Source organism: Rhamphochromis sp. 'chilingali', assembly GCF_963969265.1.
Source record: "Rhamphochromis sp. 'chilingali' genome assembly, chromosome: 5".
Taxonomy (NCBI): Eukaryota; Metazoa; Chordata; class Actinopteri; order Cichliformes; family Cichlidae; genus Rhamphochromis; species Rhamphochromis sp. 'chilingali'.
The window spans coordinates 24641638-24713726 of record NC_137932.1 but is presented as its reverse complement, the minus strand read 5'-3'; the positions used below and the strand labels follow the sequence as shown (position 1 = coordinate 24713726).

The 72089-nt window shown below is 42.2% G+C and overlaps 1 protein-coding gene and 2 pseudogenes across 3 annotated transcripts in view; 2 read left to right on the top strand and 1 right to left on the bottom strand.

Annotated features, from left to right (window-relative positions):
- Positions 1–25786: 25786 nt before the first annotated feature.
- LOC308396401 (multifunctional protein CAD-like) lies at positions 25787–48762 on the bottom strand (annotated as a pseudogene). The gene is made up of 44 exons (XR_013974799.1): positions 48503–48762; positions 47241–47380; positions 46936–47065; positions 46659–46801; positions 46199–46340; positions 45930–46101; positions 43533–43718; positions 43296–43405; positions 42953–43095; positions 42683–42814; positions 41480–41713; positions 41169–41388; positions 40888–41076; positions 40233–40357; positions 39525–39658; positions 39041–39153; positions 38281–38445; positions 38112–38197; positions 37699–37945; positions 37295–37393; positions 36868–37092; positions 36488–36670; positions 36186–36404; positions 34439–34605; positions 34158–34340; positions 33347–33451; positions 32682–32930; positions 32494–32575; positions 32035–32201; positions 31691–31855; positions 31485–31616; positions 31098–31299; positions 30816–31006; positions 30548–30688; positions 30369–30458; positions 29500–29638; positions 28763–28956; positions 28585–28659; positions 28219–28431; positions 27923–28048; positions 27681–27836; positions 27488–27589; positions 26896–26990; positions 25787–26649 (listed from the first exon to the last, which is right to left on the bottom strand). The product of XR_013974799.1 is annotated as a multifunctional protein CAD-like (transcript).
- Positions 48763–58806: 10044 nt separating this feature from the next.
- Positions 58807–64611, top strand: LOC308397695 (calcineurin B homologous protein 1-like; annotated as a pseudogene). The gene is made up of 3 exons: positions 58807–59032; positions 59098–59308; positions 62611–64611. The product of its transcript is annotated as a calcineurin B homologous protein 1-like (transcript).
- Positions 64612–64901: 290 nt separating this feature from the next.
- LOC308397041 (multifunctional protein CAD-like) overlaps positions 64902–72089 on the top strand; it is a gene marked incomplete at its 5' end in the record, with an annotated part of 9098 nt that continues 1910 nt past the window's right edge. The window contains 13 exons of the mRNA XM_080882765.1: positions 64902–64980; positions 67582–67809; positions 67901–68091; positions 68219–68359; positions 68449–68538; positions 69269–69407; positions 69951–70144; positions 70248–70322; positions 70476–70688; positions 70865–70990; positions 71077–71232; positions 71324–71425; positions 71923–72017. Coding sequence (XP_080738891.1) covers positions 64902–64980; positions 67582–67809; positions 67901–68091; positions 68219–68359; positions 68449–68538; positions 69269–69407; positions 69951–70144; positions 70248–70322; positions 70476–70688; positions 70865–70990; positions 71077–71232; positions 71324–71425; positions 71923–72017 — 1829 coding nt within the window. The remainder of the gene's footprint in view (positions 64981–67581; positions 67810–67900; positions 68092–68218; positions 68360–68448; positions 68539–69268; positions 69408–69950; positions 70145–70247; positions 70323–70475; positions 70689–70864; positions 70991–71076; positions 71233–71323; positions 71426–71922; positions 72018–72089) is intronic.

Sequence of the window (72089 nt, the reverse complement as noted above, 5' to 3'; positions counted from 1 at the left end):
AACTACAATAGAGAGAAAATCCAGTAAATATAATTATATTATGTAAAAAATATACAAATATTTACCTCTAATTTAAAAAGACATTACAAGGGTACTAGTTTCATTTTAATCTCAACATAATCTAAATTGACACTAAATCAGTTTAAATATTACAGCTGAAGGTGATTTTAATAAATGTACTGCTGCTTGACTTTGTTTTACTACTGCAGTATAATTTATCATGTACAAAAGCTCCAAATGTTGTTTCTCTGACTTAATGTTCTGATGACGTTTGTGTTACTTTGCAGGAAATAGTCAGGACCCAGATGAACCTGTGCTGGAATTCAGTGTGGGTGAGTAATATGAGCATTTATGAAGGCTGTCCATGACCTGTAATTAAATTTAGCGTCATTAGTGCCACTCATTGCAAGTGACAGTGCACATGCTTTCAGCATGGAGTCTGCTCTTATGGTAGCAAAATAAATTCAGAAAATCTCCATCAAAAAGCAGCTCAGCAGCAGAAATATATATGGTCAGCTGGTTGTGAGTTAATGAGCATGTGAAATCAGTGTGAACATTTTGAAACAACAACTCTCCAACCTCGTAATTGTAAGACTGCCTGTGCAGCCACAGGAGCCTTCAGAGAGTCTTCCTGCTTGTCTCTTGGGTTGATTTGCTCGTGTTTTCTCACCCAGTCAATGACTGTAAAAGGGCTGGACTAATTGGAGGCAGGTGTAATTGATTGCACTGATATGCTAGTCTACTTATAGCCCACATTACAAACACTGCTGTGTTATTTTGTCTCTCAGTGCAGGTATGTAATGTGACAAAACCTCTAATGATCTGATATGTTTGGGATGGATGGGCTGTGAATTATATAGTGTATTGTCTTATTTTGTCGCTCTGTGCAGGCTTTCTACTTACAGGGTGGTGGGTCTCAGAGGACAATTGCTACCCCTGTTGAAGTGAACAACGTGTGGAGTGCAACTGGCTTTGTGGCATAGCTGGCTCTGGCCTTGGACTGTGTGTTTTTACTTTGTACCTAAATGGGACACTGGACTTTTTTAAATATTATTCATTGTGTTTATAAATAAAATTTTAGAATTTTATTGACTGTCATCTTTTTGCCCACGGTGGAGACGGTTGGTCAGACCTAGAATCTGTGTGTGTGTGTGTGTGTGTGTAACATCAACAGGGTTTTGCATAAAAGAGTGTGAGCAGGTCAAAAGGTCAATTCATTTATTGTAGTTTTATGGCAGCACCCTCTAGTGGCCTTGAAGCAAACAGTCTCCTAACTAAGCCATGGCATCTCTGGTCTCTCCTACTTTTGTGTGCTCTGCTGGAGGAGCAGCATTGGATCTAGTGATACTGAGTAAGCTGATTAGGACAGGCCTGGAGAAATGTGGTTTGCATGAAGTATCAGGAAAAAAACAACCTTGTATTGTAAAATAATAATACACGAATAATAAATACTTTTCATGACATTCAGATTTCTGGACTCACGAGTTCATAGAACATTAATGTTACGAAACATTGAGAAGTCTTAAAACTACATTGTATACTTATTATTTATTTACTTTAATCAGATTTGACTGGTATTTTTAAACATTAAGTTTTTGTTCCTTCAACTATTGTATTTAAGCTTATGACTCACTCACAGTATGTTTATATAACTGCCTAAAAAACGGTGAGGATGTGGCCGCAGTGGCTGAGAAGCAAGAACTTTGCTTTTTCTTTTTTTTTTCTTTTTTTTTTTTAATTGGGAAGCATAAATGAACATACCAGAAAACCCTGCACGAAGGAGCCATATTTGTTTTTTGTGTGTGCATAAGATGACGCTTTAGTATTATTACACATATGATAAGGATGTTAGCATGCAACACACAAACTCAAGTGGTGTTGCCAAGATAGTTGCTGACTGGCAAGAAACTTCTAGAAGAAATCTGGTGACAGTCCAAAGCACAAATTAGATATTCACTGAGATATTCAACATCTCTTTATCTCAGTCGGTGATCCCCACATGCTTCAAAGAGTCCATCATTGTTCCTGTCCCGAAGAAACCCCACCCTGCTTCTCTCAATGACTATCGCCCTGTAGCCCTCACCTCAGTAGTGATGAAATGCTTTGAACGCCTGGTCAGAGACTTCATCATTTCTTCACTACCAGACACACTGGACCCACTACAGTTCGCTTACCGTCCAAATCGTTCCACAGACGATGCCATCTCTCATCTCCTCCACACATCACTCACTCACTTGGACACTAGAAGGGGGAATTATGTTAAAATGCTCTTCATAGACTACAGCTCTGCATTTAACACCATAATTCCCTCCACACTCACCACCAAGCTGGAGCATCTGGGACTCAGCTCATCTATGTGTCAGTGGATCTCCAACTTCCTAACTGGCAGACCACAGGCAGTAAGGATGGGCGGACATGTCTCAGCCTCCACCACTCTCAGCACTGGAGCCCCCCAGGGGTGTGTTCTGAGCCCCCTGCTGTACTCTTTGTACACATATGACTGTGTGGCCACTACCAGCTCCACCACCATCATCAAGTTTGCTGACGACACCGTCGTGGTGGGCCTGATCTCTGATAACAACGAGACGGCCTACCTGAAGGAGATTAGGAATCTGGAGAACTGGTGCCAGAGGAACAACCTCCTTCTAAACGTCAGTAAGACAAAGGAGCTGATAGTGGACTTCAGCACTAAGCAGGAGAGGAACTACCAGACCCCCGTCATCAACGAGTGCCCAGTGGAGAGAGTGGACAGCTTCAAATACCTCGGAGTTCACATCACGCAGGACCTGTCATGGTCCTGTCACATCAACACCGTGGTGAAAAAGGCCCGACAGCGTCTCTACCACCTCAGACGCTTGAGAGACTTCCAACTGCCCTCCAAGGTGCTCAGGAACTTTTACTCGTGCACCATAGAGAGCATCCTGGCGGGAAACATCTTAACCTGGTTCGGGAACAGCACCATGCAGGACAGACGAGCTCTACAGAGGGTTGTGCGGTCAGCTGAGCGCACCATCCGCTCCGAGCTCCCTGACCTGCACTCAATCTACAGCAGGCGGTGCTGGACCAAGGCCAGGAAGATGGTGAAGGACCTCAGCCATCCCAACAACAGACTGTTCTCTCTGTTGAGGTCAGGAAAGCGATTCCGCTCCCTGAAGACCAACACAGAGAGACTGAGGAGGAGCTTCTTCCCGCAGGCGATACGGTCTCTCAATCACACCACCACACAGTACTGACCCACACATGTGGTTCTTACACACACACTGGACTTTCTGGACTTTGGTTTTGCACAACACTGGTCACTATATTCTTCATTTCCGGTTAATACTTGTACAGCTGCTGTTATTGTGTATATATTTATTTATATTTAGATTTCTTCATACATTCTTATATAGTTCTATATTGTGTATTGTGTATTTTGTTGTACAGTTATTTTATTTTCAACTTTAATTTATATACACTCAACAAAAATATAAACGCAACACCTTTGTTACTGCTCCTATTCCCCATGGGATGGACGTAGAGACCTAAAATTCATTCCAGATATATAACCATCCCTCCCAAACAGTGGTCACAAATCAGTCCAAATGTGTGGTAGTGGGCACATCTGCTATATTGAGATAATCCACCCCACCTCGCAGGTGTGCCACATCAGGATGCTGATCTGACATCATGAGTAGTGCACAGGTGTACCTCAGACTGCCCACAACAAAAGGCCACCCTGGAATGTGCAGTTTTTTGCGCTATTGGGGGTCTGGGGACCCAGAACCGGTCAGTATCTGGTGTGACCACCATTTGCCTCATGCAGTGCAACACATCGTCGCATGGAGTCTATCAGATTGTCAATTGTGGCCTGTGGAATGTTGGTCCACTCCACTTCAATGGCTGTGCGAGGTTGTTGGATATTCGTGGGAACTGGTACACGCTGTCGTATACGCCGGTCAAGCACATCCCGAACATGCTCAATGGGTGACATGTCCGGTGAGTATGCTGGCCATGCAAGAACTGGGACATTCTCAGCTGCCATCTGCCCTGAACAATGTGAACCATGATTCATCCGTGAAGCGCACACCTCTCCAACGTGCCAGACGCCATCGAATGTGAGCATTTGCCCACACAAGTCTGCTACGGCGACGAGCTGGAGTCAGGTCAAGACCCCGATGAGGACGACGGGCATGCAGTTGAGCGTCCCTGAGACGGTTTCTGACAGTTTGTGCAGAAATTGTTTGGTTGTGCAAACCAATTGTTCCAGCAGCTGTCTGGGTGGCTGGTCTCAGACGATCTTGGAGGTGAACCTGCTGGATGTGGAGGTCCTGGGCTGGTGTGGTTACACGAGGTCTGCGGTTGTGAGGCCGGTTGGATGTGCTGCCATATTCTCTGAAACGCCTGTGGAGACGGCTTATGGTTGAGAAATGAACATTCAATGCACGGGCGACAGATCTGGTTGACATTCCTGCTGTCAGCATGCCAATTGCACACTCCCTCATTGCTTGTGGCATCTGTGGCATTTTGCTGTGAGACAAAACTGCACATTCCAGGGTGGCCTTTTGTTGTGGGCAGTCTGAGGTACACCTGTGCACTACTCATGATGTCAGATCAGCATCCTGATGTGGCACACCTGTGAGGTGGGATGGATTATCTCAATATAGCAGATGTGCCCACTACCACACATTTGGACTGATTTGTGACCACTGTTTGGGAGGGATGGTTATATTGTGTATCTGGAATGAATTTTAGGTCTCTACGTCCATCCCATGGGGAATAGGAGCAAAAACAAAAGTGTTGCGTTTATATTTTTGTTCAGTGTATGAAGACGTGGATTCTCCTTTTCACATGTTAGCATGTTGTTTGGCCAGCTGTGGCTTACATTACCACAGCTGTGATAAAATTATCAGGAGTACTTCTATGTCTATGAGGGGAAAGCTTTCCTTGTTTACATATAATATAATAATGATACAGATAATGAAAGTCAGACAAAGTGGATCATGTCTTTTACAAAGTGCATAAATAAATCAAGCAGATTTTTTTTCGGTTGTGGTTTCTGAGTTGTGAAATGTCTGCAGCTCCGGAGTGGACTGTATTTGATTTGTCACATTGAAAGAGGGCCAGAAAATTACATAATCAGTGAAGCCAAACACATGTCTCTTTCCTAATATGGGCAATGTCTTTAGTAAAACTCAGCTGTAAGCATGTCTCCAGGCTCTGAATTGAAGGATTTTAGCACACAATGTTATGTGTTTTCAAACTCACAAAATCATATTTTACGTTCTTGAAGCAATAACCACGTGAAACTGAAGTTTAAATACTTTTCTTCCCTACATCCTGTGTGCAAGAGTCAATTATAGCATCATTTGGAGAGTTATATTTCATTTAGCATGTTATCGCATATCTGAAGGGGACCTAAAATAAAGCACAGTTCAGTCAGAGGGTCTCTTATTGATTGAAATCAACTTTTCCTGCTTTTAGGAGATAACTGAAAGTATACATGAAAGTGCCTTATCTTTTATAACCACAGGTTTTTTTTTTATAATGGGTGTTTGTGTAAACTGTGTGTCACAGAAATAAAAGGCTGCTGTGGCGTGATGGTTCTTCGTAGTGGTCTGACACCGAGGGCAGAGGGGCTGCTCTGAGATCCTTCCCTTGCTAGCATGTGAAAAACCGGTTGAGCTGTTCGTCTTGTTTCATTAACGGGAATAAGTCTCTAAAGCAGCGGGGCCTGTGGAAGCGCAGACCCAACACTTTCCAGTAGCATAAGATTTTTTGCCAAGAAGTGCGACAGCAAAGAACTGATTGTCCAAATATAAGTTTCCTTACTTTTTCTATGAAGTTTATATGTTTGTAAAAATAAAGTAAACCATCTGCTCTAAACAGGTTTACATAGACTCAAGATTCCTTTTATCATTTTCTTGAAAATGTGTTTTTGGGGTGTTTTGCAAAACTAACTTTCCTCAGTCACACACTTTTTTCCTTCAGTTAAAAAACTTGTAGATCTGGCATATTGATCGATCACAGGTTTGATAGCTTATCTCTGGACAGTCAGCTTAAAGAAGAATTTGCAAAGTTCATTGTATTTATTTAAGATCATTTTTGACAGCCACAGCTGTGACACATCAATGATTTTTATAAGATATTTATCACAGACTGACAGAACTATGAGAAACACCTTTTAGTTATCGTCCTTTTTAGTCGTCTGAAAAGTTCATATAAAAGCAGAGGTTTCTCTGTTTTAAAGACACAGAACATTTTTAAGACACAATCACACAAGTAGATATTTCAAGAAGACAGTGTAAACAAACATTTAGGGGCTGTGGTTTCACATGTTGCTCCACCTATCATGCGTTAGAGTCACCTTCCAGTAAGTTTCCAGGTCACTTACCCAGTATATGTACTCAGACTGGAACCAGTATGTTTGAGATTCATACAACCAGAAAACTGTCTCCTCTGTTTATTGTGTGAATTCACACTATTGAGATCCTGTTTCTCTTTAAACTTTATTCTACCTTATTCTAGTTGCTCCGACCTTTGCTGGTTAACTACTCCCTCCGTTTTCAGCCGATTTCCACCATTTAAACTTGAATCTGTTCTGCTCCCTGTGCTAATGCCAGCTGTATCTTTTGGTGGTCATACCTTTCATACTTTTTGAGATATTACAGTTTTTGCCCGTTGCTTGAACACTACAAACCCATGCTTAGACTAAAGTAACACAACTTGAAGCTTTTGTTACCATACCTCAAACACATGTACCCCTACCTTAAACAAAAGCGCTGCTTTGCACCCTAGTTGCAATTATGCAACACACTTACTCCTTTATGCAACACACATGGTCCTGCATGCTACACTCTATTTCATACATAAGACACTTTGTTCACAAAATGAAATTTCAGGGTGCCATTTGGAAAACACATGTACCCAAAATACAAAACACATCGGGTAATTGCAACCACTCAAATACACACCTGAAGGCACTTACTTGTAAAACTGAACACCAATTAGCCAACTACAAAAAGCCCTCAGTTTAGCCAATTCAAGAACTTTGCAAGCATGGATGGAGGGAGAGCAAGAGGAGGAGGAGGAGCAGCAGGTCGATGTCGATGTCGAAGTCGAAGAGGCCATGCACGGACCCATATTTCTGATGATATAAGAGCAACTTTGGTGGACCATGTCATCAACCATGGCCTGACTATGAGGGAAGCTGGGCAGAGAGTCCACCCACATCTAAGCTGCTTCACAGTGGCATCTGTAATAAGAACATTCCGACTAGAAAACAGGTCTGTCTTCACCTCTCTACCTTCTACTCCACTCAGATGGTTTTTATAGCACTGTTCTACAGTATATACCATTACCATATCAAGTGTACAGGGTATTGCAGGGTGCTAAGGCTCCTTTTGCAGCCAAAGTGGTAGTTTCTGTGAAACATAGCATGATTACTTATATTGAAGTACAGTGGATGACACAGTACATACAGTAAAGTACTGTAAGAAAAATAAGCAAAGCGATGACAATATGTGGTTGTATTTCTCTAGACTGACTCGAAGACCTTCTGGGGGAGGACGCCAACGCCTGTTCACACAACAGCAGGAACTTGCCGTTGTGGACCTAGTGAGGGCAGACAATGCCATCCGTCTCCACCAGCTACGAAAGCAAATACTTGCAGACAGGCAAGTGTTCAACAGCATAAACCATGTGAGCATCACCACCATCAGACGCATCTTGGGTAAACACAGCATCACCATGAAGCAGCTCTACAGAGTCCCATTTGAGAGGAACAGTGACAGGGTCAAAGGACTTTGAGCTGAATATGTACGGGTAAGTGTAACTGTCCTTTACATGTACAATACAGTATTGGTGAAATCCAGTAGCAGCTGAATATGTACCATATCAGTACCACATGGATCCATTCTGAGAGCTACACAGGTACCTGTGTGATGGGGTTCTGTATGTGTAGCACTGTAGTACAGTAATATGTTCTCTTGGCCATGGATGGAGTTGCACAGCCTCATGAATTCATTTTCATTGATGAAGCTGGATTCGACCTGTGCAAAACAAGACGACGGGGTCGTAATGTCATTGGTCAAAGGCAATTGTGCACGTCCCAGGGCAGCGCAGGGGAAATGTCACATTGTGTGCCGCCATAAGCCTTCGAGGGCTTCTGCATCATCATGCAAAACTAGGTCCATACAACAGCCAACATATACTCACATTTCTAGATGCTCTCCATAACATAGTTGTACAGAACAGACCAGATCAGCCCAGGTTTGTTTCCATCAGGCTGCTCTGGTCCAGGCCTGGTTCTCCAACCACAACCAACTTGAAGTGGTATACTTGCCCCTTACTCACCATTTTTAAACCCTATACAGGAATTTTTTTCGGCTTGGAGATGGCGTGTATATGACCGCCAACCACATGCCCGCATGCCTCTTCTGCAGGCAATGGAACAGGCCTGCGGCGACATTCAGGTGACAGCAATCCATGGATGGTTTCGACATGCAAGAGGATATTTTCCCCGGTGCCTAGCGAGAGAAGACATTGCTTGCGATGTCGATGAGGTCCTGTGGCCAGACGCCAACAGACGGCGGGATCCATGAGCCCACGTATGCACAATTGTCATGATTTTTTGTGTTTACAGTATGGTGTTTTTTCTATTACTGTATTATGGTGTTTTTTGTTTTTTTTGCTTTCTCTGAATTCATGGTAAATGGCCTGCATTTGTATAGCGCTTTACTCAGTCCCTAAAGACCCCAAAGTGCTTTACACTACATTCAGTCATTCACCCATTCTCATGGTACTGCAATGTACAATACTGAGTAGGCCTATTTGTTGTTTTGGTTGTTTGAAAATGTGTCTCCTGAAAATATGCCTTCTGAATAAACAATGAAAGACTGCAGTGTTTTATATAAAGTAGACTAGTGTGCTCCCCCTGATCTGTAAGTGTTTGCATATGATGCAAGTATGTGTCATTTTGTCAACAGTTACATTTTGACAAAGGAATGTTAGGTTTTGACAGCAGAGTTTAGGTTTTGAGAGTTTCAATTTGGCACAGATGTGAATGGTATATTTCCCAGTGTTGTGTCGTGTGTACCCAGAGGTTGCCCTTTGTTACAAATTAAAGTCTACAAATCAATGACATCACACTGGCCTATGTTTATTCAGTCTATGATTACATGTCAGTGAGATCTTGGAGCTGCCAGCATGCAAAGCTGCAGCTTTAGAATTTAGGCTCTAATCCTTTTTTCCACCATTTTTTTTTTATTTTTCTTCTTCCTTTGTTTCTCAGACATGTATGTTTTTTTTGTGTTTTTTTTCTCCCATTTCCTCTTATTGTCCCTTTACATACTCTTTGCCTCGCTCCAGTCTACTGCCAGAGTTTCAGTATTTTATTCACTTAATAGCAGGACAGAATACCACGTGACTGTGGCCTTGTGTTATACCCTCTCTGCTGCAGTGATGCTGCAGACAAACACAAACATCGTGATCAGACATTTAAGAAAAGCCTCTTACAGATGAAGGTCTGTGTCTCTTGACCTAAACACATAATCAAGTTAAATCTAATTTATGTTCATCAGTGCCCCTCACACTGTAACTTAAAGTAATACATTTGTTACTGGTTAATTACAGAAGCACGTTTGTGAGCATAAAGATGTAAGCCTTGGACCATCGGGATGAAATGTGGTTGGGAAACTTAACAAGCATTGATAAAGCTTCATCAGTAGTTCGAACAATGCCTCAAAACCTTCGCTCACCACAGGTGGTTAGCAGACTGTGGTTGTACCATGCAGCCTAATAACATGCAGTAAATTGCAGGTTAAAGCAGTCTGCTTACACATTGTTAAACGAGGGAAGGGAACTAATGTGGCTGTCACATGACCCTTTTGTCCCATTTCATCCCAGCATTTGATTAAATTGCTGCTCACTACTTAAAACTGATCACATAAAACTATTTTTCTTCATCTTTTAATGATTACCAAAGTCTGTGAATCCCCAAATTGTTCAGTTGTTCTTTTTGCTCCCTATGAGGTCACTTTTACCATGTGACAAAAACAACACCCCACTGTACACACTTGAGCCACCAGCAACTTTATAAATCCCCAATAAAAAGCTGACAGGTTGCAATGATGTTCCAAATAACTTATTAAGAAAACAACTAAATACACAGAAAATATTATGAAAACTGGTTTATTTTATATCTCCTAGTTTGAAGTGAAGCAATAAAAACATGTATAAAACATCACAAACTGTAATATTATACAAATGCTTACGTCCTGCTGATGCAATGGAGACATCTTCCAGTGACAGTCTTCATCCGTGTGAGTGTGAGGAGGCTCCTAAACCCACCGACACAGAAGTGCATGTTCACAACTCCCTCTGTGCAGGTGGGGTCAGGGCCCTCCTCACCCTGGGTGAAGAGGGGTGGTGCTGTGGCCAGTCAGGTATGAAGTGCTGAGAGTGGATCTTTGGTCCTCTGTGCAGCTCTGTCCACTCTCAGCTGCCCTGCAAAGCAATAACACGAGAAAGACGTCATTTTAACACAAAACAGCATTTCCATTGTTGGTAGCTGCAGCATGTTGTTAAAATGCAATTTTAAACTCAACATATACACACAATAACTATAACTAAACTTAAACCTACAGTACTGTAGGACGATGATTTACACCAGCTATTGGAAGGATTTAGTCTTCAAGACAGTTTGTAGCCAATGTGAGGTGATAACTTACATAGCTGGAACACAGCACCACTCTCCAGTTTGTCATTTGGTCATCCATCCTTCTCATCGGGTTGGGGTAAGGCTGTCTTCTGGGTGGAGTATCTCTCTGTGTTAGCTCCGTCCTGGGCGTTGAGTGTCTGAAGTGCTGAATGCTGGGAGAGGACAAGTGTAAAGCACCTGAAGACAAAAAGACAAAGAGAAAAGCATGAATTCACAGATCACAGAGTTGTTCACTTTACTTTTCTTCTGTTATGTGTTTTTACCTTACCTCTGATCCCTGAGCCACAGGCTATACCTTATGTAAAAACAAGAGACTACAGTCAGTTCACGACATCATTTTAAACCTTTTCTACTTATTTGTGTTGACATTAAGTACGGACTTACCTTTGTCCCGCATGGTGAGCTAGAGCTTGAGAAAAAAATGTTAGTCATTTACAAACACTGCAAAGGCCAACTTAAACATTTAAAGCTTAAAAACAAGTTCTAACATAATCTAGTCAGAGTCGCTGTCATCAAGTGAAAGGTTAAAAGGCCTTTCCCAGAAGCGTCTGACACCAACAGAACCCGAGGATGTTGAAGGGCCATAAAACGTGTCATCACTTACCTTGCACCTCTTTGCACTTACCTCATCAGTGCAGGTGTCGTCTCCGCTTCTCTTTGCTGAGGAGGTGAGAGCTGAGGTTGAAGGAGAAGCTGAGAGAGTAGCGGAAGAAGGAGCAGGAGAGGAAGGAGCTGAGGGAGCAGGGGAGGAAGCAGCTAAGGGAGCAGGAGAGGAAGCAGCTGAGGGAGGAGCAGAGGAAGCAGGAGAAGCTAAAGGATCACCAACCGGGAAGAGTGGGGCGTTGGCCTGGCCGAAAGGCGGCATGGCGAACGGGGCAGCACCTGGAGCAATAGGATGTTGCCAATCGTGCCAAAACGGCTCTGGAGGGAGCTCCTGGATGAGAGGGGAATCAGCTCTCTCATCCATGGTGTCATACCCCGAGTCGTCACTAGGCCAATCGGCCCACTCTTCTGAGTTGTTCCAGTCAGAGGAATTGTCAGTGTCTTCACTCACCTCTTCGACGTCCTCAGGTATGTAGGGAGGGTACTCACCTTCCTCTTCACTGTCATCAGGATCCTGTGCTTCAGGAGAAGAGGGTGAGGATGGGAGAGGGATATACTCACCATACTCACCTTCACTGACACGCTCGGTATCAGAGTCATCCAGGATCCTGATGACCTCTGGAAGGCCTTCTTCTGCAGGACGCTCAACCACGTAGTTGAGACGACCTGTGAGGAAACAAGTTTAAAATAACATTAAGAATGTAATAAACATCAAGTGCTAAAGGAACAGAGCTACATCTGTTAGTTTGAGCAGACGATGAGAGAAAAGCATTTTAGGCTACATTTATGTCAGACTGAATGACACTTCTACTTGTTCATGCAAGCAAAAAACAGCTAAGTCAACTAAGTTCACATCATTAACTGCTATATAATAAGATATAGTAGTGGCATAACATAAGGATACCATTATTACTACTGTACTATGATTACTGTTTTCATATTCTTTTTTATATTCATTTATTTTTGTTATTTTTTATTATCATGTTTTGTAGCAGGGGAAAAGTTATAGTTTATTTCAATAAAGCCTTTGATCCAAGAAGAACAGGATGTTAGGAAGGGACCGGGATCTGGTGTGTTTACACCTGTGTGTTCTGACGTCATGACATGCTGAAGATGCTGTTACCACAGAGACTGATTTTGGGGCATTTTACAAATTTTAGTCCGTTAAGCTATTTTTAACCAAATCATTAAAAAAGTGTCAAATTTGAAGCCTTCAAATCAAAGTAACACCTTTTTTTTTCAAATTCATACACCAGTCGTTAATAATTTCTACACCTCTCCCGGAAAATTTAAAGCATACAAACAATTTACGGGGAAAAATCTTGGAATAAGCATATTTTGATAACATTAAAACTTGATATTCACACTGGAACTTATTAAATTATTACAGTCATTTAGTAGCTCTTAAAATAACTGAAGAAATGTTAAAAGTACCTGCAGCGAAGTCCAGGGGGCTGTCGAGTCCACGACGAGCCATCTTCAGGCTTTGCTGTATGAAAAACAAGTACAAACAATCCAAAGATGAAGTACTTGTTGTGGCGAGCAAGTCAAATCCGCTTTCAGTAAATATTTTCCGAAAACTTAACTTTCCACAGGCTGAGGTTGGAGCAGGTCAAAACAAGTCCAATAGCAAGTGTAAAGGGACGAATGGAACCTTGTGCAGCATTTATATACCCTCCGCAGGCCATGGTTACGGTTGCCAACATTTTTCTTTTAAAAGCTAACAATAACTTAGCGTTCTCGCTACTCACTATGCTGTTAAACAGCTATATGTTAGCAATGACAACATTTAACAATGCTAGCCGTGCTGATTAGCCTTAGGATTGCTTGAGGTTGTTTCCAGCTCTAGTGGTCATAAGCGAACTTAGTTCTGTGCCAGCTTTTAGCACGAAAATCAATCTTGTAAAGCTCACTATTAAACTGACAAAGCCTTAGAGCCTAGAAACTATGATACTTACAACTGTGCTATGTTTGTCTCATAGCATATAGCAAGACCCCATAACTGACCTTTGACCTCTTCTCAAGATTAGATAATGCTATATAGAGCTATTTTAACACTATGTTTCTTACTGCCATTGTTTGACAACATATAAGCATAAAGGAAATGATATATGGAGATTCTAAATATCAGGTTATTATGACTTTATTATAAACTTTACAGTAACAGTTCAGAACTATTAAGCAAGCTTAGTTTTGGAAAAATCCCATTTGTGATCAAAACTTTTTACTTCATATTTATTACTAAATAATTCAATAAATTATACTCAAGTACTGAATAGTCACAAAAAATAGTAATTATGCTGAAAATTATGTTAAAGTGGTTTTCGACTGAGCATATAAACAAAAGCCTGGGAAAAAGTTCTGTTGAACAACACACATATGTTACCAATATTGTAGCCGGTGTTATTTAATAATTTGTTTTATTTTTGATACAATTTCAAACTTTATTAACCTTTTCAATAAAACAAAGTCTCAGATTTAATTATTCTGAAACTAAGTTTAAGCTTCCCAGAACGTTTTGTTGCAAGTTACATTACTGATATAAGAAATATAAAATGTTTGTATTGTTCACCCACAAGTGCAGTCTCTGGCTCAAACACAGAAGCTTGATATGTTTGGTTGTCAGTCCAGACATTCCTAAAGAAAGTTGTCCTTCTTCAGCTCCAGACCTTTCTAGATAAAAATGGCATTAGTGAAGTATTTCAGTCTGGTTTTAAAAACGCACCACAACACTGAAACTGCTCTTGTAAAAGTTTTTAATGACCTTTTAACTTTTCTGACTTGGGAGATTTTGCCATTTTAATACTGTTAGACCTCAGTGCTGCATTTGATGGGATTCTTATCGCTCGGCTTGAGCACTGTGTCAGAATCAAAGGGACTGCTTTGGAGTGGTTTAAATCTTACCTGTCCAACCAAAGTTTTTCTGTTAGATTGGGGGAAACATCGTCCTCAGAAGCCTCACTTTCTTGTGGGGTCCTCAAGGAGTCCAATCTTGGTCCAGTTCTCTTTTCTATTTATATGCTCCCCATGGGTTCAATTTTTTGAAAAACATGGGATCTCATTCCATTGCTATGCAGACAACTCACAGATTTACCTGCCACTGAAACGTGAATCTGTGAGTCGTCTGAAGGGTTTGCTAGATTGTTTGGAGGATGTTGAGGATGGCATGGATGGCTTTTAACTTCCTTAACCTAAATGAACAGAAAACAGAGGTGATTGTGTTTGGTCCCTGTGACCGCTGTGACTTTGGCCCTTTAGGAATTCATAATAATAATAATAAAAACCTTTGCAAGGAACCTAGGAGTGTTTTTTTTTTTTACTCTAATCTAATGTTTGATAAACAGATTAATGCTGCCTTTGCTGTAACTGCTCCTAAGCTCCCTTCACGTCAGGACTTCCCCAACATTGGACACTTTTAACTGACCATTCATCCTCCTCTTTCTCTCATTTTTTACATTCATCAGGTCCTCAGAGTACTCGTTCCATCTTCCCAACACACTCTTTTCACTGTTTAGCACATTTCCATCTTTATCCATCTTACTCCACAAATAGTCTTTTCCTTCGGGGCCGACAAACTGACAACTTTCAACATAATCCATTTGATTTCCAGCTTCAAACTCGTGATAATGACGGACACTGTCTTCACCCTGAAACCGCATTCATGAAATCTTCCTTCAAGATTACAACTACTTGATTTACAGTGGAGTGAAAAAGTCTTTGGCTTCTTCCTTATTTCCTTTTTTTGTATGTTTTTCACATGTGAAAGTTTCAGATCAATAAACAAATTTAAATATGAGGCTATTTAAAAAAAACAAACATCAATCATCCAAACAATTTATTCAAAAAATGGAATTTTGAAACAAGTGAGCTGTAAATACAAAATTGCAGTTGCACTAAAACACATTTTTGCATTGTCCAACTTTCTTATCTCTCGTCTGCTCTCACAGTGAGTCACACACATTTGTATTTACAGAGCACACTTTGACAAGTAGTCTAAACTCTGGGTGAAGTGTGTGATCACACCGAGTCCCAGCTGGTTTGAGGAGCAGACTGAGTCTCTGCAGGGTTTAAACTCAGTCCCTGGAAAACAGACACAGTCCAGTTATATCTGGATGAAAACTGTCTCTGTGAAGGCAGTTTTGTTTTTGTTAACACTCCCTCAGAGAGGGACAGCTGGTTCATGTTTATTTAATCCCATTATCCAAAGACACTTCTACATCATCATCCACAGTTATGGGTCAATGACAATATCAAATAACAAGATCAGAATAACAACCTTAGGATTATTGAGATTTGTACTTACTGTGGTTTCATCCATCTGAGTTTTGTTCCCTAAAATGAGAGAAGAAAGTCAATTTCAGTTTTGTTTTAAAATTCAAAATCATTCAATCTTAAATGTACCTTTATGTCTTGTCCTTATATTGACTGTTGCAGCAGTTATTAAAAGCGCTGCTAATCCCACAGAGACAACAATGAACCTCAAAGAAACAAAAAATCTGTCAAACACAAAAAATGTGATTATTAAAATTATTTGGTTGCAGTTTTCTGTTCTGTGTAAATTCCTTTCTTTTAAAAATGTAACAGCATTTTATTAATAAATGTGCAAATTTCTGTGATATGATTTGTATTTAAAAGTATTTATATACAAAGTTAAAGTGAGTTTTCATTTGCATATCATTTCAAAAGCTCAAATAAATTTAAAATAAACAGATATTTATGCAACCAGCTTAATCTTCAGTCCTGCTTTTGAAGGACTCTTCATTGTTGGGGTTGTTTCTGATTTTGTGCTTATTTCAGTTTTTCTGGCTGGATTCTTTGTTGTTTTTGTGTCACCTGAATAAATGAAAAAGTAAAAGCACAAAAGTTTTTCATGTTTCTCATCTGATGTAAACATGAGAAACAATATTCTACTTTCACACTTGAAATATTTAAGTAAATGTTTGATGTGATTTTACTTATATTACAGTTTTTGCCCACTGCTTGAACACATTTTGCAAAACCCCGCTCGCTGTGCCAAAACTGTACACACAAGTACACATGACACAACACTGGGAAATATACCATTCACATCTGTGCCAAATTGGAACTCTACTCCCAAAACCTAAACTCTGCTGTCAAAACCTAACATTCCTTTGTCAAAATGTAACTCTGTTGACAAAATGACACATACCTGCACCATATGCAAACACTCACAGATCAGGGGGAGCACACTAGTCTGCTGTACATAAAACACTGCAGTCCTTGATTCCCATTGTTTATTCAGAAGGCACATTTACAGGAGACACATTTCCAAACAACCATAAACGCAAATAGACCTACTCAATACTGTACATTGCAGTACCATGAATACAGGTACAGCAAATAAAACAACAACAACACAATAGTACTGCAATAGAAAAAACACTATACTGTAAACACAAAAAACCATGACAATTGTGCATAAGTGGGCTCATGGATCCCGCCGTCTGTTGGGGTCTGGCCACAGGACCTCATCAACATCGCAAGCAATGTCCTCTCCCGCTAGGCACCGGGGTAAATATCCTCTTGCTCTCCCTCCATCCATGCTTGCAAAGTTCTTGGAATGGCTACGCTGAGGGCTTTTTGTAGTTGGCTAATTGGTGTTCGGTTTTGCAAGTAGGTGCCTTCAGGTGTGTATTTGAGTGGTTGCAATTACCCGATGTGTTTTGTATTTTGGATACATGTGTTTTCCGAATGGCACCCTGAGATTTCATTTTGTGAGCGAAGTGTCTTATGTATGAAATAGAGTGTAGCATGCAGGACCATGTGTGTTGCATGAGGGAGTAGGTGTGTTGCATAATTGGTACTGGGGTGCAAAGCAGCGCTTTTGTTTAAGGTAGGGGTACATGTGTTTGAGGTATGGTAACAACAGCTTCACGTTGTGTTACTTTAGTCTAAGCATGGGTTTATAGTGTTCAAGCAACGGGCAAAAACTGTATTGTCTGTTTGTCTCTGTTTGTCTCTGTTTCCCCTGCGAAAGACTGGCGACCTCTCTGGGTTGTACCCCTCCTCTCGCCCTATGATAGCTGGGATAGGCTCCAGCTCCTCTGTGACCCTGGTAAAGATAAGCGGAAGATAATAAATATATGGAGTATGTTGATGTGGTGGAGGAGGTACAAGTATCTGGGCATCCACATCTGGCCATTTTCTCTAACAGGCTGATTCAGTTCCACTGTCACAAAGACTGAAACAAAAAGCATTTCATACCCCACATGTGATCACCTTCTATTATAAGCTACAACAACAATAATAATAATCATCATCATCATCATCATCATCATCATCTCATCATTGTTGTCCATGTATCTTCTCGTCTTCACTGCGTAGGCAGATCCTGAAGTTTCCTACGCTACACTACACCAAAACCACGAATACAGTTTTTTTAATTGGTTTGGCGCAGTTTTCACAAGCAACTGGTACATTTTCAAAACTCTTAGTACTTATATCACAACAGATCATCAAAAGTGCACCTTTTTCAAACATTTCAGCATATTTTCAATTGTGTTAGTACAATACACATAATGACAAAATATCATTTTCACTACACAAAATAAGTGTTTCATCTAAATAAATGTTTCGTTCACAGTTACTGCCTTTCATAATGTTGTCACTATAAAATTTTTGATTTGCATCTCTTATCATTCAGTTTACAGTTTTTTCTGAATGCTTAAACCCTAACTGTGATTCCTGTAGCACAATCTCTAAAACTATTCAGACTTATAGCAAAACCACTCACTGAGTGTGCAAAACTAAAAGCACAAAAACTGCTTTGCACTCAGTTTGCAATTTTGTAACACACACTTTGCAAAACTGTAGGCACAATTCACTGCACAACACTCAATTACCAAATTTCCAACACACTCCTAGCAAAGTATACACATGTATGGCTATCATTAACACTAATTTGCCAACTGTCTGGCACACTTTCACATGTCAAAACTTTCTTAGATAATTAGTTCACTTTGCAATCAGCCTAAGCACTATAATACAGGTAAGCTGTGTGTGCGGAGTACAATGGAGGGAGCAGAAAGAGTGAGAAGTAGAGGAGGCCGAGGAAGAGGACGTGGAGGTGAAGAAGTAGGATGAAGAGGACGACAAGGACAAGGAGGAGCAAGAGGAAGACGAGGAGGGGGGAGAGGAAGATGAGGGGGGGGGAGAGGAAGGGTAGGAAGAGTAAGAAATAGAATTGTAGAGCTACAATAGTGGACCATGTAATCAACTATGGAATGACCCTGAGGGTAGCTGGCCAACGGGTCCAGCCTAACTCGAGCCGCTACACTGTAGCAAGTACCATAAGGACATCTTGAAATGAGAATCGGTTAGTACAGTCACTTCGCACAAAGATTTGTAGCACTGCCATATGCCAATGAGAAACACACCAATACCATTGATGTAAAAATACTGAAATTGTTACTTTACAGAATTGCTAGATGACCAGATGCTGGGGGCAGAGGAAGCATGTTCACTGCAGACCAAGTAACCCATATAGTCATTATGGCGATTGCAAATAATCCTATACTTGGAAATGAACACTTGTGTTTGTTTTGATGTGTTTGAATAAACACCAGTACTTGAAGTTTGGATCCCTCTATGCTTATGGATCTATGACAGAAGTATGAGCTCAAACTGACATAGCCTACCTTGTGCACAGAGAAAGCAAAAGCCAGATGTGTTTTATATTCATACCATCAGTGTGCAGTTGGCGCATTGTGTGCTTAGTAGATGATGGCTTGTGTGTACTGTTTGATACGGAAACACCATTTTTATGAAGGTGTGAAGAGTTAATCTAGCTGTGTTTGCTTTTGCAAGAGAACTACAATGTTTTGATGATTGGGTGACAGGTTTTCTTATTTGTGTGAAGAGTTTTGCAAAATTAGCCAATAGTTACAAAAAATGTACTTAAGCAATCGGAAAAAACTGTAATACATTTTTCTGTCATGTAATTCAACCGATCTTAATGTTTAATCAATGAATCATTCATTATGTCCATGGATTTTCAACTTGACTAATTGTTGTCTGGTCATTTGTAAGTTCCTTTTAAGAGGAACAATGTCCAGGTGAAACAACTGCGTTCAGAATATATTCAGGTACAACACTAAACTGGCATGCAATTACTGTAACAGAGGGTGATGGAGCTGGACGCTGCTGTGAATCATCACAAGTATATTTTTGTTGATGAGGCCGCTTTCAATCTAGCAAAAACTAGACACAGAGGACGTAACCTTATTGGGCTACCATCCACGTCCCTGGACAACGTGGGGGGAACATCTCATGTGTGCAGCTATATCTGAAGATGGTGTGGTAGGCTGTAGACCAGTTCTAGGGTCATACAACACTGAACACCTGATTTTTTTTTTTTAAATGAACTGGAGCAGGCCTGTCAGGGAGAAGACATCGTCTATGTTGTTGTGTGGGACAATGTCAGCTTCCACCATGCACAGCTGGTTCAGGAATGGTTTCAAACACACCATATTCCCCTTTCCTCAACCCAATTGAGAAATTCTTCTCTACATGGTGGTGGAAGGTGTATGATCGCCATCCCCATGAGCATTTCTCCCTTCTTCAAGCCATGTGTGGAGCTTGTGGTGATATAACTGCTGAGCAATGTCAAGCCTGGATTCGTCTTGCCAGGAGATTTTTCCCACGGTGCCTGAACAACGAAGACATCCACTGGGATGTTGATGAAAACTTATGGCCCAATGTTAATGACCGGCTTGATTAATTGTATAAAAGTGATAAAAAATAAAATAAAAAATATATTGTGCTTGTGTAAATGACTTGTTGTTTTTTCTCCCTTTTTCGTGTGTGTGTGTGTATATGTGTATATATATATATATATGAATATATTTTTTATTTTTTTTATTTTTTATTTTTTTTGTTATGCCTGAACATAAGTGTAATACTTGCTGTGTAAAGTTTTACAGTTCAGTTACACTCATTCATCACCAAGGACAATTTGAAACGCTTACCTTGTATTATTTGCTCCTGAATGAAATGATTGGTAAAAGTACTACGTTGAAAAAAGATCTTACTGTTTTGTTTGGGTGAGTAAAGCAAATGTTCTCAGTATATATCACAATGATCATATGTTCTGCAACAATGATTAAGTGGAATGAAAATATGTGCAAATACAATGAACTCATGACATCAGATTTGAAAGAATGACTAGTGGTGTTACAAATGTGATCAAATGTGAGTTTTGTACTGAGAGATTTGAAAATGCACACTTTAGTTGTGAAAATAGTACCAAACCAATTAAAAAAAACTGTAAAGTTCAGGTAAGGTTTTGTCTTTGTGTATTATTTATTTATTTACTATATTTATATTTATGTATTTATTTACTCAGTAACATCAGTAACGAGAGCTCACAGAGAGCACAACCCTCTCTGAAGGTCAAGGGCTATACATCAGCTATTACACCATGCAGAGTTTTTATGGATTGTTTATGCTGATGTGAGCATAGTTAACTGAGTCCTCCTGCAGCAATCATGTGAGTAACTACAAAACATTTGATGGGCGACTTGTTAACTGCAAAACAGAACTTCATAGACGTTGGTGGAGAGGCTGAGCATGGGCAAACAAAGAATCCATCATATTTGATCCACAATTTCTTTGAAAGTAAAAATAATGTATTGAACACAGAAGCATGTGATCTCTAAGCGCCCTTCCACTACTTCCATCGAACCGCTTATCCACTTCAGGGTCACAGTGTTATGTCACTTTTCCAGGTTCGTGGTGATGATGAAGGTGATGCAGTGACCTACAGCACTGTGAAGGCTCATTCCTCTTCTGCTGCAGCCACTGCTGATCCCAGCAGCCTCTACTCTACTCTCAGTTTCCCAGTCACATAGTTCAAGTTGACAAAAAGGACTCGCATTTAAGTTAAAGACTAATTTTGTGTTTGCATGCAACAGATTGATAGCGACGTGCTAATTATCATAAACTATTAGATAGATACCATTATTATAACAAACATTTGGTTTCAAATCCAGAAGCACGTCTTTATATCCTCCATTAAAACTATATAAATAAATGTAAATAGAAACTTTATTTTCTTTATGAAATCAGACCAGTGTGTTTCCAGAATGTGATCACTGGAGGGCAACTTACATGTGACAAATAAAGTTCTGATTGATTGATTGAAGTGTGAATATCTAAATGTACCCACATAAGCCTGGTATAGATATTAAAGATATAGTTATACATTTATATTTTACAAAAACATTTCCGCTAACATTTGTACATTATTAACATATTTGCAACTTAACAACAAAAAGTTGTTCCTGGTTAGTTCAGCAGAAGACATGTGGAGGTTAAATGTCATTTAAACCCTGCTTACACTTGCTGTTCACTTTAATTTAGCTTCAGTTTTTTATTTCCTGTTTTACTTTGAAGTTTACTTTTCTTTCATGTCTTGCATTAGTCCTACTTTTTATTCTGTTATTTCTCAATCTGCCCATATTGTCTTCATCTGTGTTTATCCTAAACCTCAACTAGTCCTCGATGTATATAAAGTCCTGTCCTCCTTTATCTTTCCCTGATCATTTGTTGGATCTTGTGATTCGGGTTTCTTCTTTAAGTTTTGTTTAGTTCCTTCCACATTCAGTTCTCAATTTTGTTTTCGTTACATTTTAATTTGAGCAATTTTTAAGTCTGCTGTTTTCCATTTTATTTCTGCACATAAATAAACATTCATATTTGTAAACCATTTCTTTATTAATATTATTTTTTATTACAAAGTTATACTACTAATCTCTTCTCACTATTACAACTAGCATGAAAACCACCTGACGTTCTGTAAGTCTCTGTTATCCCAATAGAAAAGCTCTGATACGTATAAGAATTTTCTCAAAGAACTTCTAAATACCCTCTTGGTTTTACAGCTTGACTTGATGAGCAATAACACTGTGATGGAAAATGTCTTTATTCTATGTATTCATAACATATTTTAACAATAGAAGAATATAAGGGGCACCTTTGGGGGTGGGAGGTATGCCCCCCACACCTCCACCAGTGACGGCCAGAAAGGGCACCTTTTGCACGTACGAGGACGCACACATGCACACTGATGCACGCGCGTTCGCTCATCTGAAAAAGTGGCACTTCCGGGCCACGCGGTCCCCACTGCGCACGCTCTATGGCCTCCATATTAATGATCAATGATAACTGAAGAGGAAGCTTGAACCCTGGCTCTGGACATTTTCATGACAGTGGCAGTGCAGACATCTGCATGTTTTTTTCCATCATAAAGACTGTGATATGAAGCATCATCAAAGTGTCACTTCAGTAATGCTGCTGAGAGAAAGAAGTGTTCACTCGTGTTTTTTAATAGGTGACTTAAAACACCAAACTCTAATTTCAGGGGTTTATTTTAAGTTTAAAGAATATAACAGCTGGTAAGACAGCTGGTTTAGTCACTGTGAATGTTAAAGGAGATTTGTTAAACCATTGCTTAATGGCCCGTTAAGCAATGGTTTAACAAATTTGCAGTGCAAGTCACTCTTTACTAACACATTGTAGATCAGTTTATCTACAATGACACATGATTTTTGAAGTTTTGTGTGTAAGGGTTTAGTCTCTCACACCTTACCCTTTCCTCTCCAGTATCACAACAGTATGACTCCAAAGTACGGTTCAGTAAACAAACAAGGACTCTAATGTCAGAACAGAAAGATGCAGTTGGAAGATAATTGATTGTGTTTTTATGACGTGTAGTAAACTATACCCCTCTTCTTCTTCTATGTTGTTGTTCTTGTGTGTGTGTGTGTGTGTGTATACCTTAGAAGTCAAAGTATACTAATACTTTTGTAAGTATTAGTCATACTTACAAAAACATTAAGCGTCTTCCCCCACCCTCAAAGACAGACAAAAAAAGGTTTTTGCACGTACCACTTTTCCACGACACCACACAGCCAGCCTGAATGCATTTTAGATGCATCCTGAAGCGAAATCAGTTTAGTTGCAAAACTCATTGACAAACCAATGGCCATTTTTTTCAATTTCCATTAGTCTAACTACAATACTGAAGATATAAACCTTTGTGGATCCTTGAGCTGTTAAATGAGCTTTGAAGTATTAAAATAATTTACATAGTGAGAAACTTGTTCTTAATCAAGTGGCCAATTTAGACATGACCTTTGCCAGTACTGAGTCAGGATGAGCTCACAACCAATCATCCGTAACTACAACGACAAGATCCAAACAAGACATTAAATTATGTTACTAAAAATTCTGAAATAATTTGTGGGTATTACAGTTTTTTCTGAATGCTTAAACCCTAACTGTGATTCTTATAGCACAATTTCTAAAACTATTGATACTTATAGCAAAACCACTCACTGAGTTTGCAAAACTAAGAGCACAAACACTGCTTTGCACTCAGTTTGCAATTTTGTAACACACACTTTGCAAACCTGTAGCTACAATTCACTGCACAGCACTCTTTTTGCAGAACTGTAAACACAACTCACTGCTTTACACTCAATTTCCAAATGATCAATGCACTCCTAGCAAAGTATACACATGTATGGCTATCATTAACACTATTTTGCCAACTGTCTGGCACACTTTCACATGTCAAAACTTTTTTAGATAATTAGTTCACTTTGCAATCAGCCTAAGCACTATAATACAGGTAAGCTGTGTGTGCGGAGTACAATGGAGGGAGCAGAAAGAGTGAGAAGTAGAGGAGGCCGAGGAAGAAGACGTGGAGGTGAAGAAGTAGGATGAAGAGGACGACAAGGACAAGGAGGACCAAGACGAAGACGAGGAGGAGGGAGAGGAGGATGAGGAGGGGGGATAGGAAGGGTAAGAAGAGTAAGAAATAGAATTGCTGATGACATCAGAGCTACAATAGTGGACCATGTAATCAACCGTGGAATGACCCTGAGGGTAGCTGGCCAACGGGTCCAGCCTAACACGAGCCGCTACACTGTAGCAAGTACCATAAGGACATCTTGAAATGAGAATCGGTTAGTACAGTCACTTCGCACAAAGATTTGTAGCACTGCCATATGCCAATGAGAAACACAACAATACCATTGATGTACAAATACTGAAATTGTTACTTTACAGAATTGCTAGATGACCAGATGCTGGGGCAGAGGAAGCATGTTCACTGCAGACCAAGTAACCCATATAGTCATTATGGCGATTGCAAATAATCCTATACTTGGAAATAAACACTTGTTTGTTTTGATGTGTTTGAATAAACACCAGTACTTGAAGTTTGGATCCCTCTATGCTTATGGATCTATGACAGAAGTATGAGCTCAAACTGACATAGCCTACCTTGTGCACAGAGAAAGCAAAAGCCAGATGTGTTTTGTATTCATACCATCAGTGTGCAGTTGGCGCATTGTGTGCTTAGTAGATGATGGCTTGTGTGTACTGTTTGATACGGAAACACCATTTTTACGAAGGTGTGAAGAGTTAATCTGGCTGTGTTTGCTTTTGCAAGAGAACTACAATGTTTTGATAATTGGGTGACAGGTTTTCTTATTTGTGAGTTTTGCAAAGTTAGCCAATAGTTACAATAAATGTGCTTAAGCAATCAGAAAAAAACTAAATGAAATCAACCACAAAGAGAAACATCCTTTTTCATTATTTATTTCTCCACATGACACAGAAGTCGTTTGACACTTTACAAACATCCGTTTGTATTTTGATTTTAAAAAAAAAGTTTATGTCAACAGTGTAAGAAATTACTGATAGTTACAGAGATTACCCCAAAACCATCAAAGACTGTGCTCTGAGGATATTTGTGCGTTTCCACTTGCAGTTAATGCAACACATTTGAAGAAAGGGAATCAACCATTTCATACAACCAAGGATGTCACGACTCTGAAACAGACTGAAATCATGTGACAAACATGTGCAGTAAGCCGTATCGTACCATTATACTCATGTAGAGCTGGAATGATGAAGGTTTTCCGGTAACCTAGAAATATATTAGACACTTAGTTTTGCTTTTGCTCATTTTAAAACAAAATATCAATCGGATTGTTTGGTGTAGTAAAAATATTTTTTTCTCTGTATTTTGTTAGAAATTTTCTTTTGAAAAACCTCGAGGCGTAAACCACCATTGCTGGTTTTCAGAGGACTGTGCCAACCCAAACAAACATCTGATGAAGCTGGTCCAGTAAATTGGTCTAAACGTAAAAATGCATTCAGGATTTATCTTCTTTGACATCCTCATTGGTCCCTTTAAACATCATTAATCAGATGCAGCAGCTGCAAATTATATATATATGTAAAAGAGACATCGATAGCAGCACCCACTTCCTATTTCTTCCCTTTGCCCCTCAATTTGGCTCATCGATGCACAAACACTGATCATCTCTTAACCATTTCAAACAAGACAGATTCTGGTTCTATATGTTAATTATGTTAATGGTTTTAAGACATGTAAAAATAAAGGAATCTTGAAATACAGCAGGAAAGAAAACAAGTAAACATTTGTGTGACTGGAGAAAAAAAAAGTTCTGTGTTACAGCAGCATGTTATAAACTTTAACTCACTATTAAATCTAGTATTTAAACCTACTTGCACCCCTCGGGGGCAGGAAATGAGAAATGTATAGATTTCAGAAAAGATACATTTTTGTTTCTCTGACAGTTTGTAGGACAAAGAAGCAGCACACTGTCACAATCAGCAGGGCTGATTGTGTGTAGAGTGAAGGGTGGACCCAAATGCAGACGGAAACAAAAGGCAAAATGCAAGGCTAACAATAAACTAAACTGGGTGAGCTAAATTAACTTAAAAACCTACAACAGGAACATGGACTTGCCGCGAGGAGACTTGACGCAACTTCTTGGCTTGCAAACAAAGCAGACGATCTGACAATGACACACTGAAAACACAGGACTTAAATACACAGGAGGTGATTAGGGGAAGTGGGAACACATGGAGGAACAGCTGACTGACATGAATCTAATGACAGGACGGGGGAAGTGAAACTAAATACAATGAACAAAGAACACACGACTCCTTCAAAATAAAACAGGAAACACTGAAACTAGACATGACAACACAAGCTTAACAGACCTAACACGTGATGAACGATACAAGAACTCAAACATAGAAACCAAGGAAACAATAATTAATAACTGCCTTTCCTTAACTAAAGCTAAATAGGAATGACACAAACTAATCACATATCTAAAATGAGACAAATACAAAATGAACTCAGAGCGCTGGGTCAGAGACCCAGCCTGTGACACACACTGAGTTATCGGCCCAGTACGGTGGCCAGCAGGGCCATTCGGATGTACATGCCATTCTCCGCCTGACGGAAATATGCCGCCCTCGGGTCTGTGTCCACCTCCACGCTGAGAGAGAAATAACAAAGAGAAACAGATCATTAGTCCACTTAATCAACACAATAGCAAATAATGTAAGGTGGGTTTAAAATAAAATTCAGTTCAAATTTAAGTTAGTTAAAAGAAATCGTACTGAAATTAGACATTGTACACAAAACGTTACATTTCTGCAGCCCATTTAAGGGCTCAAGCAACATTTAAACAACACAGCTGGAACTGATATTGTTGTCACACATTTGACTGAGCGCGTCTCACCTGATTTCATTGACTCTGGGCAGCGGGTGCATCACCACCATCTTCTGTTTGGCTCCAGTCATGATGTGAGGAGTGAGGACGAACTGACCAAAACACTGAGAGAAACAACAGAGTCACAGTTAAAGATCAAAAATACTCCGGGATCATCCATTCACATGAGACCTGAGCTGATTGGTTCTGTCTGCACCTATGAATGCTTAGCTAAAGGGTTCCACTTCCATATTTCCCCACACGCCTTCTTTCTCGCATATCTTCTTGTTTTCTTAAGACAATTCTATTTAATAGTTTTGCCTCTAGAAATATTTCATTTGGAAAGAACTTTGTGACGAATAACTGAACAAATCAGCTGCTTTCCACTAAAGATGAACTCCAAATGCAGGCAAACTCCAGCTTCACCAGATGGAGTCAGTGGAGTTTGCAGTGCAGAATAGTGGATTAGGGAAAATGTCACCATGAGACCAACTGAACGATATCAAAAACGATTACCGGGCCAGCATGAGGCAGGAAGCACCAGGCCTAACTACAGATGCGCTGTGAGTATATGCAAGTATCTGTGTCACAAAATAAAACCCGTCGGTGAAATGAAACTTACGGCTTTGTACTCCTCCTCAGATGCAAACCTCTCCTTCTGGATCCTCGTCATGTAGAGGACGTCGGTGTCAGGCAGAGCCTCCTCGATGCTGTCAAACTCCTCCTGCAAACAAACATGTTTTTTAAAAATTAGCAGTTTTTAGTACATATTTGTGAAAACTCCTCTTTGCTGTGTAACCATGTTTAGTCCTCACCTGTTTGATGCCCTTTGAGGCCACGTAGCTGACGATCTCTGCTGGCATGTGGAGGTTTTTGGGAGCCACGTAACGCAGAGTGATGCGGTACTGGGTCAGCAGTTTGGCGAGGGAATGAACCGTTCGGCCATGTTTCAGATCTCCAACCATCGTTATCTGACAGACGCCACAGTTTTAACATGTTTTCATGTAAAGTTTTATTCTGGCTGAAGATTAAATTAAAAAGGAATCATGTCGCTCACCGTCATGCCGTTGACCGTTCCCAGCTCCTCTCTGATGGTGAAGACGTCCAACAGGGCCTGAGTGGGATGCTCCCCGACACCGTCGCCAGCATTGATCAGCGGCTTACGGCACTGACGGGACGCGCTCTGAGAAGGAGTCACGTGCGTAAGATATTAAAAACTCATCTTCAAACTAAACAAGCATCAAAAAACACACAACAGGGTGCTGCTGCAGTTACTTTCATGACCAATTAGTGTTTATTTTCTTTTACGTAAAGAAAACTTTTAATAAAAAAAAGTATCCATCTAAAATCCACCTCTACAGCTCCAGGTGTTGGGTGACGCAGCACGAGGACGTCAGCGTAGCCACTCATGATCTGGACAGAGTCCGCCAGCGATTCTCCCTTCAGCGAGGAGGAAGTGGCCTCGCTGGAATGGACGACGGAGCCGCCCAAACGCTGCATGGCCGCTGCGAAGGAACTGCTGGTGCGAGTGCTGACCTCATAGAATATGGAGGCCATTACTTTACCCTGAACAGGAAGGCATGAGGAATGAGGGATTACTTTAAGGTACCTCATCATTCTATAACTTTGGTCATGTTTGATACGAACATCCACCATTGTAACAGCACATAACTGAAATTAGTGAATAGTGCAGTAACATGAGGCACGTTTAGGAGATACCTTGAGTATTTCCAGGCTTCGTTCCTTCTGAACCATCAAACGTAAAGTGTGAGCAACATTGAACAGGTGTGAGATCTGAAACAAACGAAGGACACAAAAATAAGCTTTTGTTCAGACCCGAGATCTTGTTTCAAACCTGTCAGCATTCCCAGAGTGTGTTTCATCTTCTTCGGCGTACCTGCTCCTTGCTGAACTGTCTGACAGACAAGATGTGCTGTCCCACCAGTGGGTGAAGCAGAGGAGACATCTGCAGGTGTGACACCTGACCAGGAGGCACCTGTCCTGACCCAGACTGTGGGGACAGCAGCCTGGACAGTGGGGGAGGATGGCTGTACCCGTCAACAGCAGCGGCTGGTGGGAGCATGACCATCTCTGTGGGGATAAGAGTCGCAGTGTATCAATGACTGGAACACAGCAAAGGTGTTTCACTGAGAATCAGCAGGAGAACATCAAACAACTTTAATTAAACTTGTTTTTATACGGCAATGAACAGTTTTGACATACTTGATTAATGGACATACCAGCTGAACATGTGAAATGATATGATAACATCTGCTTCATTTTTTAACCCCTCTTTCAACTTATTGATACCTTTTGCCTAAAGAAGGCTTTAAAAATCCCCTGTTAAGGCCAGTGTGGCGAGAATAAGGCACGGCGGGACCACGGAGTATCATTCGGAGCCATCTTTATTTACATCTCACCACTACACACCCAAACCCCTGAGTCCCCGTGTTTTTAACTAGGCGGGCGTGATTAAGGATGCCGTGCAGGTACGTCTGCCCTCCCTGCACGGCACCGCAGACCACGCCCCACCACAGCCAGGCAGGCTGATAATACACTGGTAGAAACATTGGGAGAAACCCTCGAGGTAAAACAAAAAACTGCTGTTCCAAAGCATTCTGGGAGCTGTAATACCTGGTGGCAGGCCGGGATCAGAGGCACGGTGGATGCGGGGCGGCAGCAGGTAGCGGCTTTCTCCACCAATGCGTCGTGGGCTCGCAGCTCGAGTCCGCACTCCATCCCGGGGTGGAGTTGGACGCCGACGCTCAGGAGTCTGATGGAGCAGAATTAATGTAAACAAAACACATCAAGTAATCCCCACATAGAGGAGTTCAAGAAACACTCAAAACAGTTCTAAGTACAGGCTTTAAATGTTTTTGTTTGTAATTAAACTCTGTTAGCTGTACGTTCACCAAATTCTGTGAACTTTTTAGATGTCATCTACGCTCATAAGAAAGAAGACCGGGGATATAAGCACCGGAAAAGAGCTTCCTCCAAACGGTGGCGTCTAAGACCTCTTTCTTAGAAATAAAGTGAGGAGCTGCTATTCCTCCACATTTCAAAAGGAACAAGTTGATACCTGCTGTTTGCCTCCTACCAGACATTTCAGGCATGGAAGAAACACCAACTTTAATCACTGATCTGAACCTCTCGATTTTGCTTGCTGTGTCTTTTACAGCATTTTAAACTAATTACATCTAAGAAGTTCTTTTATTCAATTTGTTGAATGAAATTCTAGTGTTTTCTTTCAGTTACGTTTACTTAGCATCAACTAGCCGATATCTGCTGCTGTGTGCACGTTCTTCATGGCTATGGCTGCTAAAGAAGTGTGTTAGTGTTGGCAGATAACTTCACTCTCTTCTTAAATCTGGTCAATTTTGGCTCCAAAAATAATCATGGCGGTGGCCAAAACACCAATGTGATGTAATATTATTGTAGAGTCTTTATCTTACAACAGAAAGCATGAAAGGCAGCTGCATTATTACCGCATTCACTTTTATTACCATTGGAGTTTCTTTGACAGGTTCTGGAGGATGGGTGGAAGAAGTGGGCCAAGCCTTCACATCCTCACCGTAACCTGGAGGCACGAGCACCTGAAGGAGACAGGACACGTACTTTATTAGATCAACTACATTTATTCTCTTTGTTTTCTTGTTCAAAAGCAAAACGCACGAATGCTGACCTGGCCGTCGATGTAGGCCACCTCTCCTCGCAGGACCACGCGGCGGACTTTACCTTTCACCTTCATACCTTCGAAAGGAGTCCACTTAGACTTAGTGAACTGCATGGCCTGAGGAATAACCCACTCCTGCTCGAGGTCCACCTGAAAGACACGTAATTGATAAATAATTAGGAACATATTTCATCAGAGTACGGATAGGCTGCTAATTACTGTATCAAAATAATGTCTCCTTAAAATGAATTCCCTTTAATTGTGTTTGTCTGTTTACCTCCACGTAGGTGTTTTCCTGAACGGGCAGGTTGAAGATCCTGCGTGGATTGTCATAAAGACGTCTGGTAATATCATCCAGAGTCAGACGTCCATCACTGACGGCGGTGAGCAGCAGAGGCAGCATTGTTTCCAGACCGGGGTAACCAGGAGGAGGACGCTCACTGTTCTTCTCGTCTACAGAGTGAGGAGCTAGCAAAACAAAACAAAAACCGTACAGTTCAGGAAGGTCGAAGACAAGTCGGTCTGCATGATCGGTGACAGAAAATGAATGCTCTCTGACCGTGGTCTGTAGCAAAGCAGTCGATAATGTCCAGATTTTCCCAGAGTGTCTCCATGTCCTCGCGTGTTCCCAGCATGGGTCGAACCTGCGCTCGACCGTCGCCGATCTGCGCCACATTGTCCTCACATAGGAAGAGGTGGTGAGGGGCGACCTCGCATGTGACCTGGATGCCCTTCTGCTTTGCAGCTCGGATTACCAGGATCTGAAAACCATTAAGTAGTATTAAAACTGTAGGAAAGAATCAAAAAAGTTAAGATAAGATGCACTTTAACAGCCGAAGCAATCGATAATAAAACAAACTAATTAAAAGTAAATTACCTCAAATCCACTAAAATAGTTTAAAATAAAGTTGCATAAAATTAACAACAATAAGAAACAGCTCTTTACCTCCTCTTTCTTGGCCACGTGACAGATGTGGACTGGCCGCTGGTACAGCTGGGCCACCATGAGGATCGCCGCCACCGTCTGCTTCTCAGCGTGAGCCACGATGGGCATCTGCTTGGGCCATTTCTCAAAGTGCTTTAAACAGATCCACACGGTTAGGGCTGAAGCATCTCTAATGGCCTTCCAGCAACACTTAAAATCCAGCCTACCTCCAGCCACAGGGAGACGTTGTCCATCTTGAGGGTGGAGTATGTGTCATTCAGGTACATCTTCAGACCGGCGGTCTGGCTGGCGATGGGCGGCAGGACAGCAGCGTTGTCCGTGGCAGCGCCCACATACAGGGCGTAGTCGCAGCGGCTGCCTGCTTTGGCTAACTGGTGACACAATATAACAGGAGTCAATGTCATATCGCTTCAAATTTTACTGAATACTGAAGTACTCATTTCTAATCTTGTCCTTTCTGGTCACTGCCAACAAAAATCTTAACATTTCTGCATTAACAGGATCAGCCAACAGATTAAAAAGTGAATACAATTTAAAAACGTGGGTTTACCTTCTGCACCAGAGCCAGATTATTAGCATCAGTGATGGCGGGGGAAGTGTTGGGCATCGCACACACCAGGGTCACTCCTCCTGCCAGAGCAGCTGCTGTGCCTGAGGAGAAGTCCTCCTTATGGGTGGCGCCAGGCTTCCGTAGGTGAACGTGGACATCGATCAGACCTGTGATTCAATCAAAAACCAAAATACTTCACCCGGTATCTTTGTACTAGTTTGTCTGCATAGCTCGACTTCAAATATTTAGAAAAAAACAGTACTATGTGAAAAAGAATTAAAATGAGAAGCTGAACTATTAGTGCAAGTAATTAGTAAAGCTTTTAGTAGGATGAAGTATTTACTGTTTAAAGAACCTCAGTCTTTGAACAACTTTGCTTTAAAGACTCAAGAATTCCTGTTTCAGAAACAAACATCTAACATTACATTAGTGTTGTTGTTGCCGTTTACGACCACTCACCGGGCAGACGGACGAGTGTCTGGGATGCCATGCTGTCAACATGAGTTTTCACTGGTGGAGTCCTTCCAATCTGACGAAGAGCCTGCAAACGAGTCACCCTTTATTAATCATGTTCCCATAGAACCACATCACACAAACATCCTAACAAAACAAAAAACAAACAACAAGAAAAAAAACAGATCGCGTACCTGAACAAAGAGCTTGGTGCACTTGATATCGATGATGAGCGGGACAGAGTAGTCGATAGCCATACGCCTGGTCCTGTAGCCTTTGGTGACAAAGGAGGAGAGCCTTCGACCGCCGCTGTTCCTCATGGAGAGGTTAATGACAAGGTCGAAGTGGTTCTCCTCCAGGTAGTTCATGATGCTGCGCTGCTTCTCTTTGGTGGCACATTCATCGCTGTCGTACTCCTCAAACGGCCAATCGATTGCAGTCACCTGTACAAGGAGACAAAACAAACTTAAAGTTTCTATCCTGATTTCATCCTGTCATAGATTAATAACACTATATTTTAAGTATTAAAGTACTTAAGTGAACGCCACAATTATGAACAATGACATTTCTAAATAAATTTCTGCTGTTTTTCAAAAGCTCTAGCAAAATAAAACATTTTTACAGTTACATTGTATCCATGTATAAGTGCTGCTCATCTGGAATCTTTGGTTTAATGTGCAATTCAAGAGGAATGATAAAGATGTAAAGGGTTACCAGGATTAAAGCATTTAAAAACAAATACACACAAACACGACCATATTCATGAGTCACTCACAGATGTGCCACTGCAAAATAAGTCGATTTTGATTTAAATAAAGTTTGTTACTCCAAAAAACGAAGCCTGTGTTAAAAGAATTACCTTGACTCCATGCTCTGTGTAGAAGTCAGCCGTGCCCATGCTGGCATACAGGTCATATCCCAAAGACTCCAGGGCCTGCACGGTGGGCAGCAGCTCACTCTTGTTCTGCAAACACAAGTCAATGCAAATAGTTTGGATAAACAATAAAATCATAACATCAGTGCTGAAAGCTGGAAAAATCTATTTCGTTTACTATGCTTCACACAACCGGAACACTCTGCAGCTGCTCCTTAAAATCAGATCACTCTTAAACTTCTTAAATCTATTGTGGTAGACAGACAGTTTCAGTTTCAGCTCATCTTATCTGACATCGATGGCCTTTTCATACAGTTCCATTTGCTGTTTTTTTAACCCAGCATTCATATCTTTAGACTTCCCTGAACCACGGTCACCCCTTATAGTTTTTATATTTTCAGGCAAACAGATCATAATATTTCAACGCCGCAGAAAAATAAATGTGGTTCGATGATTTTTATTCCATTTGTGTTGCTGAGATAGTTTTGATCGAGTTTAACTACATCTGGTCTCATGGTGATAATATTTACAGTTATCAGCTGTTGGTGGAATCATCAACAGCTGCTGCAAAAACAAATAATCAAGGTTTGTTGCTTTTCTCGTTAGGAAAGTAGCAGATGCATAAAATCTGTTGTTTATTCCCATGTGACTGACCAGCCACAAAAACATCTGCACCTTTAATGTGCCACTAAAATGCATCATTCGTACTTCCAGCTGCATCACTTGTGAGCTGAACTCACTGTTCACATCTGGATCCCTATCTGTTGTGTTTTTGTCAGTCGAAACCTTTAAGTACCTTATAGCTGCCGATGGAGAGCAGGATGTTCTTCTTGGGGATCTTGAAGCCTGTGGAGAGCATGGCTTTGAGGTAAGCCTCGTACCGGTTCTCCCCAAAACAAGCTACTTCTCCAGTGCTGGTCATCTCCACCCCGAGCACCACATCAGCTCCGGCCAGCCGAGAGAAAGAAAACTGAGGGACCTGGAGGACATTGAAGCAATCCGTGATGCTCAGTCAGATGAGAAGACAAAAGTGATTTAACATGAAGGGAAATTTATGATTGCTTCCACACTGCTTACCTTGACTCCCACAATCCCTTTCCCTTTCATCAGGCCCACTGGCTCCACGTCCTCCCCCATAATGTACTGGTAGCCAGAGCCACCAAGTCCACTCCCAGCGTCTTGGACACAAAGGGGAAGGAGCGAGAAACTCGGACGTTGCACTCGATCACTTTGAGCTGGTCATCCTGAGAGAAAAAACACAGCGGTGAATGAATGCTCTGACCAGTGTTGATAGAAGACATAACTGTCCTTTGCATTATTGACACAGCTTAATTTTCACAACTTAATGAGGACTTTCAGGGTCTGTACTTTACAATGTAAACACCTTAAAGTAACGGACAAACAATGCCATCTGTGGTGGCTGTAAACGGGAAGAAACATATCTGTAGCTTGTTTTCCCAAATCTACAGCAAAAGCATCACATTTACTTTTATTTTTCATGGAGGTAACTTGTTAGTTTGCTTGCTCTGCATGAAGATGACATAACTCTTATATGAACGACTGGCACCAAGCTCAGCTTCTCTCAAAAACTAACACTGCATTAATCTTTGCTTTCCTGGTGTCCTTGGTACTCGCTCTAACGCAGCGGTCCCCAACCCCCGGGCCTCGGACCGGTACGCGAGTCGTTTGGTACCGGGCCGCGAGAGTTGAGGCTCAGGTGTGAAATGTATAGTTTTCAGGGTTTTTAATCAGTTTTCAGCGTTATTTTGTTATCGTTTTTATCGTTAACTCTGTTTTCCTGGATCTTTTCATGTGTGTTATGAATAAATCTTTTTTGGTACTGGTACTAGTTTTATTTTGTTGTATTTATCTGTGACACCTTAAAGGCCGGTCCGTGAAAATATTGTCGGTCATATTGCGTGGCGCAAAAAAGGTTGGGGACCGCTGCTCTGACGCATAGTTTTTTTGTTTTTTAAATGACCCCAGCTGCCTTTTAAAAGCTTCAGGAGCACAACAATGAGGTCACCTGAAAAAAAAAAAAATCCATGTAGCACTTGTATATTTCTGTTACACCAGAAAATAACCCCCAAACATTTCTATGTTTTTATTAAGTACACGCAATATTTTCACTCTCACATTTTACTCTGTACTGGAAGACTTGTTCATTTTCAAGATTCATTCATCCATCCATTTTCTTCCACTTTATCCGGAGCCGGGTCGCGGGGGCAGCAGCCCAAGCAGAGAAGCCCAGACCCCCCTCTCCCCAGCCACCTCCTCCAGCTTATCCGGGGGAACACCAAGGCGTTCCCAGGCCAGCCGAGAGATATAATCTCTCCAGCGTGTCCTGGGTCTGCCCGGAAAACCTCGCCCAGGAGGTATCCAGGGGGCATCCTTGTCAGTTGCCCGAACCACCTCATCTGGCTCCTTTCGATGTGGAGGAGCAGCAGCTCTTCAAGCTTCTCTCAAATAATTTTTCACCATATAAACTAAGGTTTTTTTATTTAGGCGTCATAGTTCTGAAGAGAGATATGTGTTTTTTAATAGGTGGACATTTCTGCCAGCAGGTTGGGGATTAAAAAGGTCGATCATGCTTGGCTAATTTGAGCAACTGTGCCAACTTTACAAAACTATACGTTTTTATACCACAACTCCCCGTTCAGCCTTAAATGCCAGAAGAAGAAGACTAGTCTCCCTAAATCTGACTGTTTATTACCGGAATCTGGAAAATACTGTAAGAAAGCTACATAAAGTATCAGCATTGAGTAACAATTTAAATTCACGTCCTCAGCAACAGCATTTAACAGTATTTCCATGTACTTCTTACCTTTGCAATTAACTGCAGGTTAAACGGCCCGGTGACTTGCAGCTCCTGACCGATGGCGTGAACGATCTGCATGATCCTCTCTATGGTTTTCTGATTGAGGTCCTGAGGCGGTGTCACCAAGGTGGCGTCACCAGAGTGAACTCCAGCGTTCTCCACGTGTTCAGAAATCGCAATGCCCATCACTACACCGTCACATGCGACAGCGTCCACGTCTATCTCCTGCGAAATTTATAAACAGTACAGCCTCAACTCAACTTGATAATAATCAATAATTCTGCTGTAATTATCGGGTCTTTAACTACCTTAGCCTCCTGAATGAATTTAGAGATGACCACAGGGTGTTCCTTGGACACTGCTACAGCGTTACTCAGGTATTTCTCGAGGTCGCTGTCACTGTAGGCGACGTTCATGGCCGCTCCGCTCAGAACATACGAGGGGCGAACGAGGCAGGGATAACTGACCGTCTCGCAAAACTTCACAGCAGACTAGAGCAAAGAAGAAACGTAAACGTCATCGAACGCTGGCTTTGCAACTATTTTTCTTAGTGTTGTATGTACAATAGTAAATAACAGTAAATATAATTTACTAGCATATTAAGGCAACATTTGAGGGTTAAACATCTTTAACTTTACAGACCGAGACATCGGTGACATAAAACGAGCTCATCGTCAGTCTGCTGTACCTCAGTGTCTGAGAGCTCCTTCCACTGCGGCTGGCTGATGCCGATGGTGTCCAGCATTCGGGAGAACTTGAACCGGTTCTCAGCGCTGTCGATGAACTCGGGCGAAGTCCCCAAGATGTGGCACTGCTGGCGGTGCAACGACATGGCAATGTTGTTGGGAAGCTGGCCTCCCATAGACAGGATCACTCCCTCTGGGTTTTCCCTTTCATAGATGTCCATCACCACCTGAAAGATGCATAGAAATACTCATCTCTAACCACGAAACACTGCAGATTAATACGTGTACAAGGAAATTAATAACAGTGTTAGAAAGTTTGAGGGGATGACTTGCAACAAAGAGCCCAGAGGCTACTTTCACCCAAAATGTGAGACTTGAATCAAGTCACATTCACCACAATCACACTTTCCCGTATCAGCTAAAACTTACCTCAAAGGAGATCTCATCGAAGTAGAGGCGGTCGCACATGTCGTAGTCTGTGCTGACTGTCTCGGGGTTGTAGTTCACCATGATGGTCTTATAGCCCATCTGCAAATGGTTTGATGCTTATTTCGTAACATTTGGATTACTGGCTCTGGGGTGTAATAATACGTGTAATAATCAACACAATAAATGACAAAAAAAGATCTAAATTTGTATGTTTTTTCATAAATAAGTAAATTAATCCTCTCAAGCTAAAAAAAAAAAAAAAAAAAAGTTTAGTAAAGGAAATAAAGAGATGAACTGAACATGGAGGCGGTTCTTCCTGCTCCCTGGATTCAATTTCAGTGAGGTAAAAGACTAACTCAGTCATAAAGAGAGCATCCGGTATTAAAGTCTCACGTAGGCCTTACCTTCCTGAGCTCGGTGATGCACCCAACAGCGCACCAATCAAACTCCACGCTGCTGCCGATGCGGTACACGCCCGAGCCGATCACCATGACGTGCTGATCGTTGAAGCTCAGGTCGTCCTCTGTGCCGTGGTAGGTCAGGTACAGGTAGTTTGTGTAAGCCGGCCATTCAGCCGCCACTGTGTCAATCTGCTTCACCACTGGCAGGATGGACCAATCGTGACGCAGCTTTCTGACGGCCAGCTCTGTGCTGTTAGAGGGAAACGTGGATTCAGTGATAGAGGACAAACCAAGGAAGTTTGGATTCTTTAATAGCACTTTATCTAAAATAACATTTCATGCTGATAATACCCTAATCACAGAGAAAGTTACCATTAAGTTAAACTAAGACAGTGATTATTTCCTTTCCTACCCACCTCTGTACAGCCAGTGCTATCTGCTTGTCTGAGAAGCCCAGCTGCTTGGCCTTAAGCATCACCTCTGGAGGCATGGAGCTCTCATCCTGGACGGAAGGAAATTAATCCAGCATCTTAATCCATTTCGAACAGCTCTTAGTTTTTTCACGTTATGTCTTATCGGCCTTACCTGATTGTAGGTCTCCAGCAGCAGCTCGTGGTCGGCGATGTTTTTCATCTTGTGCAGGAACCAGCGGTCGATTTTGGTCAGCTCATACAGCTTTTCCACAGTGTAGCCAGCTTTGAATGCTGCCGCCAGCACAAAGATACGCTTATCTGTAGGAGTCTGCAACTCCTGGTAAGCAGAGGGAGCACAACATACTAACTGTGAAGTAAAGTGCTGCTAGTTATTTGCCAGCCATGAGCATCAGCTCAGACATTTGGGCTTATTTTCTCAAAATAAATAAATAAAAATAAATCAGCCACACACATAGTAGCAGAACATGATTAACAGCATGCAATGAAACATTCCTCAAAAAACCCAGAAGCAGGAAGCATTACAGTAGTAGATCGCTCAGGGGAGATCTGGCACCATCTACTGGTCCCGTTAAGACAGAACAATACAGTTTTGACCTTTTAAAATGTCCTTATCACAATCATTTATAGGGTCACCATCCTAATAGAGGCGTAGTAAAACAGATCAACATGCTTTAATGTGCAGCACCATCACTCATCCTTAAAAGTCGATGGCATTGCATAGCAAAAGCACTAATGTTGTGTTCTGACCAAATATGAAGCAAATCATTGCATGTTTGGCTGAAAATGGTTAAAAATCTTTCAACCTGGGATAAAGTATTTGCTGACACTGTGCACTGAACAGGTCGTGCAGCAGCAAGGCATTTTTTAACCAGTACAACCATTTAACCTGGACTTCAGCTATGGGAGGTTACCTTTTCAGAGACAGGCTTGATGGTGTGGTCAAAGCCAACACAGTTCTCATCCACCATCCTCAGAGCTTTCTGGAAGGCTTCCTCAAAGCTACGACCAATAGCCATCACCTCCCCTGTCGAGGAAAAGGTTCAAGCACTGAGCACAATATCCATAATAAGCACCTGACTTACTGGCTTCTCTGCCCGCACTGGTAAAGGTTAACTTTATAATCAAACTGTGAAATAAAGCAGTAGAGTAAAACTTTAATGCCCTCATGGAGAAATCTGCTGTGATAGCAGTGCAGAAAAAATGAATAAATAAGAATAAAAAAGAAAGAAAAAACATAGTAGGTGCAAAAAATGACCATGTGAATTTATTGTTAGCTTTACTGAGACCAAACTAAGTATTTTTAAAATGCTCTGGAATACTAACAGTACTAAATCTACTACCTATTTACAATTTGTTACAACATATTTTTGTTCCAAGCTCGCTTTTGCCTCTTACCAACACTCTTCATGGAGCTGCCTATCTTGGTGGAAACCCTGAGGAACTTGCTGAGATCCCAGCGAGGCACCTTCACCACACAGTAATCCAAACTCGGCTCAAAGTTTGCCGTCGTTGAGTTTGTCACTGAGTTTCTGGACAAAAATACAGATGCAGTGCAAATATTTTTCATTGGTGAATCGCTTAATTTAAAGGCAGTTAAGACATTTATGCCAAAAAAATTAAAAAAACTACAATGCTTATGTTGCAACTGCTCAAAGCAGCTTTGTCAAAACAATAACTTCAAATTAACCAAACTGCCAGCTGTGCAGGTGATGAATATCATCTTGTTTCCAAATTTCTTTGCTGATGAAAAATTGTGAGCATGTTTATACTAAAAAAAGATTGAATTTCAATGATCAGATGTCTTTAAGTGTAATGATTGACTAGCTACATGTTTCCTGGGTCTGTGTGACACTGTGGGGTCCACATGCAGTGAAGGCAGAGAGTCTGTGCTGCCTTACTTTACAGGCATCTATGCGTCACAATTATTTTTTGGTCGTTTAATATACAAAAATTGATTTTAAGCTTGAATACTTTAAACCCCACTTTTAAAAAATGTTCAGTTTGGCAGAATACTGGAACGTCTTTGTTGGATGTCATCATTCTGTAAAAGCAGCGATGCCCCTGTTAGTTCATTATCCGCCGTTCTTAAGCTGAGAGACGTACTTGAGCTGTGGCAGCGGGATCCCCAGACCAAGTTTAGCTGCTACGTAGGCCAAAGGATAACCAGTCGCTTTACTGGCCAGAGCAGAGCTCCGTGACAGGCGGGCATTCACCTCAATGATGTAGTACTGCAACACATTATACATAGAAGATACAATTCAATCACAGACATTACGGGAATTAGACCAGGAGCAGGAATACCAGCTCCCCATGCACACAAGACCTGTTTAAAGGCCTGTTCTGATACATAAAGCCTATTCATACAAATCTATTCCTGGTTTGTATGAAATGAACTTGGTCACATTGATACCTAAAACAATTTTCTTTTAAAACTTATTGAACTAGGATTTACATAGCAAAGGCTTTTTACAACCTTGTTTTGGAGCCAAAACAGTAAATGTAAGCCGTTGACATACCTGGCTGTTACATTATCTGCAGATCCAGCCGCACACTCTGTACATCCTATAGCCATATAAACTGTATATACTTCAAGTCATGTTACCACCCATGCTTATTTCAATATACCTACACTTTCTGTACTATTCATTACAGCATGTCACTGGCTTTAAAATAAGGAAATGCAAAACAGATCCACTTTATAGGTGAACACAGTCCTATTTGTGCTTTTCATCACCCAGGTCTTCACATATATGCTTACCTGTTCAGATTCGGGGTTAAGAGCGTACTGGATGTTACACTCTCCCACGATGCCGAGATGTCTGATGACTTTAATGGCCGTGTTTCTCAGCATGTTGTACTCGCGGTCATTAAGCGTCTGACTGGGAGCCACTACAATGGATTCCCCAGTGTGGATACCCAGTGGGTCGATGTTCTCCATATTACACACCTAAACAAGAGGAAACAACAGCCACTTTAAATCGCCCTCAGTTTTTTTTTAGTGAGTATAAACCGTTTGTTCTCTGGTCTCCTTTTACTCACAGTCACACAGTTGTCATAGGCGTCCCGGACCACCTCGTACTCGATCTCCTTCCAGCCTTTCAGGGATTTATCCACCAGCACCTGAGAGGTGTGAGCGAATGCTGCCGTTACCAGAGAGGTCAGCTCCTCTGTTGTTGGCAAAACCGGAGCCGAGGCCTCCGAGAGCGAACGCTGAACGAACCAAGACGGGGTAGCCAAGACGCTCAGCAGCTGCCACCGCCTACAGCAGAGTTAATCAGATAAATTTAGACTTCACTGGGGCAAAAAACAATCCAGAAGCTATTAATTTATAAGCGAACACGTCTCCTCACCTGTTCCACCGACAGAGCTGCTTCACTGGGAGCTACATGCTCATTGATCTCTTCCATTTTCTCCACAAAGATTTTTCTGTCTTCGGTCATCTCAATGGAGGAAACAGGAGTTCCCAGAACCTGCACTTTATATTTCTCCAGAACGCCCAGCTTGGTCAGCTCTACACCGCAGTTCAGAGCAGTCTGACCTCCAAAAGTCAGCAGGACGCCGTCCGGGCGCTCATTTTTTATCACCTGTAACAACAAGATGTAATGACACGAAGCACTCACAACACATGAAAATGAGACAAACAGCTCTGTGGATTTCACACTGGGAATTTCATCCCGTCCAAGACATTTGGAAGTCTGCAACTGAACTAAAAGCAGCTTAAGTGATCTTTGATTTTTTACTGTAAAAGCCTTTTAGCCTCTTCGTTTCCACTCTATACTGCCATATGATGGATGCAGGTAGAAAGCTGAGCAGGGATTTTTATATCTTTGAGCCAGCACATTTTTACAGAAACGTATTATGAACACTGAAATTTAAAAAGAAATAAAAATAATAACATAAACTACATTAAATAAACCTGGGCAAAGACGGTAAAAATCTGAGGGAATATTTGTCCTCAAACTTGTTTCTTTTCATTATCAATCCGCACTCTTATTTTTCCTCTTACTAATTACTGGCTGTTGTCTCTATATTGCATCTATATAAAAACCAGAGTGGAGCAACGAGCTCTCTTTAGTCCACCAGCACCACCCTTTATCTTACATGATGACTTCCATGGAGCCGCGGATTTAAGGGCTGCAACACAAAGCTCATGTTTTGCCTTTGCTTTTAAACACTTGTGCTGCATTCAAGTGTTCAACCAAACAAAGTGATGGACCACGTAAAAGTGTATCTTATCCACAGTAAAGAAATAAAAATAAAGGTTGTCCTAGAACCCACTGTCCCAATTCCTACAATACAGACACAAAAGAAGACTGAACTACCTTCAACAGTCACCAAAGCTACAAACACACCTGTACAGAACTGCTCTGTGTTCTTTGGTGGGCTGTGATTATGTGAGACCCCTCAGTCTTTTAGACAAACACAATCTGGGGTCAATACTGACTGATCCGAAAAAACAAAACAAACAAAAAACAGTTGACCTACAAATTTCACTGTGTCCACAGTTTCTCTTCTTTCATCAGTCACAGAGTTGCAACAGAGAGAATCCATACCTGAGTGACGTACTCTGCTGTAATCGGCAGAAAGTAGACTTTGTCAGCCAGATCTTTGGAGGTCTGGACAGTGGCAATGTTGGGATTGATCAACACAGTCTGGATATTCTCTTCCTTCAGAGCCTTAATAGCCTGGAAAACAGAGCAGAGTAACATCAGGAGGCACAGAAAAAAGTCCTCTGCGTTCAAGTGTTCTTCTTTAAATCCTGAATTAACCCTCCGCTTTACACACAGCCCAAAATAAGACCAAATAGCTCCTGTTTCACAGACCTGCGAGCCGGAGTAATCAAACTCTCCAGCTTGGCCGATGGACAGTCCACCTGAGCCTAGGATGAGGACTTTTTTGGATCTGACATGCCCTTCAGCCTTTGGGGAACCAGTGAAAGTGAGGTGGTCCATCAGACGCTGCTTCACTGGAAAAATATCACACAAATTGCTACTTATTAGTTGTTACACAAGCCAGACTTACAAGGGTTTCTCTTCTTCACAGGCATAGTTACATTACTACTATTAAATACCAATTACTACTGAAAACTACAAAAGTACTTTAGACATAAATTAATATGCACCACAACATTTAAGATGATAAAAAATGAAAGTTAAATTGGAATACCAGATTTTCCAGTGTTGCCCTCTTTATGGTCTTTCACCGTTTCAATGAAGACATCAAACAGGCCGACCAGATCTGTAGGACCAGCCATGTGCTCTGGGTGGAACTGAACACTGGATGAAAGGGACCACAAATGATTTAATTGGGTTTTTTCCGGCCAGTACAGAGGCACTTAAGGTACCAGAACCAGTCACTTCTAGAGTGAATCACCACTGGACTCCATCTTTCACCGACTGTTACCTGAACAGAGGCTTTGTGTTGTGTACGATGCCCTCGTTGGTGTGGTCGTTAGCATTTGTGAAGAGCATGTCCCAGTCTTTGGGCAAAGTGTCAGGGTTGACAGCGAAGCCGTGATTCTGACTGGTGATGAAGCAGCGCTCTGTCCCATTATGGATGCACGGTTGGTTGTGTCCACGGTTACCGTACCTGAGAAACAAGAGGAAATAACACACTAATTAAAAGATGGATAAAAGACATTTCCCACGGTTAACAAAATCTATAATTATACATTTAGCTTAACCAAGGTGCCCTCTAATGAGGCATTATTATAGCAGAAGCTTTAATTGTCACGGCTGCCGAGGCGAGCCGCGTGGAGTTGGAAGAAGGACCCAAGATGCAGGCAGTGGATGAGATACCGGTGGTTTTATTTACAGAGGTGTAGTGGCAAACAAACAGTGGGGCATAACAAATAACTAAATACACCTAAACTGGGAGAACTAAAAATAACAGACCTGGGAGCATATGACAACGGGATGAGAAGCAGCCGAGGAACAGGACACCGTGGAACACAGGGTAACAGACTGACACAGCGTTACACAGACGAACCAGCAACAGGCAGGAGAACACACAGGGCTTAAATACACACACCAGTAATCAGGGGATGAGAAACAGGAGGGCAACACAGCTGGGAGGAATCTGAGCTGACGGAACAGGGGAAACGTAAACTGAGCACACTCACATATGACACAGACCTTCACAATAAAACAGGAAACTCAGACACATGGAACCAGACAAGACATTGAACTAAACAGACAGATTCACAAACAGATGGGGTGACACCATAGACAGACAGATACAGACGCGGACACAGAGGCAGACTGAATATAACACAGAACTTAAACAATCATCATCAAGAAAATGATAACGAACTAAAAGCGCTGGGTCACCGACCCAGGACCATGACATTAATTAACTTGGCCTTTAGATTGTTCATCCAGGTACAGACAAAGCACATTTTAGGACGACTTGTTTGACACTTGTAGTCTTTCAGAAAGAATCTCCACAAACAACCTGTAATCTGTCTGATGGGATGCCAGCCACATTCCAGCAGGACACATGCTGCCCACTCCGACCTTCAGACTCAGCCTGATAAAGCTGCCATCGACAAAGTCTCCCATAATAGATATGGCTACAGAATTTGGCAGACGTGTTTATTCAGCCTTTTTCAGAACAACGACGCTCAATCCAACCCTCTAGTGATCATAAGGGAGACGCCAGAGTGCTGAGAACAGCAAAAATCTGCATTTCACAAAGAAAGTGAGAGCGTGTTATACAGTACAAATAAAATGTTCACGTTTCTCCAACGTTGTCTTCCCAACAGTTTCACCGGATGGCCAGGAAGCGTTCGCAGTGTCTTCTCGGGCGCTTCTCTGGTGCTGATAATTGGCGTCTGTCTTGTGTCAGTGACGTAAAAGACGGATTTAATGCGACACGACCATTCAAACAGCAGTCGCTTTCTGAAACATCGGATATGTATCGGATTCAGTACCACATACGAAAGTGACCCAGATCGGATTTGAAAATATCGGATTTGTGCCGTTCACACGGTCAAACCATGATCGGATATGGGTCGCATAGGGTCAAAAAAATCAGATTTGATGCGCTTTCGCCTGCAGTGTGAACGTAGCCTTAGTTATCCATGTCCCAGTTTAGTTTTCCATACCATTCTGCAATAAAGCAGCTTTTTGAGTTTAATTTGGTTGTCGTGAGTTTTGCATTTGGGTCCTTCTCCTGCCTGTACACAGCCGAAACACAACACAATGATCCTGCCAGGAAGGCTTGCAAAATATGAGGACGTCCTATTTCACAACTTTAAGACAAGTCCACATCTACACTAGAACATACAGTGAGTTCTTCATTCACATGTGCTCACCCTTTCCACCAAAGGTCATGAAATTCAGCTTCTGACCAGCTGTTCTCACAACAGTGCAGCTGTGGGGCCGGAGTAAAAAGATGGAGCAAAGGTAACTTAAACAAATTTAAATAAAATGTTTTCACACCATCCACCTTCACTCTGGATCTTTTTTTGTTGTTGCTCATGAAGGATATTTTTTTCTTGTGCTTTTAAATCACTTGCTGTTTAGTCCAGCTCCAGCTAACAACACCAGAGCAAGCACTGGCTAACAAGCCTGCGGAAGGGTTTCGAATTTATTACAAAGAGAAAGAGGTGTGTTAAATTGAAGAAATTAGTAATCATGTTAAGTTTACAGGACTGAAAATAATTGAATACAATTTTCTTATAATGGAGCACCATTACTTTTTGATAGTAAACGTTGGTAAAAGTTTAAAATCACTTAAGAATCAAAGTTTAACAATTTATCTTTCAGGTTACGGAGGTGTTGAGTTTGAGGTACTCACTTCATCTTGTAGGTCTTGGCTCCAATGACCAGAGAGAGCAGCTGGTGTCCGAGACAGATGCCAAAAACTGGCTTTGGTTGGTCCACAGAGATCACCTTCCTCACGTTGTTGATGGTGGCCTGACAGAGCTGGGGATCCCCGGGACCATTACTGACGAACAAACCATCAAAATCTGGAAAAAGATGAGAAACAATTATTTATGTAACCACTGATAAAAGTGGTACGAGTTCCCCTGAAGAAAAATCCCCGACATAGCGCGTGTTCCTGACCGGCGGTGTCCAGCGGGTGGTCCCAGGGTACGACAGTAACACGGGCTCCTCTCTGAGCCAGGCAGCGGATCTGGTTGTACTTGATGCCACAGTCCACCACTGTGATATGAAAGCTGCCGCTATGATTGAACACTTTTGGCTCCTGGAGACAACCAAACAGAGAAACATCTAAATATCTGACAGGCACAAAACAAGCAGCAAGCTACCTGCTAAACAATATGTTTTGAGACAACTACAGACAAAAGCTTTTTATTTAGTTTAAAACCTCTTACTTGAGCTGAAGTGTGAGCGCTAAACTTTTCCTATGTTTTAGAGCTTTAAAAAAAACCTTCACAAAATTAGATCCACAGATCAAATCTCCAAGTTTCTAGTTTATCAGTAACATAAATAACGCCCTCCATTAGCACTCGAGAGCTGGCAGAGCTTCGATGGGACTGTAACAAAACTCCTGGTGGGTTACCTTCATGGAGACCTCTCGGACCAGATTCCTCTTGTCGGGATTATCGAAGGGAATACTTTCCTCAGGAGTCCCGTCCACTATCAGCTTCCCCAACAGGGTCCCCTTCTCTCGGATCTTTTTGGTCAAGCAGCGGGTGTCAACACCTGAAGAAAATGGAAACAGTTTGTAGCATTAAATTGAAAAGCTTGCATCTGATTATTTTATGCATTAATATATATTACAGATGCTGAGCAGTTTTCCAATTAAATTACGCCCATTTTTATTCTGGGTTTCTGACCTTGTAATCCAGGAATGCCTTGCTCTTTGAGCCACTGGTCCAGTGACTTGGCTGAACTCCAGTGACTGGGACTTTCAGACAGTTCTCCAATAATCAAAGCAGCAGCGTGGATCTTGTATGACTCAAACCACTGAACAAGACAACAACAGATGAGACAGTGTGTTTTATCAGAGTTAAGACTTCTTTCATTCAGATAAAACCGTCCCACAGAAGAAAAGAAGAAAAATCCTGACTCGCTTTTCCACTTTAAATATGTTAATAAGTTTGCAAATTAATTTTCACCTGGAGTTTAAATAACCGCTTACCTTGCTCAGCCCGAACTCTCCCTCTTCATCCATTGGCACACCATAGTTGCCAACCAGAGGGTAAGTGAGGGTCAGCAGCTGGCAGCGGTAGGATGGATCAGTAAGAGCCTCGGGGTATCCCACCATCCCCGTCTGAAACACTAAACACACAAAACATTCTTGAGTACATCATATCAACTACAAGAGCTTAAATCTGCCAGACAGTTAATAATAATTAGGTTTTTCTTTAGAGTCAGAGAATATTAGCAAACTGAGTTCTTTTCTTTTTAATGCACACTGATGCACTTTCAATAACAATGAAACTCTTATGGTTTAGGACTTGGATGACTTTTTATCTCATAATTATGATTCTCTCATATTTAGTACAATTATATCTTTGTATCTCAAGTGTTGTATCTCATGAGACGATATCCAATTTTTTTCTTGTAGTTCATAATAAACAGTCTCATTATTAAGACATCCCATATTAACTGATATTAAAATTATTTCAGTCGTTGCTGTTGGAAAATACAGATAAATGTGGAGTCTCTTGTAGTCTGAGTGATCACTCAGACTAGAAAGTGCATTAATTACCAGTATTTCCCATTTGATTAAATGAACTCATGCGGCATCTTTAACTGTCTACATATGATGACTGTTTATTGAGAACGAAATGTGTTTTTCGATCTCTATAGTCGATTATTTTATTGTGTTCTACCTACTTGTGTTTCTGTAATAAACGTTTGAAGGGATTATAACACCTGGCTGGAATACAGTCGCATTCCACCCGGGTATACGTCCTCCATCCAGCATACGCTTACATTTTTATTTATCATTTTAACGTTGCGTGACTCATCTCTGCAGTCACGCATACTGAATGTCAAAATCTGACCTGATCCAAAATCACTATTATCTTATCTTTAATTCGGCATGCTTATTACGACACAGCAAGCAGTTTCCTAGTCACATCTGCCTGCCAAAATACACACAGGTGGGCGCTGAAGGTAGAGGTGGGCGCATGGCTGTGATGGCGTCACCAAATTCCACTCTTTTTCAATGGAGTTTGGCACTGGGGGGGGGGGAAACGTTAGGAGGATTTGGCGCTTTACAACTCTGAACCATGAGCGTCTTGGAACAAAGGGGCAAACCACACCACACATCCAGATTACACAATGTACCAAAGCAAATGTTTAACCCATGCTGAGTTATATTATACACAGGTGGACTATGCACAATAATAAACTGAGAGTCTGAGGTGAATTAAAACAGTATAAATCACGTACCAATTTCTCCGGATACCGACATGCTTGCACCAAATTGGCGGCCTTTGAACGTCGTCCCGTCCTCCAGGATCAGGGTTGCCATATTTTGTAGTGATTACAGCTGAAGCTAATGCCGGTCTCTGCAATTCTTTTGGTCCTGGTAGAGATCACGCTGAGATGTTTCCAAGTATCAAAGTATCACTTTATTTCCCAATCCCAATACAAATGCGCGTTTGGAGATCAACACTACATACAGTGCAGTCCTATTCTAAAGTTGATCTGAAGAGTTTTACACAGCAGCTACAGTTATAGTCTCTGGTCTCCTCCTCCTACAGTAAACCCCCCACAGTGGAAAAACACTGGTACAGTGGCCAGGTATGCTAACACCCTGACCCCCATCTCCTTTTAAGGAAATGTCCATCCACCATTGTCTGCCCCTCACCCTCAGTAACTCTTGCTACTGTCCTGAGGGTGGGGGTTAGATGTCCCACTGCCCTGCGATCCAGTTCTTTGTTCCCCCCTTCCAGGACTATTTTTTATTGTGTATTGCTACATTCTATCTACAACAAAATCCTACTATGACACCCACTAATAAACTACATTCCCTATGACCTCAATACCTAATAAACAATCTATTATTTCTACACTAACTGCAGATACCGATAACTGAAGCATTTGTGACGATCCCAGTTTCCACGTGAACGTTCTGCCGCGCAGAAGCAAGAGATGTAGATGAGACTGAGTCACAAAATACTTCAAAAAACACCAATAAACATGAGATCTGGTGGCCAAAAACAAACCTTTGAATGTTGAAACGAATCCAATTTCAATCCGGGAGAAGCAAAACAAAGGAAATATGTTTAGGTTGACAGTTTAGAGTTTGTTCGGACGGGACGATGAGACCAATGTGTTCCACACGCGCCGCCAGCAGCGTGGAAGTTGTTTGTTTGTTTTTTTTAATCATATTTGGTATTAAAATAAATAAATAAAAAATGTACAAATAGACTTTTCCATAAGAATATAAAAGCAAATTTTAGCTAAATAGCTAAATGTCAGGTTAGGAAAATTACATTAAAATAACGTCTTGATGCATTCTCAATCATCCAGGAAAGTCTCCAAAAGTTGATTCTGTTCATCTGGACGTAGCGTTTTGTGGGAGAAACGTTTCGTCACTCATCCAAGTGACTTCTTCAGTCTCAGCTGACTGCAGGTTTCCCCAAATCTTATAAACAGTAAATTTGTATAATGACTGAAACAGTCACAGAAGCGTTGGAGGTAGTCCGTAAGAGATTACAGGATGACCCCAACCTCAGCAACAGGACCACTCTCAGCAACGACCAAGTGTGTTTGCTTTTGGAGCTGTGTCTTCATTCCACCTACTTTTTTTTTTTTTTTTTTTTTTTTCTAAATGACATCAGAAACAGCAGTATGCGACATTACGTGATGGCAGAGCTTCAGTTCATCCTTTGTCATTTTTTTTTTTTTTTTTTTTTTTTTTTAATAAATAGGACAGGGGGAATGAATGAGAGAGAGAGGGGGAGAGAAAGAAAGAAAACCAAAGGGGAGAAGAGACGGTGAGAAGGGGGGGGAAGAGAGAGAAAAAAAAAACAAAACTCCTGGGTCACCTGTATGGAGAAAAAAAAAAAAACAAACAAACAAAAACAAACAGAGGAGACAGCAAACAACAAAGAGCAACATAATAATAGAGAAAACAAAGCACCATCACAATAAACTAGCTAGTCATAGATATCAGTATTTACTAAGTAATAAACGATATTGTGCAGCACGCAAGATAGACAGCGCACAGTGTGCTTTGAGGCAGCAGCCAAGAAAGCTTTAGTCCGCGTCTGTGAATACCCATGTGTGCATACCTGTGTGGATCAGCATGCTTGCATTCCAAAGGTTTCTCCATGTAATGATCTGCTAGGGAGTGTGGGGGGGGCCACAGCCCCGTCCTCCAGGGTGTGAAGCGGGTATGGAGGAGATCAAAACTCCAGACATCCAGAGGCCCCCAGAACACAAGAGACCATGGAAGACCAACAGAGGGGCAGCCGCGCCACTGTCCCAGTAAGAGCTGAGGAGAGTCCCAGATGAGGGCTCGCCCAGCAGCCGCGGAGCAGAAGTCAGGGGGAGTTGCAGTGACGCGCCCGTGAGCTCCGCCGGCCCCCAGCCGCGCCAAAGGGGCCCGAGCGAGCCCCAGGCCCCAGGCCCCGACAAGCGGCCGCCAAGGAGTGAGCCGGTGTGTACCCGGACGCCCACCCCCAGACACAAAGAACCACCAATACACCGACACCTGAGGGAGTCCGCCACCGGCAGGGGAAGTGGTGGTGGGTGGAGATAGGCCTCCAAACCTTGGAGGGCCTGAGGTGTCCCCAGAGAGGTGGCGTCTGATACCCAACCTGACATATAGACACAGACATACAGGCACACACAGACACAAACATCCATTCCCACCCTCATGCTCTCATATGCACTCACTCCACACTCAACCAACGTGGAGACAGACATAAAGAGACGCTGTACACACAATCACACTCCCCAAGCGTACTCTACAAACCGGGTCTAGGTACCCTTGCCCCTGGAGGGGGGAATTGCACCCAGACCCAGGTGGTGTTACCCTTTTCCCTGCGGTGGGGAGAGGCAGACCACCCCGACTCCGCAGCAGCAGGGAGGCCCCACACCCCAGACCGCAGTCGGACGGCCAACTCCTCCTACTAGCCCTCCCGCTCCAGCAGGCCGCAGAGAATGGGGGTGGGAGAAGACTCCAAACCTCCCTCCACCCGCTCATTGTAGTGTTGATGCATATGTGTTCTAAGGTGCAATTAAAACCCAGGAGGGCATGGAGCTACCTGCCAAGGAGCAGCAGGTAAGCGCATAGTCCCTCCTGCTAACCCTCAATGACTAAGTGTATTTAAAATTGAGAGGTGGGCAACGACGTCAGGGGTGAGGTATACACCCTGATGGTGATTTGGACTCCGTGATTGTGCCCACCCCCAAGATCCTATATGTATGTGTAATGAGAGTGTGAATAATGTGAATGTCTAAGTTGTGGGATAAAATTGAGGCAGAGGCAGCCAGAAGGGGACGGGGGGGGGGGGGGGGGGGGGTAGCCTCCTCTGCACCCTGGTGACATACCCCCACTCCAAGGCCCTGCATGTGTGGGTGGTTGTGGAGGAGCGGGAAGAGGGAGGCACCAATAAACATGAGATCTGGTGGCCAAAAACAAACCTTTGAATGTTGAAACGAATCCAATTTCAATCCGGGAGAAGCAAAACAAAGGAAATATGTTTAGGTTGACAGTTTAGAGTTTGTTCGGACGGGACGATGAGACCAATGTGTTCCACACGCGCCGCCAGCAGCGTGGAAGTTGTTTGTTTGTTTTTTTTAATCATATTTGGTATTAAAATAAATAAATAAAAAATGTACAAATAGACTTTTCCATAAGAATATAAAAGCAAATTTTAGCTAAATAGCTAAATGTCAGGTTAGGAAAATTACATTAAAATAACGTCTTGATGCATTCTCAATCATCCAGGAAAGTCTCCAAAAGTTGATTCTGTTCATCTGGACGTAGCGTTTTGTGGGAGAAACGTTTCGTCACTCATCCAAGTGACTTCTTCAGTCTCAGCTGACTGCAGGTTTCCCCAAATCTTATAAACAGTAAATTTGTATAATGACTGAAACAGTCACAGAAGCGTTGGAGGTAGTCCGTAAGAGATTACAGGATGACCCCAACCTCAGCAACAGGACCACTCTCAGCAACGACCAAGTGTGTTTGCTTTTGGAGCTGTGTCTTCATTCCACCTACTTCACATACAAGGGTCAGTTCTACAGGCAGAAACACAGGTGTGCCATGGGCTCCCCAGTTTCACCCATCGTTGCTAATTTGTACATGGAAGAAGTGGAAAAGAGGGCTTTGCTATCCTACCCTGGAACACCACCAAGCCATTGGTTCAGATATGTGGATGACACCTGGGTGAAAATCAAATCTCAGGACGTACTACATTTCATGGATCACATTAACTCGGTGGACCGACACATCAAATTCACCAGGGAGGATATGAAAAGGGGCAGGTTAGCCTTCTTAGACTGTGACGTGTACCGTAAACCTACACATACGGATCAGTATCTAAGGTTTGACTCTCATCATCCACTGGAGCACAAACTGGGTGTCATTAGGACGCTACAACACGGAGCGAACACCATCCCCACAGACACAGCGGCCAGGAAAGCTGAAGAACAGCACATCAAGAAGGCCCTGAGTAAATGTGGTTATCCCAGCTGGACTTCTGTCAAAGCGGGAAAGGCACCTAAAGAAAGCTCCAGCTAATCCAGGAGAGAAGGACAACCACTGCCCAAGCAAAAACCTGTAGTGATCCCATATGTGTCAGGAGTATCAGAGCAATTGAGACGCATTTTTTCTAAACACCAGGTCTCTGTGGCTTTTAAACCCCAAAACACACTGCGCCAAAAATTGGTCCACCCCAAGGATCGGGTCCCCCGACACAAACAGAGTAACATAGTGTACGCTGTTAAGTGCCAGGAGGATTGCCAGGATTTATACATCGGGGAAACCAAACAACCTCTGGCGAAGCGGACGGCACAACACAGAAGAGCTACCTCGTCAGGCCAGGACTCTGCGGTCTATTTACACCTACAGACCAGTGGACACTCTTTGAAGGATGAGGATGTGCACATCCTGGACAGGGAGGAACGCTGGTTTGAGTGCGGAGTCAAGGAGGCCATTTACGTGAAAAGGGAAAGACCATCTCTGAATCGAGGAGGGGGCCTAAGGGTACATCTTTCGCCATCTTACAATGCTGTGATTGCAGCCATTCCCCAACTCTCTGTGAATGGTACTCATGGCCATTGATCTGTGGTCTTTGATCAGTGGGTTTTGGTCAGTGGTTGTTGATCAACGGTCATGAGAATTTGCATAATTATGATTAAGGAACTGACCTCCCAGCCCATTGTTCCCTCGGTGGGCTGGTTTCAGTCATTATACAAATGTACTGTTTATAAGATTTGGAGAACCCTGCAGTCAGCTGAGACTGAAGAAGTCACTTGGATGAGTGACGAAACGTTTCTCCCACAAAACGCTACGTTCAGATGAACAGAATCAACTTTTGGAGATAGAAAAATATAGTTTTTCATATAAACTTGATTATTGTCTGTTGTAGGGCTGCAAACGATTATTTTCATAGTCGACTAGTCATCAATTATTTTTGCGATTAGTCGACTAATCAGATCATGTATCCATTGGACGTAAAACATACGGCTTATTGCACCAGCATTCATCTGCTCCTATATAACTATAATTAGCTTACTGCTTGAAGTGTTTAAAGTATGTGCTAACTAAAAATAAAGACAAGATGATAGATTAGACTTTTAATGAAATTTGAAAATTGTCTCAGTGGTTTAATAAATTAAGTTGTCTGCTCTTTGCTCCCTAAAATTTAACAGGACATTGGAGTAAATTCTCGACCATCTCAAACTTCTGTTTAATCAGTTTTCTGTTTGACGTTTATTCAGATGTGTAAAATCTATAACTTTAATCTCAGCCAAACCGAATTACTCCGGAACAAATAAAACACTGAAAAAAGCCAAACAATAACATTTTTAGGTTATCTAAGTGACTTATATATCATGTTTAACCTGAGTAGCAAAAGACCGCGGGGGTTTGAAAACGATGTGCCGGGTGTTTGCTGTTCTCCACGGATCTAGTGAGCCTTACCCCGGCTAGCTATCAAGCTGGTGGGTAACAGACGTCTCCGAAAACGTCGGTGCACTTTTGCAAATATGTGGTGTCTTGATAAACTGAGCAGATGTTTGATGTTTACACAGCTACATTCTCTCTGAAAATATGTTAAACGTTTATTTTGTGACCCAGAAACAGTCATAAGAGTAATATTAAAACTAAGTAGCTGCCGCCATTGTTGGAAACTGGAATTGGCTGGGCTGCGCTATGAATCGGGTTTGGCAACAAAGGATACACCCGACCCATCCTTCAAATCTGGGGAAATGAAGAATGCATTGTCGACCACATTTGGAGGCGTCTTCGAATTTGGACAGCCTTCCTCCCATCGCTGTAACGTAATCGGCCTCGTACACAGCTACGATACCGGAGACTGCTGCTTCTTCTTCTTCTTCAGGGTTTAACTGCAGCTGGCATCCTTGTACATGCAGTGCTGCAATCTTCGGTTTCAGTCTGTTATTACACTGCTGTTTACCTACTGTTTATTCCTGCGTCTTTCGGGATCTTACAAAGTTTCAAACGACGCGTCGACTAGTGGTGCAACCGATCGAAAATCTCTCGGATCGGATCACTGTTTTAAGTCAGTGAGCTGACCATAACTATTGCTTGACAGACCCACCACGCGCTTTTTTTTCTTCTTTTTCGAATCTTTGGATCACGTGCGTTTCAACATCAGTTCGGATTACGGATCAACCGTGATCTGCTGCCCCACTAGCGTCGACTATTAAATATGTTGTTGACGATTTTGATAGTCGAAGTAATCGTGACTAGTCGAGGAATCATGGCAGCCCTAGTCTGTAGCCCACATAATTAAACACTTTAGTTAGATAAAACGTGAGTTTTGATCTTATGTACTGTATAGCCTGTATAATAAATAAATATGTAGGCCAATAAGTACAAAATCCAGAGAGCTACACAACATGGGACGGTTCATTTACAAAGAAGTGGACAATTTTACAGAGCTTCATTAACTCTTCCAGTCACATATCCTGAAAAGGTTGAGTTAAATTGATTGTCCCCGGTGAATGGGAGGTGTCTGTTTACCTCGGAGATTGAGTGGCAGTCCACAGAGAAAAACTTTGGTCAGATCCGTCTTCATCTAATCCCAGCTAACTGAATTTTGTGTTTCTTCAGTGTTTGGCGGCATGATGTCGAGGATGTGCCGCTTCCTAACCACTGATGGGAACCACCTACGAGTGCTGGAGCAGATGGCTGAGAGTGTCCTGTCTCTAAACGTTCCCAGACAGCCTTAGATGTAAACTGGGATGGTTTGCATCTAAGAGTGAAGTTGCAGGAATGACAGTGAGCACCTTCAAGTCAAGGGCCGTGGTCTTCAGCAAAGAAAGAGCAGAGTCCTATCTCCAGGTCAGGGATGACTCGCTGCATCAAATGGAGAATTTTGGTACCTCAAGGTCTTATTCACAAATGAAGGGAGAACAGAGCGGGGTGTTGACAGACAGATTGGGGCTCTGTTGTTTTGAAGTAAGAGTTAAGCATAAAAGTGAAGCTGTTGATTTATCGGTCAATCTACCTCCCCACCATCAACTATGGTCGTGAGCTTTAGATAGTGACAGAAAGAATGAGATGGCAGATATAAGTGACAAAATAACCCTTCTCTGAAGGGTAGACAGCCTTTGCCTTTGTGATAGGATGAAGAGTTCAGTCATTGGGGAGGCATTTGGATTAGAGCCACTGCTCCTTCACATCGAAAGGAGGCAGCTGATGTGATTCTGGCATGTGATTTGGATGCCTTCTGGACACCACCTGCATGAGGTGTTTTAGGCATGTCCTGGAGGTAGGAGGCCCCAGGGCAAACTGAGTGCTTGGTGGAGAGATTACATTTCACAGTTGGCTTGGAAATAATTTAGTTTTCCCCCAGATGAGCTGGAAGAGGTGGCTGGCAAAAGGGAGGTCTAAGTTTCTCTCCTTAGATTGACCAAACCCATGACCTTGAACCTGGATATATAGGACAGGGAGGATGAATAAAAGGATGTTACATTAAACCAGTGGTTCCCAAACCTTTTTTTTTTTTTTTGCTAGGCCCCTGTTTGTTTTACAAGAAAATCTTCGCAGCCCCCCGGCACAAACACATCCTCAAACCACACACAGCCATTTATTGTTTTCAAACTCCACTGCAGTTTCTTTCACACCTCAAACCTTTAAAAAACCAAAAGCAAACAAATAAAAGTAAACTACAATAAATTACAGGTTGGAACAAAATAAACTAGTACCATCTTTATTTTAAGCGTAGTTGTTTCTTTCCCCCTTTGTAAGAATAATTTTTCAAAACATGCCTCTATGTGCAAAGTGGGTTTAAAAACATAAAACGTGATTTGGACAGGGGAAATGGGTTTTGGTTTAGACACAAATACATATGATTTTAAAAAAAATCTTCTTGTGATCACACATACTTTTTTTTGTGCCTCTAAAACATCCTTGTTTGTCTTTCCAGAACAGACATATGATGTCGTAACTGTCGGAGCACCGGCCTCTCACTGCCAGGGTTTCTAAAAATGGCGTTCTGAGGAAGCTCATCCAGAAGTTTGAGGAAGCAAAGAAACGGTAAGTTGAGAGTAAAGTCGGGCGTCACATTAGGGCTGGGCGATATGGCCTAAAATCCATATTGCGGTATAATTTGAAGCACGTGCGGTAACGATATATATCGCGAAATATTCTTTTCTTCTGTATAACATATTTTCCACACTATATGACACACTTAATTAATTTTCTCAAAAATCGAAAGTGTGCCTATGAATTCTGGTTGTGCTTACTGACCTCGAACCGATTTTGGCGTGCAGAAATCTGTTAAAAAATGTTTTAGTACAACTTTGGTAAGCTGCACTGCTTGATGGATTGTCAGAGCATTACGGCTGCCGTAGTGAGGAGCTTCACGGAGTAATCTGGGTCCAAAACTCCGTGGGCTTCAGCTCCCAAAGTCAAACGAACACTGAGAGTTAAAAACGGTCTAAATTCTTTCATCTTTAATGAAATCATCAACCTTGCTGCTTTACCAGGTGTAACAATTAAGTTTAACATCCATGAATCAATGAAAACAGAATTTATTAAATTTAACGGAGTTACAAGTTAACAGGAAGTTAGCTTGCTAGTTTCCATCTAAACATTTCATACCATGTTCTGACTGAGAGATTTTTTAAACTAATTAAAACGTACAGCTCTGCTACCACTTCCAACATAAATGAAGACAGAAAACTAAACAGCAGTGGCGTTTGCAGGGTTACTGAAGTTGGACTACCTGGTATATAATGTTGTGCTACGTGATTGCTAGCGACACAGCTTTGTTAGCATAACATTAGCACAGTGAAGCTGGAGGATGAACGCCAGCTTCACTTTTTTCCACTTGATAAAAGTTAACGTGAGGGATTCTGGTGTTTAGGGACAAATGCAATCGCATAGCGATGACCTCTGCTCCTGTTTTGGGTTTTTATATTTTGCTTTATTCGTCTTGTGATTTGTATTTAAACAGTCGTTTTTGGTCATCTTGTTTCTTCAATTTCTGCATTAATACTTCAGTTCCCATTTTATGGCTTCCTCTTAGTTTTGCTTTTGTTACTTTTCCAATCAGCGTAAATGAGGAGGAATGGTGAGTCCTTGCACTGCTTTGCTTGTTTTCATTTGACTGAACTAACTTCATTAGAGTTATTTGATATTGTATTTTGCACTATCCTACTGTATATTACTGTATTAGTAGTATTCTTATTGTATATATGGTATATCTTATTCCTCTGTCTCTCTTGCTGCATTGAGTATGTGTATGACTAAAGAATTTCCCTCGGGATAAATAAAGTTCTTCTTATCTTATCCTTAAGATTTGTACAACAAAGTATTTTCAGTTTTAAGCTGGAAGAATGGGGTTTTGCACAGCTTATCATGTTAATGCAAGGAAAAAAGGGCACGTAGCGCATCGGTGATGTGTTCACTAATAGAACTAAAATGTGTGTTACCTTAAAATGAGCAAATCCTTTGTCACAAAGTTGTATATGAATACTGCTCATTGTATACATTCAGTCATTTTAAAGTCTATCAAAAACATGTTTCTGTGCTTGGAAAGTCAAATCCTGACAATATTAATGAGACGTTTCTAAAATTCTTCTACACAGATGGTCTGAATTTGTGAAGCGAGTGGTATCGCTCTCCGTCCCCGGCATTTATCGAAGTCGGCTCCTCGTTGTTTTTTCTAAGCCACGATTAGGCTCATTGAGAGCAGGCATGTGCATGCAGACAGTGTTTGTTTTTACATCTGGTGGGTAACGTCCCTCCCTATATTTTTGGAACAGTACCTCTGAAGCTTGATTTAGATTTCTGCAGGAAATTTACGTTCTAACTTCAGATGTAACACCTCTTAACACTAAACCGGTCCATCACGCTGTTGTTTCCAGTTACAGCGTATATTTCCTGCTGAAGCATATTTCAGGCATAAGACAGAAACATTACAAAAATATACACCTGCAGGCCACTCTATTGTCTTTATTTGACTAAATGCACTAAATTGCTGCCACAAGCTTTTGAACACATGTACCTAATAAAGTGGCTGGTGAGTGTCCTCAGTCCCAGCTCGGATACAGATGTGTCGGTGTGTCTTTGTTCCCTGCAGTAGTGCCCTCTCCAGCTCAGTCATCATCCACATACCCCAGGACACTGTCCGAGCCAAAGAGATCATCGCCTACGTCAACACGCTGAAGACTCAGGTCAGCTATTACGCAGAGAGGCTGTCTCAAGCTGCCAAAGACCAATCGGCCAGCGGACTGGAGTGGACGCTCGCCAGTCTGGTTGACAAGGTACTAAAAGTGTTTGACGTTACGTGGGGACGCTTCATATTTCATTCATACCCTCTTCCTTTCAGACCCGTCAGCTGGTGACAGTGTGCGGCTGCAAACTGCTAGCTTCAGCTATTTAGGCCCTGAACGCAGTACGAGTACATCGCAACCAAAGCTTCTCCTTCCGCTGAGTCTGAACAAGTAGTGCTCCGCAATGACCAGGATACGCTGAGAGCAAAGTACAGCGGTCACAACAGCCAGTCGTCACTGCACGTGGACTGGCACGAAGAGGAGTGGGTGAGTTGATCAGCAGTTATTGGCTGTTTTCTGATTCCAGATTTTTTATTTCTTTAGCATGACAACAGGGCAAACTGAGGGCTCGGTGGAGAGATTACATTTCACAGTTGGCTTGGAAATAATTCAGTTTTCCCCCAGATGAGCTGGAAGAGGTGGCTGGGAAAAGGGAGGTCTAAGTTTCTCTCCTTAGATTGACCAAACCCATGACCTTGAACCTGGATATATAGGACAGGGAGGATAAATAAAAGGATGTTACATTAAACCAGTGGTTCCCAAACCTTTTTTTTTTTTTTTTTGTTAGACCCCTGTTTGTTTTACAAGAAAATCTTCGCAGCCCCCCGGCACAAACACATCCTCAAACCACACACAACCATTTATTGTTTTCAAACTCCACTGCAGTTTCTTTTACACCTCAAACCTTTAGAAAACCAAAAGCAAACAAATAAAAGTAAACTACAATAAATTACAGGTTGGAACAAAATAAACTAGTACCATCTTTATTTTAAGCGTAGTTGTTTCTTTCCCCCTTTTGTAAGAATAATTTTTCAAAACATGCCTCTATGTGCAAAGTGGGTTTAAAAACATAAAACGTGATTTGGACAGGGGAAATGGGTTTTGGTTTAGACACAAATACATATTGATTGATTGATTGATTGAATCTTTATTTTGAACATGTTGAAAAAGTATAAAAAAAAATAGAATTAAAAGAGACAAATGAACAAAGCAAACAAAAGGAAAACGAGCAACCACAACTCCAAATAACGTCCATGTTCAAAAAGGAGCAGGAAGAAGCATAAGCTTATTTAATCCCACCCCTTTTCCACTATCTAGTATCAATAGACTACAGAAATACCTCCTTGTAATTACATTATATGTTATGTGTAATTTTTTTTTTTTTTTTATATATATACACATATATGTTTCTATCTATCCATACCTACGTATATACACACATACGCACATATACACATTTTCAATAACCCCATTAACACCTGAAGGATACACAACCTACAATTTTATATATATTTAATATATATATATATATATATATATATATATATATATATATATATATATATATATATATATATATATATATATTAATATATATATATATATACACACATACATACACACACATACACATATATATATATACATACATATATATATATATATATATACATATACACATATATATATATACATACATACATACATACATACATATACACATACATATATACCCATACCAACAAACCCGTGCATGCGCACACACATGAAAATATTAGACAAGAACACCCTATCAAATCTCTACCTTTTCCCTGTACCCTGTAAAAACCATATCCTTAAACCGCTTTTTAAACTGCGCCATGCTTGGACATTGCTTCATATCTTTACTTAGTCTGTTCCACAGCTTCACTCCACACACAGAGATGCAAAAACTTTTTAATGTTGTACGGATACGAGGATGTTTTAAATTTAATTCCCCCCTCAAATTGTATCCCTGTTCCCTTTTAGAAAACATTTTTAGAATATTGTCAGGAAGCAGGTTATTTATTGCTTTATATATAATTTGTGCTGTGAAAAAATGAACCAGATCTGTGAATTTTAGAATTTTTGATTTTAAGAATAGTGGATTTGTATGATCTCTGTAACCAGTTTTATGGATTATCCTTATGGCCCTTTTTTGTAATATAAAGATTGATGATAGCGAACATTTGTAAGTATTGCCCCAAACCTCTGCACAGTAATTCAAATACGGTGCAATCAGGGAACAATAGAGAATGTGGAGTGATTTGTGGTCCAGAATGTGTTTTACTTTACTCAAGATTGAGACACTTCTTGAAATTTTGTTATGTATATGATTTATATGAGACTTCCAGTTTAATTTATCATCTATAATCACACCAAGAAACTTATGTTCAAGTACTCTTTCAATTTCCACACCATCTACATGAATCTGCACTTGTGCATTTCTAAGGGAATTCCCAAATAAGATAATTTTAGTTTTACTTAGATTTAGCGATAGTTTGTTCCTGTTAAACCATTTTTTAATTTTGCACATTTCTGAAGTAATTGTATCCAGCAGCTCCTTTAGATTCCCCCCAGAACAAAAAATATTTGTGTCATCTGCAAATAATACTAATTTTAATATATCAGATGCCTTACAAATATCATTTATATAAATAATAAATAATTTGATTTAAAAAAAAAAAAAATCTTCTTGGGATCGCACATACTTCTTTTTGTGCCTCTAAAACATCCTTGTTTGTCTTTCCAGAAAAGACATATGATGTCGTAACTGTCGGAGCACCGGCCTCTCACTGTTTCTAAAAATGGCGTTCTGAGGAAGCTCATCCAGAAGTTTGAGGAAGCAAAGAAACAGTAAGTTGAGAGTAAAGTCGGGCGTCACATTAGGGCTGGGCGATATGGCCTAAAATCCATATCGCGGTATAATTTGAAGCACGTGCGGTAACGATATATATCGCGAAATATTCTTTTCTTCTGTATAACATATTTTCCACACTATATGACACACTTAATAAATTTTCTCAAAAATCGAAAGTGTGCCTATGTATGAATTCTGGTTGTGCTTACTGACCTCAAACCGATTTTGGCGTGCAGAAATCTGTTAAGAACTGTTTTAGTACAACTTTGGTAAGCTGCACTGCTTGATGGATTGTCAGAGCATTACGGCTGCCGTAGTGAGGAGCTTCTTAAATGTTGGTTTAGTGTAAGCTCAGCTTTTTAACTAATGTAAGAAGTGTTATAACTGACTCGTTTTTAATACCTAAATCTGGCCTCAGTGCACAAACCTAAATGAATCGGTACATATGAAAGCGCCCAAGTCACGAGCTGAGTTCAAGGACATGGATAAAACAAAAAGGTTCAAATTTGTGCCCAAAAACCCCACAAATCAGTGTCACTGTTTTAAAATCTGCTGCGAGACCGCTCTAAATGTCAGCTTTTTCTTCGTTTCTTATTTATTAAAGAACATGCCTGACACCAGGCTTTTGAGTCAAACGGCTCCATTAGATCTCTGCAAGTATTTTTAAGTATTTTTAGGTTCTTTCCAGCAGGATTTGTGGCTAGTTCTGGAGCTTGACCCTAAAAGATTTCAGTGTGTCGGTGCTTCTGCTTTCCCTGTTGTCCTTCTGTTCCGTCTTTTTTTCTGTTTCTGTCAAATTTAAAAACAACTGCACTCTGAAATACACACTCTTTGCAAGATGTTGTCTAAACTAGTGGTTGGAAGGCATATTTGTGTTTGGTCTCTGATGGTTTATTTACACTTTTTGCAGGCCACGCCCACGGACTACAGCGCCATGATGAGCAACAAAGCCAAGAAGTCTATTGACTTCCTTCTGATGCAGGACACCGCCCCGACGATAGCCACGGACGTGTCACTGCAGTACCGCCTCGACATCGTCTTCTGCCAAACGGTCACCTACACATATTTTAATTATTGTATGTCTGAGCTGATGCGTTTATCCTGGAGTGACTCAGAGTGAAGGAGAAGGCCAAGAAGAAGTGTAAATATCATAGAAGCAAGGAGTTCAGAGCTCTACGACTTAGTGTCTTTATGGTATTTATGTGTGTAATGGAGACCAGGGGTTCCATTACCCTTACTTGTATTTTTATTAATTGACTGACTGATTTGTATTTAAAAACCGTAATGAAGAAAAACACACACTGGTTGATTGTGATTCTTTATTAGGCTTTTTGGGTTGTTATTTAAGTGACTCGTTAAAGGTGAAGAGACAGGGGGACTGGCCATCCTACCTGTGTCAGGAAAAGAACCCGTGTTAGAGCTGTTCACATTTAATCATTTGTCTGTAACCTAAATTAGTTGTATATGTAAAAAGAGAAGTGTTAACAGTACTCACTTTGTAAAGAGTAAAAGCAGCTCAATCACCTGCTTATGAGCTCCTGGAGAAAACCAATGTGCCAGGCTAGGGGAGTGTGTTGGAGTGATTTTGTTAAAAGTTGTCATTATTGTGCTTGGACCTTGTCTTGAACTGTATGTTCAGATATTTTCTGTTCCTCCCCCACATGTAGGATGTTGGGGATGTTACTAGCTATAGTTTTCAACTGCAGGCACAATCTATGTAAGATTCTGGTTTCCTTATTTGGTAAGGAGTGTTCACTTCCTGCCCTTTATGGGCTCACCATGTAAATGGTGGACTGTTAAAGAGGTTAAGCCATATACGAGGTTGAGGGGAGATGACCCTTTTATGACTAGAGATGCGGTTAAAACGTTTGTAAGCAGGAAGTCACGTATACAGACACACATACACTCTCTCTCACTCACACACACACACACACACACACACACACACACACACACACACACACACACACACACAGTGCCTTAGCTTTTACCACACAACATATGGGGTTTACAATGGGCGGTTGTGTAACTGTTTTCATTCAATAAAAGGCTGCGAGTGGAGGCTGGAGTTGGAGTTGTCTGAGTTTGGGTGTAGAGCTTGCAACTCTGAGAATCCGACCAGGCTTCCCCTGCACAAGTAAAAACCAATCGAGCTCTGATTGTCTTACTTTGTTCTGAGTCAGCGAGGGCTGAAACCTAACTGTGTGGTTAAGGTGTTTTAATAGAGACTCTTGGAGAGCTTGCGCAAGACGCCTTAGCGAATCATCTCGATTTTAAACCTCCGTTAACATCTCACCATGGGATCCAGAGCGTCCAGATTACTCAGAGAAGAGGAAATTGAAGAAATTAAGAAGGAAACTGGCTTTTCCCACAGGAAGATCACTCGCCTGTACAGACGTTTCACCAGCCTGGATAAAGGGGAAAACGGCACCCTCAGTCGAGAAGATTTCCAGAGAATCCCCGAGTTGGCCATCAACCCTCTGGGAGATATAATCATCAACGCATTCTTTCCCTTTGAGAGGACCAGGTAAATTTCCGGGGCTTCATGCGGACCCTGGCTCACTTCAGACCAATCGAAGACAACGAGAAGAACAAGAACCCCTCAGCTACACAGCCCCTGAACAGCAGGACAAACAAGCTGCTTTTTGCTTTCCGTCTGTATGACCTGGACAGAGATGACAAGATCTCCCGAGATGAGCTCCTGCAGGTCTTGCGGATGATGGTTGGAGTTAACATTTCAGATGAAAAACTCGGCAGCATTGCTGATAGGACCATCCAGGAGGCTGACACAAACGGAGATGGCTACATTTCCTTCAATGAGTTTATCATGGTCTTGGAAAAGGCAAATGTAGTTCAGAACCAATAAAACATTTAGAAAAATGTTTAAAGGAAGAGGTCGATAAACATAAGCCAGGCAAGACAAAAACAAAACTCATGACTGAGTACATGAACTTTTTTCAGCCATGGAAACAGGAAGAACAAAGGCGTGCTGAAAATAGAAAGCAGAAACAGTCTAGACAGCAACTCACATCTCAGGCCAGTAATAAACCACCAGTTCCACAGGTGGCCTGTTCACAACCACCACCATATCAGCCAGAACCCTCAGCCTCAGAGGCACCCACAACCACAAAAAAAACCCCAACGAATCCGTTCCTACCACCACAAGGCCCATACGCCTCAGCCAGACACCAATTGAATTAAATGTCTCGCGACGTCCCCACACACAAAGAGCAAGAAGAAATAGGGACAGATCCTTACAACAGGGACATGGGAGGACACGGTCACAGTTACCCCCAAGAATTTAAAACTGCTCACCCTCTCCACCGCCTCACTGCCAATGAAGAGAGGCAGATGGTTGTTATGACCCCTCTTCCGGAAATCTACAATGATCTCCTTGGTCTTTTTGGTGTTTAAGACCAAGTTATTGTCGTGGCACCATGACTCTAGTTGTTGCACCTCTGTCCTATAGTTTGTCTCATCATTGTTGGATATAAGTCCGAGCACTGTAGTGTCATCTGCAAACTTAACAATGAGATTGGACGCGCAGGAGGAAATACAGTCATGGGTGAAGAGAGTGTATAGCAGAGGGCTCAGAACACACCCCTGAGGGGCACCGGTGTTGACCACAAGGGTGGAAGAGGTGTTCTTACCCACTCTGACACTCTGTCTACGGTTAGTGAGGAAGTCCACAATCCAGTTGCACAGAGAGGAGTTAAGTCCCAGTTGGTGGAGTTTGGGACGTAGTTTGTATGGCCGGATGGTATTAAAAGCCGAGCTGTAGTCTACAAAGAGGAGCCGTGCATAGGTATTCCTGTGTTCCAAGTGCTTCAGTAATGTGTGCAGCACTGTGGCGATCGCATCCTCGGTTGACCGGTTCTCCCTGTATGCAAACTGGTGTGAGTCCAGGGATGGTGGAAAAGCAGCTCTGATGTGTTTAATGACCAGTCTCTCCAGGCATTTGGCGGGAATGGGGGTGAGTGCCACAGGTCTGAAATCGTTCAGACATGTGACATTTGACTGTTTTGGGATGGGAACGATGGTTGCTGCTTTGAAACAGGATGGTACCAGTGAACAGGACAACGAGGTGTTATATATAGAGGTGAAGACGTCCGCCAGGTCTTTTAGCACCCGGCCCAGCACTCCATCCGGCCCGGCCGCCTTCCTGGTGTTAATGCTCCGGAACACACGCCTCAGCTCATGAGTGCTCAGGACCGGAGCAGGGTCGGTTGAGGGGAGAGGGGACAGGACAGGGTCGGTGTTCTCCCTGTCAAAACGGGCATAAAAGAGATTTAGATCCTCAGCCAGAGTAGAACTGTCGGCTGAGGGTGATGGTGTTCTTCTTTTGTAGTCCGTGATAGCCCTGATGCCCTCCCAGACCTGCCTTGGGTTTGTGTTGTTCTCAAACCTGGGTGTTGTTCTCAAACCTGGCCTCGATACGCCTCCTGTGCTGCTGCTTGGCAGTCTTGATGCCTCTTCTCAGGTTGGCCCTGGCAGCACTGTATGCCTCCTGGTCCCCGGATTTGAAAGCGTTGTTCCTTGTTCGAATAAGTTGTTGAACTCCGTGTGTCATCCAGGGTGGATTATTAGGGAACACACGGAATCGTTTCCAAGTTGTTACATTGTCCACACAGAAACAGATGTAGTCCAAGACAGTGGAGGTGTAACTGTCCAATGCGACAGGATTGTCAGTGTCCTGCACCTTGAATACATCCCAGTCTGTGCAGTGGAAACAGTCCTGAAGCATCGGAATAGCATCCTGCGGCCATGTTCTCACGGTTTTGGTTGTAATCCCAGTGCTCTTGATCTTTTGTGTGTATATTGGGTGTAGCAGAAGGGAGAGATGGTCTGACCCAGGTGGGGATAAGCCTGGGCTCTGTACGCATTCGCCATGTTGGTGTACACCTGGTCCAACGTTCTATCTCCTCTGGTAGCACACTTCACATTACGGTGGAAATTGTGAAGTACAGATTTCAGGTCCGCGTGGTTAAAATCCCCAGCCGCAATAAAGACACTGTCCGGGTGTGCTACCAGGCTGTTATTGATGCTGCTGCTCAATTGTGCTAACGCTAGCTTAGCATTAGCATCTGGTGGAATGTAAACAGCGCAGATGTAAACGGCAGAAAATTCCCGAGGGAGATAGAATGGACGGCACTTTAACACCAACAGTTCTACCTCTGTACTGCACAGTTTTTCCGTTACCGTGACGTTCGTGCACCAAAGGTTGTTAATATAGATGCACAGCCCCCCGCCAGTCTTCTTACCCGAGTCCGCAGACCTGTCGGCTCGATAGGCGGTGCGGCCTGCTAGATCGATAGCCGCATTGGGAATGGCGCTGTCCAGCCAGGTTTCAGTGAAAATCATGCACGAACAGTTATTAAAAGTCCGTCGAGTGGCGATCTGCAGTCGTATTTCATCCAGTTTGTAACGGATTGAACGGGCGTTGGAGAGGAATATGATCGGGAGTGGTGGTTTAAACGGACTAGTCTTTAGCCGTGCCCACAGGCCTCCCCGCTTGCCTCTCTTCTGCCTCCGCTCGCAACGTCTCCTCCTGCGGCTTGCTGTTGCGGGTAGCCCCGGGGGTTGCTTAACGATCTCCGGGGGGATGAGATACTCGGATGTTAGTTGAAGATCTCCACGGCTTAGTTGTAGTAGATCATCTCTGTTGTATTGAAGTAACCCCAGACTGTGTGAAATAATACACAGTACCACCAAAAGTGCAAAAGTGTAGGAGCTCCGGGCCGCTGCGTCTGCGCGCCGCCATCTTGGTTGCTGCTGAACCTTTGAACCTGGTTGAGCAGTTGGAGCCTCGGTGCTATTTGGTGTTTGATGCTTCGGCTGTTAAAGTGCATCTTATCTTAATTTTTTGGATTCTTTCCTACAGTTTTAATACTTCTTAATGGTTTTCAGATCCTGGTAATCCGAGCTGCAAAGCAGAAGGGCATCCAGGTCACATGCGAGGTCGCCCCTCACCACCTCTTCCTATGTGAGGACAATGTGGCGCAGATCGGCGACGGTCGAGCGCAGGTTCGACCCATGCTGGGAACACGCGAGGACATGGAGACACTCTGGGAAAATCTGGACATTATCGACTGCTTTGCTACAGACCACGGTCAGAGAGCATTCATTTTCTGTCACCAATCATGCAGACAGACTTGTCTTCGACCTTCCTGAACTGTACGGTTTTTGTTTTGTTTTGCTAGCTCCTCACTCTGTAGACGAGAAGAACAGTGAGCGTCCTCCTCCTGGTTACCCCGGTCTGGAAACAATGCTGCCTCTGCTGCTCACCGCCGTCAGTGATGGACGTCTGACTCTGGATGATATTACCAGACGTCTTTATGACAATCCACGCAGGATCTTCAACCTGCCCGTTCAGGAAAACACCTACGTGGAGGTAAACAGACAAACACAATTAAAGGGAATTCATTTTAAGGAGACATTATTTTGATGCAGTAATTAGCAGCCTATCTGTACTCTGATGAAATATGTTCCTAATTATTTATCAATTACGTGTCTTTCAGGTGGACCTGGAGCAGAAGTGGGTTATTCCTCAGGCCATGCAGTTCACTAAGTCTAAGTGGACTCCTTTCAAAGGTATGAAGGTGAAAGGTAAAGTCCGCCGCGTGGTCCTGCGAGGAGAGGTGGCCTACATCGACGGCCAGGTCAGCATTCGTGCATTTTGCTTTTGAACAAGAAAACAAAGAGAATAAATGTAGTTGATCTAATAAAGTACGTGTCCTGTCTCCTTCAGGTGCTCGTGCCTCCAGGTTACGGTGAGGATGTGAAGACTTGGCCCACTTCTTCCACCCATCCTCCAGAACCTGTCAAAGAAACTCCAATGGTAATAAAAGTGAATGCGGTAATAATGCAGCTGCCTTCCATGCTTTCTGTTGTAAGATAAAGACTCTACAATAATATTACATCACATTGGTGTTTTGGCCACCACCATGATTATTTTTGGAGCCAAAATTGACCAGATTTAAGAAGAGAGTGAAGTTATCTGCCAACACTAACACACTTCTTTAGCAGCCATAGCCATGAAGAACGTGCACACAGCAGCAGATATCGGCTAGTTGATGCTAAGTAAACGTAACTGAAAGAAAACACTAGAATTTCATTCAACAAATTGAATAAAAGAACTTCTTAGATGTAATTAGTTTAAAATGCTGTAAAAGACACAGCAAGCAAAATCGAGAGGTTCAGATCAGTGATTAAAGTTGGTGTTTCTTCCATGCCTGAAATGTCTGGTAGGAGGCAAACAGCAGGTATCAACTTGTTCCTTTTGAAATGTGGAGGAATAGCAGCTCCTCACTTTATTTCTAAGAAAGAGGTCTTAGACGCCACCGTTTGGAGGAAGCTCTTTTCCGGTGCTTATATCCCCGGTCTTCTTTCTTATGAGCGTAGATGACATCTAAAAAGTTCACAGAATTTGGTGAACGTACAGCTAACAGAGTTTAATTACAAACAAAAACATTTAAAGCCTGTACTTAGAACTGTTTTGAGTGTTTCTTGAACTCCTCTATGTGGGGATTACTTGATGTGTTTTGTTTACATTAATTCTGCTCCATCAGACTCCTGAGCGTCGGCGTCCAACTCCACCCCAGGATGGAGTGCGGACTCGAGCTGCGAGCCCACGACGCATTGGTGGAGAAAGCCGCTACCTGCTGCCGTCCCGCATCCACCGTGCCTCTGATCCCGGCCTGCCACCAGGTATTACAGCTCCCAGAATGCTTTGGAACAGCAGTTTTTTGTTTTACCTCGAGGGTTTCTCCCAATGTTTCTACCAGTGTATTATCAGCCTGCCTGGCTGTGGTGGGGCGTGGTCTGCGGTGCCGTGCAGGGAGGGCGGACGTACCTGCACGGCATCCTTAATCACGCCCGCCTAGTTAAAAACACGGGGACTCAGGGGTTTGGGTGTGTAGTGGTGAGATGTAAATAAAGATGGCTCCGAATGATACTCCGTGGTCCCGCCGTGCCTTATTCTCGCCACACTGGCCTTAACAGGGGATTTTTAAAGCCTTCTTTAGGCAAAAGGTATCAATAAGTTGAAAGAGGGGTTAAAAAATGAAGCAGATGTTATCATATCATTTCACATGTTCAGCTGGTATGTCCATTAATCAAGTATGTCAAAACTGTTCATTGCCGTATAAAAACAAGTTTAATTAAAGTTGTTTGATGTTCTCCTGCTGATTCTCAGTGAAACACCTTTGCTGTGTTCCAGTCATTGATACACTGCGACTCTTATCCCCACAGAGATGGTCATGCTCCCACCAGCCGCTGCTGTTGACGGGTACAGCCATCCTCCCCCACTGTCCAGGCTGCTGTCCCCACAGTCTGGGTCAGGACAGGTGCCTCCTGGTCAGGTGTCACACCTGCAGATGTCTCCTCTGCTTCACCCACTGGTGGGACAGCACATCTTGTCTGTCAGACAGTTCAGCAAGGAGCAGGTATGCCGAAGAAGATGAAACACACTCTGGGAATGCTGACAGGTTTGAAACAAGATCTCGGGTCTGAACAAAAGCTTATTTTTGTGTCCTTCGTTTGTTTCAGATCTCACACCTGTTCAATGTTGCTCACACTTTACGTTTGATGGTTCAGAAGGAACGAAGCCTGGAAATACTCAAGGTATCTCCTAAACGTGCCTCATGTTACTGCACTATTCACTAATTTCAGTTATGTGCTGTTACAATGGTGGATGTTCGTATCAAACATGACCAAAGTTATAGAATGATGAGGTACCTTAAAGTAATCCCTCATTCCTCATGCCTTCCTGTTCAGGGTAAAGTAATGGCCTCCATATTCTATGAGGTCAGCACTCGCACCAGCAGTTCCTTCGCAGCGGCCATGCAGCGTTTGGGCGGCTCCGTCGTCCATTCCAGCGAGGCCACTTCCTCCTCGCTGAAGGGAGAATCGCTGGCGGACTCTGTCCAGATCATGAGTGGCTACGCTGACGTCCTCGTGCTGCGTCACCCAACACCTGGAGCTGTAGAGGTGGATTTTAGATGGATACTTTTTTTTATTAAAAGTTTTCTTTACGTAAAAGAAAATAAACACTAATTGGTCATGAAAGTAACTGCAGCAGCACCCTGTTGTGTGTTTTTTGATGCTTGTTTAGTTTGAAGATGAGTTTTTAATATCTTACGCACGTGACTCCTCCTTCTCCTCAGAGCGCGTCCCGTCAGTGGCGTAAGCCGCTGATCAATGCTGGCGACGGTGTCGGGGAGCATCCCACTCAGGCCCTGTTGGACGTCTTCACCATCAGAGAGGAGCTGGGAACGGTCAACGGCATGACGGTGAGCGACATGATTCCTTTTTAATTTAATCTTCAGCCAGAATAAAACTTTACATGAAAACATGTTAAAACTGTGGCGTCTGTCAGATAACGATGGTTGGAGATCTGAAACATGGCCGAACGGTTCATTCCCTCGCCAAACTGCTGACCCAGTACCGCATCACTCTGCGTTACGTGGCTCCCAAAAACCTCCACATGCCAGCAGAGATCGTCAGCTACGTGGCCTCAAAGGGCATCAAACAGGTGAGGACTAAACATGGTTACACAGCAAAGAGGAGTTTTCACAAATATGTACTAAAAACTGCTAATTTTTAAAAAACATGTTTGTTTGCAGGAGGAGTTTGACAGCATCGAGGAGGCTCTGCCTGACACCGACGTCCTCTACATGACGAGGATCCAGAAGGAGAGGTTTGCATCTGAGGAGGAGTACAAAGCCGTAAGTTTCATTTCACCGACGGGTTTTATTTTGTGACACAGATACTTGCATATACTCACAGCGCATCTGTAGTTAGGCCTGGTGCTTCCTGCCTCATGCTGGCCCGGTAATCGTTTTTGATATCGTTCAGTTGGTCTCATGGTGACATTTTCCCTAATCCACTATTCTGCACTGCAAACTCCACTGACTCCATCTGGTGAAGCTGGAGTTTGCCTGCATTTGGAGTTCATCTTTAGTGGAAAGCAGCTGATTTGTTCAGTTATTCGTCACAAAGTTCTTTCCAAATGAAATATTTCTAGAGGCAAAACTATTAAATAGAATTGTCTTAAGAAAACAAGAAGATATGCGAGAAAGAAGGCGTGTGGGGAAATATGGAAGTGGAACCCTTTAGCTAAGCATTCATAGGTGCAGACAGAACCAATCAGCTCAGGTCTCATGTGAATGGATGATCCCGGAGTATTTTTGATCTTTAACTGTGACTCTGTTGTTTCTCTCAGTGTTTTGGTCAGTTCGTCCTCACTCCTCACATCATGACTGGAGCCAAACAGAAGATGGTGGTGATGCACCCGCTGCCCAGAGTCAATGAAATCAGGTGAGACGCGCTCAGTCAAATGTGTGACAACAATATCAGTTCCAGCTGTGTTGTTTAAATGTTGCTTGAGCC